The sequence below is a fragment of the Salvia miltiorrhiza genome, chromosome 7 (assembly GCF_028751815.1).
Source record: "Salvia miltiorrhiza cultivar Shanhuang (shh) chromosome 7, IMPLAD_Smil_shh, whole genome shotgun sequence".
In the NCBI taxonomy this organism is placed as follows: domain Eukaryota; kingdom Viridiplantae; phylum Streptophyta; class Magnoliopsida; order Lamiales; family Lamiaceae; genus Salvia; species Salvia miltiorrhiza.
The window spans coordinates 7,501,642-7,562,923 of NC_080393.1; the positions used below are offsets into that span (position 1 = coordinate 7,501,642).

The window sequence follows — 61,282 nt, forward strand, 5'->3', positions numbered from 1 at the left end:
TGCTCCACCGAGTCTTGAGGATCAAGAAGAAATTAAAGATCCAATGGGTGACCGTAATAATAGGGATGAGGAGAACGATAGAGAGATCGTTGATCCTCGACAGGAACCACCTCAACTGATCAGAGAGTTAGGCCGTCATAGAAGCAATCGCCCTTTGTGCATTGTACTTCCTGCCATTAATGGCAACGCTGAAATACGGCCTGGTTTCATTCAAGTGCTACCCAAATTCGGAGATTTACCTGGAGAGAGTGCACACAAGCATCTGGCTGAATTTGATCTAGTTTGCTCAACTCTACGCCCTCATGGTTTTACTGAAAATAATTTGAGGCTATTGACTTTTTCTCATACTTTGCAGGGTAGAGCGAGAGATTGGCTTTTTGATCTTCCTCCTGGTTCGATTAGAACTTGGGGAGATTTAGAAGAACAATTCTTGCGAAAATTCTTTCCTGAGTCCAGAGCTGCAAATTTGAGAATGGCCATTAGCAGCATTAAACAGAAGAAGGCGGAGAGTCTAGCCGATTATTGGGAGAGATTCCAACAGCTGTGTTGCAAGTGTCCTGATCATGGATTTTCTAACTACCAATTGCTTACTAACTATTTTTATCGTGGTATGTCTTCTTTTGATAGGAAAATTGTTGACGCTGCTTGTGGTGGAAGCTTGACCAATAAAACTTTGGACGAAGCAAAGCAACTTATCGTTGACATGGTTTCAAATGGCCAACAATATGAGGATGAGGATGATGATCGTTATAGGCCAGTGCAGAAAGTAGAAGATTCCAACATGAACGAGAGAATTGATGCTCTCACCTCTTTAGTTAGAGGACTTGCTGTCTCTAAAACTCAACACGTTCAATGTGGAATTTGCTTTGAAAATAATCATCATACTGATGCATGTCCATCTCTACAGGATAATAATACTGAGCAAGCGTGCATGGGATCCGCTGATGAGCAAGAGATGAACGCACAAAGGCAAAGGCGAAACGACCCTTTTTCCAACACCTACAATCCAGGGTGGAGAAACCACCCAAATTTTAGGTGGAGACAGCAGGAACCAGGGATGTACGCGCCGAATCCGCCGCAGGCTGGACAGTATGCCCATACCGCACGTCCTGCACCGAGTTCTGCACCCAATATGAAGGATATCATGAAGAGCCTCGCCCAGAGCAGTGAAATTGTGAAGAATTTGGTGCAAAGTCAGCAGGCATTCCAGCATGAAACTCAGGCAGCGTTGAGTAATATGGGCACACAAATCACGCAGTTAGCCACTCAGGTGAACAAGCTGCAGGCGAATCAAGGCCGACTTCCTTCTGTCACGGAGATGAATCCCAAGGAAAATGCAAGTGCTGTAACTACAAGAAGTGGGAGAATTCTAGTTGAGCCACAACCTAAGCAGCAGGACAAAGAAGAAAAGCTCGATGAAGCCAAGGACAATGCAATTAGTGAGAAGTCACCAGAATCCACCGAGCCTAGCTCTTCTAAGGTAAGTGGAAAACCTAAGGTTTCAATTCCTCAATCATTGATTGCACCACCTTTTCCTTCTAGGTTGGCTCAGAACAAGAGAATTGAAGAAGAGAAGGATATTCTAGAAATCTTCAAAAAGGTAGAAATAAACTTGCCCTTGCTTGATGCAATTAAGCAAGTTCCCAGGTACGCAAAGTTTTTAAAAGAGTTATGCTCTAAGAAAATGAAGTTTGGGAATGATGCGAAAATTCGAGTGAGTGAGAATGTTTCTGCTGTTCTTCAAAGAAAATTGCCCCAAAAGTGTCGAGATCCTGGTATGTTCACCATTCCATGCATTATAGGTAATAAGACTGTTGAGAGAGCCATGTTAGATTTAGGAGCGTCCATAAATGTCATGCCTTATTCTGTGTATAAGGATTTGCAATTAGGACCTTTGAAAGACACTCGTGTTATCATTCAGTTAGCTGATAGGTCTACTGCATATCCCGAAGGTGTTGTTGAGGATGTCCTTGTCAAGGTCAATGATTTGATTTTTCCTGTGGATTTTTATATTGTTGATATGGATGATTCTGCCTCTGCTAAGCAATCTTTGATTCTTTTAGGGAGACCATTCATGAAAACTGCTAAGGCAAAAATTGATGTGGATAGTGGAATGCTTAGCCTTGAATTTGATGGAGATATTGTCACATTTAATATTTTTGAGGCTATGAAGCATGTTGAGGATCCTGAATCTGTGTTCATGATTGATGTTATTGACCCTTTGGTTGAGGAATTTGTTAAGAATTTCAGGGAGGATGAGCTTGAGCATGTTATTTTCAGTTCCCTAACTGAAGAGAACTCCAAAACTGAGGAGAATGAAGCCATTAGAGAGATTATCATGCAGCTGTACTCAACGGAGGAAATTCCAGTTCGGCACTTGTCGAGCAGAATGCCCATACCGACCAGCACAGAACCGATTTTGCCCTCTGTTGTGAAGCCACCGAAGCTGGACTTGAAGGTACTGCCCCAGCATCTGAAATATGTGTTTTTAGGAGAGGATGACACGCTGCCAGTGATCATCAGCAATGAACTCAGTGCAGAACAAGAGGTAAGGTTGGTAAGTCTTCTTAAGATGCATAAATCTGCCATTGGATGGACTATAGCCGATATCAAAGGTATTAGTCCCTCTACTTGCATGCATAGAATCTTACTTGAGCCTAATAGTAAGCCGTTTAGGGATCCTCAAAGAAAATTGAACCCTGTCATGAAAGAAGTTGTGCTTAAAGAAATTCTTAAATTACTTGATCTAGGGATTATTTATCCGATTTCTGATAGTACATGGGTCAGTCCTGTTCATGTGGTTCCTAAGAAGTCTGGTTTTCAATTGGTCAAGAATGAGAATAATGAGTTGATTCCCATGAGGTTGCAAACTGGTTGGCGTATGTGTATTGATTTTAGGAAGTTGAATAATGCTACTAGGAAAGATCATTTTCCATTACCTTTCATTGATGAGATGCTTGAGCGATTGGCTGGTAAGGAATTCTTTTGTTTTCTTGATGGCTACTCTGGATATTTTCAAATTTTTGTAGCTCAGGAAGATCAAGAGAAAACCACTTTTACTTGTCCTTTTGGCACTTTTGCATGGCGTCGTATGCCGTTTGGATTATGTAATGCTCCTGGTACTTTTCAGCGTTGTATGATGAGTCTATTTTCTGACATGATTGAGAGTTGCATAGAAATTTTCATGGATGATTTTACTGTGCATGGAGACTCTTTTGACCATTGTTTGACTAATCTTGAACAAGTTTTGCATAGATGTGTCGACACTAATTTGGTGTTGAACTTTGAGAAATGTCATTTCATGGTGAGAGAGGGGATTGTTCTTGGGCATGTGATTTCTACAAGAGGAGTAGAAGTTAATAAGGCGAAAATTGATTTGATTGTTAAGTTACCTTATCCTTCTAATGTGAAAGAGATTCGTGCTTTCTTAGGCCATGCAGGTTTTTATAGGCGTTTCATAAAAGACTTTGCAAAGACTGCTCAACCTCTCACTAGGTTGCTTCATCAAGATGTGTCTTTTGTGTTCGATGACAAGTGCAAGGAGGCCTTTGATTTGTTGAAGAGTAGACTCACTTCTGCCCCTATCATTCAACCACCAATTTGGGGAGAGCCTTTTGAAATCATGTGCGATGCAAGTGACTTCGCCGTTGGAGTAGTGCTAGGGCAGAAAGTTGGGAAAGAGAGCCATGTGATTTACTATGCTTCCAAAACTCTCAACCCGGCTCAATGCAATTACACAACCACTGAGAAAGAGCTTTTAGCCATCGTTTTTGCTTGTGAAAAATTTAGATCTTATTTGATTGGCTCTAAAGTTGTTGTTTATTCTGACCATGCAGCTCTTAAGTATTTGCTCTCTAAAAAAGAATCTAAGCCTCGCTTGATCCGTTGGATTCTGCTTTTGCAGGAATTTGACTTGGAGATTAAAGATAAAAAGGGAGCCGAGAACTTGGTAGCTGACCATTTAAGCAGACTGCAGACTGTGTCGGATGGTATGCCCATACCAGACGACTTTCCAGACGAACAGCTGCTGCACATCGATGGTAACACTCCTTGGTATGCTGATTTGGTTAATTTTCTTACTGCTGGAGTTTTTCCTAAGGGAATGGAGACAGCCCGTAAGAATAAGTTGAGGAGCCAAGCAAAATACTTCATATGGGATGATCCTTATTTGTGGAAGACCTGTGCGGATCAAGTGATAAGACGTTGCATCCCTGATGAGGAGATTCATTCCATTTTGAATTTTTGCCATGCTCATGCTTGTGGAGGTCACTTTGGTCCCAAAAGAACGGCACGTAAGATTCTCGATTGTGGTTTTTATTGGGAAACTATTTTTAAGGATTCTTACAATTTCTGCAAAAATTGTGACAAGTGCCAAAGAACAGGTAATATCTCTTCTCGCAATGAAATGCCTCAAGTCCCTATTTTGGTTTGTGAAATCTTTGACATTTGGGGAATGGATTTTATGGGGCCGTTTCCTAGTTCTTTTGGAAATTCTTACATTCTTTTAGCTGTTGATTATGTTTCGAAGTGGGTGGAAGTGAAGGCCACCCGCACTAATGACTCTAAAGTTGTTGCAGGGTTCCTTAAGGCTAATATTTTTAACAGATTTGGAGTGCCCCGTGCCATCATCAGCGATCAAGGAACCCATTTTTGCAACCGCACTTTGGAAGCACTTTTCAAGAAATATGGAGTCCACCATCGAGTTGCCACGGCATATCATCCCCAATCCAACGGTCAAGCTGAAGTTTCTAACCGAGAAATCAAGAGCATCCTTGAGAAAACAGTCAACCCGAGACGAAAGGATTGGAGTTTGAGACTGGACGATGCGGTATGGGCATACCGCACTGCATTCAAGTCACCGATTGGTATGTCTCCGTACAGGCTGATTTTTGGGAAGCAATGTCATCTACCTGTTGAGATAGAGCATAAAGCTTTTTGGGCCGTGAAGGAATTCTGTTTAGATGAGAAAGTTGTTGGCAAAGAACGGAAATTTCAACTGCAAGAATTTGAGGAGATTCGATTGGAGGCGTATGATCATGCAAGTCGTTACAAGGAACGAACTAAATTTCTACATGACAAATACATTCGAAGGAAATCCTTTGAAGTTGGGCAGAAGGTTCTCTTGTTTAACGCACGCTTAAGGATTATGCCAGGAAAATTGAAATCTCGTTGGTTGGGCCCGTTTGAAGTTGTTAGTGTGAGTCCTCATGGAGCTGTGGAAATCCAAAGCCTCGAAACACGAAAGTGTTTTAAGGTTAATGGACAATTACTCAAGCCATACTATGCTGGAGTCGAGATGGAGTCGTTCAATGCGCTCAGCCTGACGTCTCCAACCATTGTCTAAGGATTTTGAACTTCTTTTCTGTCCAGCCAAGGACGTTAAATAAAGGCGCTCATCGGGAGGCAACCCGATTTTTCTTGCCCTTGTTTTGTTTATTTTCGTTTTTTTTCTCTCTTAAAAAAAATTATTAAAAAAAAATTATTATTAAAAAAAAAATTATTAAAAAAAATTATTATTATTAAAAAAAAATTTATTAAAAAAAAAATTTGGGTGTGTTTTGATCATTTTCGCAGGTTTGGGGGCCATTCTGAAAAAATATATGAAGCTGGGGGCCGCATTGAAGTTACTTAAGAGTTGGGGGACCAATGTGCAAAATCTGGAACTAGGGTTTTATTTTGAACGCCCTCCAACTCTCCCCACGTTTCCCCTCCATTCCCGCTGCTGCAGTTCCGAACGCCCACCACCGCCTGCTGCCAGTTCCTCCCTCAGCCGCGCGTCACCAGTTTTAGCGCCGCAGAACACCATCGTGCCACTCCTTTCTCCTTCATCTCCGGTGACCCATTCCTCATCGCCGGAAGCTTCAGCCTCCTCATCCACCTACATGATTCCAATTCAGGGAAGTTTCTTCCTTTTTGCTTTTCGTTTTTGAAGCTTCCGTTTTCTTTTTAGTTGTTTGCTGTTGTTTCTGTTTTGGTCTGTCATACTCTCACACAATGAGGACATTGTGTTGTCCAAGTGTGGGGGGGTGTCTTTGTTTTGTGTGTCTTTGCTTTGTTGCTATGTTGGTTTTCTTGTCAGTTTCGAGTTCTTTGGCAATTTTTATGATGGATGATGTGAAGAGTTAAGATTAGGATATTGGATTTGGTATGATAGGCTGTTGCTCTTGTGATGGAATTATGCATATGTTTGTAGGTGTTCTTGTATGAGAAAAACGTGCAAAATTTGATCAAAATTACTTGAAACCTACTAAATTGTGAGGATTGAGCCCTAATGAGCACACATGACTAGCTCTAATTGTTTATTTGATGAGTGATTGATTCGAACTTCAATGCCGAATTTCTGGTTTGCCCTATTGCCATAGTCAAGACTGAGTTTGAGAATTTAATGCATGAAAATGATTAAGGCATTTAGGAATAACCATTATTTTGGCCTGAACATATTATCCGAAACTTCACTATTCCCTTAGTGAGCCCGTTTGTGCCTAATTTGCTCCTTTTTGTTTGATGAAAACTCACATATATTGAGCCTTAGCCTGTTTTAGCTTGCTTTTGTCCCTTGAAAACATGTTAATGCACTAGATTATGACGAGATGAGAAGATGAGTACTCCTATAATTTTAGTGTGTTGAGAGATAGTTCATTGATTCTATGGGATATATATGCTGTTAAAAAAAAAAAAAAAAGAAAAAAAAAGAAAAGAAAAATAGAGTTCTATAATAAAATGCATACTTTTTGAGGATTGTGGATATTTTGAGGAGCTACTCTAGAGTTTTATTGATGGAAGGTCTGGTGTGTTGCATGTTTTCAGTCATATATTGAGCCTTTTTGATCCCTTTTCCTTATTTATCCCACCTATGCGCACCCTAGCCCCATTTCAACCAAAATGCAAGACCTTTTGATTTGTGCATTGGTTCCATATTTTGGTGGAGATAGTGACATAAGGGCAAGCTGTGTTTGAAGGCATAAAGTTGTGAATTGTGTGAATCTATTCTGTCCATATTTGTCTTTTGAGAGAAATTGAGTGAACTTGGTGAGGCAGGATTGAATTTGCACAATTTTGACTTGAATGAAGATCATGGCATAATTTTCTGAGCAAGAGCATGGTTAGTGGTTTGTGGATGATTGTATCTTGATCAAGATTTTGAGTATTATCTATCATATTGTTGCCAAAGCTTTGTTTTTGCTGTTTTGAGTCTTCTTTTGTTCATTCCCTGTCGTTTTGTTCTTTTTGGTGCTCGATGGCGAGCTTTGTTTAAGTGTGGGGGGATTTGATTGGGCGTATTTATACGCCTTTATTTGGGGGAATTTTAGTATGATTTCTATGTTTAATTCTTGTTAAATATTGTCTTTAAATATGAATTATTGTCTTATATGAATTTTTATGGTATTTGATAGGTTTTGGAGAAAAAGTATTGATTTTGAGAAGAGTTTTGAAGTCGTGAAGCTGTGTGAAGAGGAAGTTGTGCACGTCTGCCGTGCGGTGTGCCCATTTTGACTGGGTGTGAATTGATTACATGGATTGAAGGCTAAAGTGCCGAGAAGAAAGAAATGCTAGGCCACCATGTTTGATTTTGACTGATTTTAATTTAGTTATGTTGCTAAGTGGGCCTTGCGCCACTTTTCTTTTATTTTAAGTTATGAGGATAGACTTTTGTTTTGGTTAGGCCATGCGCCACTTTTTTAATAGTAGAATTAGGTTTGTTTCCTTAGTTATATATATATTAGGAGTGAGTTTGTTTTAAAAAAAAACATCACAATTCAGACGCCAACTTTGGAGAGCAGCGACTGGATGCAACTTTCAGCAATTAATCAAGTTTTTCGTTCCTTCATCCCTTGCAATTTATTTATTTCTTTCTTGTGTTATTTAATTATGTTTTCTAGCTAAATTAGTTTATTCCGGCAACGATTAGGGAAGCACTAGCGAAATTATTCTGTGAGATCTAATTGTTCTTATACTTTATTTTATGCTTGCATCTGCGATTCTCCATGTTTAATGATATTAATTGTTTTAATCCATTAGATAGTTGCAAATATTTATTGGGTTAGAATTAATTATATAGCCAATTGAACCGGCCATCCGTAATTGTGGTTTAGGTTTGATTAGTGGTAAATTGACACATCAAGGTCAAGGGAAAAGCAGTCTTAATTCAATAATCCTGCGTCAGAGTTTATTGGTTTTGAATCGGGTTTCTCTAGATATTAATGTTGTCGGCTCATTAAACCTATAGAGCGTCTCTTACGGTTGTCAGTCGATTAGGGTAGTAATTAGTGAAGCGTCTTCCTGGTTACCGAATAATTAAAGAGAAATAAGATCACGTCAGAAGCGTCTTCGGTGGTTATAACTGATTTGTTTGCATGATTTAAAGTTATTTTTGCATCGATGATCGGAATAATTAAGCTAGGGTGGACTTAATTGATTGCTGGAATTCTTTTATTAATTGTTGGAATTTTTATTCATCTTTAAGCTATTGGAAAAATTGGTTTATTTGGGTTTTATATATTTAATTTTAAATTTAGTATTTTCTCAATATTTTCCACCAGATCTTCAGGTTTCCGATGAGTACTTCTGCACGCTGCGGTGTTTTTTTCACCCACGAAGCTTCAGAGACGAATGGAATGATAACGTAATGTTGGGGGCAGTGAGAAGTTAGGGCAAAAAAAAATTCCTCGAAAACAGTGATAAGGGTAGCAAAAAATCAAGACAGATTGGCAAGATAAAATTTGTCGGAGGGGGGAGGTCGGATAATTAAGCGGGGTTAATCCTCAGAAATAAGACCGGGCCTTGGTATTAACCATGGCAAATCCGCATAAGTCTAACAGAATACCAAACGCAATATAGTTCTAGATTAAGTTAATTTATACAACGTATAAACCAATACCAAACGGGCCCTTAAAGTTTAGATATGATACAGGTCTATAATAACGAGGGTTAAATACAACAATCGCAATAATATGTGGTACACTGACACGTGTAATAGGACTAGTAACGACTCTTTAGGGAAGTTTGCTTCTTCTTTTTTTGAGGTAAGAAACATTTAGGAAAATCTGCTAAGAGCATCGGTAACGAGCTACTCGATGCCCCTTACTCGAGTAGCCCAAGCATCGAGTAGCCCGTTGCAGAGCTTGCCTACTCGAGGGTTACTCGTTTGTTCGAGTATACCCGAGAATCACCCATTTTCTCTTTTTTTTTTCTTTTCTTTGAAATTAGATATTTTAATGTTAGTTTTAAATATATATATTTTTTAGGATTTAAGTAATTTTTAATGTGTCTTTAGGTGTTTTTTGATGTAATATTTAGGATCTTTATTTAATGCAATTTTAATTATTAGTAAATTATTTTATTTAAATTTGAGCAATAAAAATTAAATGAAAAGCATAAAAATCAAAACTAAAAAAATCAAGTAGGCTATCAAGTAATCCCAATGCAGCCTCCTTACTCAATGTGGTCCCCTCCTATCAAGTAAGCTATCTGCTGTAATGAAAATTTTATTGAAAAGAAAGAAAGAAAAGTTGTTACAAAACTGGTGAAACGAAAAGCAGTACAACAAGGGACCATAAGGCGCAATACCACCTAACGAAAAACCAAAAAAAAAAAAAAAAAAAAAAAAAAAAAAAAAAAACAGAACCACAGTTAAGGGGGACGGGAAAGCCGCCGCCACAGATTACGGCCAAACCAAAACCCATCGCCGAGTCGTCCCCCTAAGCCGGAAGAAACACAGCTCAAGCACAAAAGAGCCAACAACAAAACCCGAGGGGACAGCTTAGGCCATCTAGAGAGATCTGCACTGGCCGGAATAAGCCGAGCAGTCAGCACAGGATTCCCACCGAACGCATTATGAATCCTCCCTGCTCTGGTCACCTGTGCAAAAGACAACCGTGGCCCCAGGAAACACCAAAGCAAACAACAAGACAAACAGTTCCCCAAGGAGACCAAGCTCAAGTGACAACCCGAATGTAAGGAAGTTGCCGCCTGTCATCCTTCACCAACTGTAGGATATCCGGGATCGTAAAATTCCAATAGCCTTCCTCCGCTACAGAAGAAGCCAAACAATCTGCAACCCGGTTCCCTTCCCTGTAGATGTGAGTGATAATAAAATGAAAACCAGCAAGGGAAGAGAGAACCTTACGCCAGCGACTGAAGAACCTCCAAGGAACCGTGTTTGACCGAGAACTGAAAAGATCCACCAAATAAGCGCAGTCAGTCTCGATCCAAACATGTCTCCAACCATGATTGACAGATTGCTCCAAAGCAATGATGAGGGCGAGCAGCTCTGCCTCAAAAGCCCAACCACGTCCCGCAGAGAAATGAAAACAACCCAGAACGCTAGAAGAATCTCTGATAACTCCACCAGCGTGAATCAGAGGAGGGGAGCCACGAACCGAGCCATCAATATTGATTTTGCGCCAAGGAGTCGGGGGCGGAATCCAGAAAACATAAACATAAGAGGTCGGGCGACGAGGTCTGCTTGGCACCCCAAGACCATGAAGAATCAGAACGTCCTCAACAGAGTTAGCCATCTCACCCGAACATAAGTGGGAAGTTTCCAAAATAAAAGATTTGATCTGGATCGAAAGAGCCCTCTCAGAGACAGAAGACTCATCAAACACAACTCTGTTACGAATATTCCAGATGCTCCAAATCGTGGACATAACACCAATTCGCCAAAGATTTTCAACCTGTTTGCTAGTCTGCACCTTCATCGCCCAGAGAAGCAGACTCCCAATGTCGTGAATCAACGGACTATCCACCCTGAACCAGTTGAAAAGGGAGCGCCAGATTTGTCGAGCAATAGTACAGTTCCAAAAAAGATGATCAATATCCTCATTCGCATTCCGGCAGAGAGGGCACCAGCCCGGACCAACCAGCCCAGAACGACGAAGAGAGCTAGCAGTCGCAAGACGACCCAGAATCACCCGCCAAGTGACAATGGAACGCCTCATTGGGATAAACGGAGCCCAGATCCACTTACCCCAATCAACGGTCGGAAAGCAGGGACGAATATGATCCGAAGCAAGCGACGCGGAGACCTCACCAAAATGAGAATGGGTCCAAGCTCTTCGATCCTCTCCCTCGGTAATAGGAACTGAGACAATATCAAAGGCAATATCCGGAAAGATCTGCAAAAAATCCAAAGTAAAGTGCCAGGTATCATCAAAGTAGTAATCCGAGATCGGCTGCAAAAGAGCTTGATGAAAAGTAGCCGGAATGCCGATTCTATCAACCAGACGATACCCTAACCAATTATCAGTCCAAAAAAGAATAGTAGAACCAGAACCAATAGAACAATGAGTGTCGCTGACTAGAGTCTGGATAGTAGCCCGAGTGCCCAACCAAATCGTAGAAGAGAACCAAGGGGATCGAGGTCTTAGGCACGCATCCAAATAGCGCTGGCGAAATAACTGAAAGCCCATCGAGTCTGCAGTAATCAGCAACCAGCCTAACCTCAACATGAAACTCTGGCTGATGTGTGTAAAGGATTTCACATTAAGCCCACCCTGAGTCTTGGGGGCGCATACACGATTCCAAGCCACAGAAGACTTTGGCCTAGAAGTAGTGCAGCCAGTCCAAATAAACGACCGACAAGCTCTATCCAAATCATGAAGAAGCTTAGCTGGCCAACGATATATCAGCATACTGTGAACAGCCGCGCTCTGAATGACTGAAGTGACGAGGCAAAGACGGCCCGCCATAGATAACTGCATGCCCTGCCATCTAGGAAAATGGGCGATGATGCGATCACGAGTGCTGATAAGACGGGCAGCAGTAGCACGACCAGCAAAAATGGGGACTCCCAAATAGATAAAAGGAAGGGAACCAGTGGAGAAGCCCAGATCCCGCTGTAGTCGACGCCTTAGCTGAACAGAAACACCTTTGCCAAAGAAAACCTTGGATTTGGCTTTATTGCAGAATTGACCAGAAACCAAAGCATATATATGAAGAATCGATTCAATCATCCTGCAGCTGCGCCAAGTAGCTTTACAAAAAAGTAGGACATCATCAGCATACAGGAGATGAGAGGGAAAAAGCAAAGAGCGGGACATCCTCATACGGTCAATGAATCCCCTATCAGCAGCGTCCGAGAGCAGACTACTCAGAACCTGCTCCGCCAAACCAAACAGAACCGGTGACAAAGGGTCTCCCTGTCGAACACCTCGAGAGCAACCAAAGAAACCATGCTGCTCTCCATTAAAGAGAACTGAAATTCTGGCAGATAGAAAAATAACTCTAATCCAGTGTCTGAAAGTCTGAGGGAAACCAAAGCAATCCAGCACAACGTCCACAAAATCCCAATTCAGGGTATCGAAAGCTTTCCGAATATCCACCTTAAGAGCCATGTTCCTCCCTTGAATTGAGCGCTCCATGCAATTCACTCCTTCAGAGGCCAGTAGAATACATTCCTGAATAGAACGCCCAGAGATAAACCCAAACTGATTGGCCGAGACAATAACAGCAGCTATCTCATTCAACCTAGAGGCAAGAATCTTGGTGATGACCTTGAAAAGGAAATTTCCCAACACAATAGGCCGGAAGTCAGAGACAAGAACCGCATCAGTCTTCTTTGGGAGAAGGCAAAGCAAGTTGGAATTGAGGCCCTGGGGAAGATAGCTATGAGTGAAGAACCGACGAACGGCAGCAATAAGGTCCTCCCCAACCACCTCCCACGAATGTTGAAAGAAAGCGCCGTTAAACCCGTCTGGTCCAGGGGCACTATTCCTATCCATGGAGAAAACAGCAAGCCGAATATCCTCATTAGAGGGAGTAGCAACGAGCATGGCAGCCTGGGCAGGTGAGACTGAAGCCGGAATGTAACCGGAAATCCAAGATCTATCCACCGGCGCAGAAATCGGCTCCGAAAAGAGATCCTCATAAAATTGAATAACATGGGCCGCCATGACACCCGGGTCCTCCGAGATAACCCCATCAATATTAAGCTTCTTAATATTTTGATTGGAACGACGCCACTTAACCATAGAATGGAAGAAGCGAGTGTTCCTATCACCATCAGAAAGCCAAGAGACCCTACTTTGCTGCCGTAGATGGTCGGACTTACGCAGAAGGACTGATCCAATGCGAGCTTGCAAGTTTACCTCTTGATCAAATAGTTCATCTGTATACCCTCGTTCGTCAATATTCTCCTGAAGTGAACTCAGATCCTGCTGAAGCTCGGCGAGGGTAACATTGTAATTCCCAAAAGTGTCCTTATTCCAAGTCTTTAGAGTCGGCCGAAGACGCTTCAGCTTTTTCATAACCCGAACCATCGGGCAGAGACAATCCATCGGCTGGGACCAAGAAGCACGGACCTGATCCAGGAATCCCTCGTGTAAGCACCACATATTAAGAAAACGAAATCGACGGCCCTTGGGAGGAGTAGCCGTGTCCTGGCATTTCAACAGAATGGGGGAGTGGTCGGATCCAAGTCTAGGAAGAACCATCGAATTGATAGAGTACCACATATCTTCGAAAGCTTGAGAGAAAAGAGCACGGTCCAGGACCGATTCAATCGGGGAAGGAAATCTCCGACGGTCAGTCCAGGTGAAAAACGGACCCGAAGAGTCTGGCTGGATCAAGTTATGTTCATCAATGAAGGCCCTGAACTCACTACAAGGGGTAGAAGCGGGGACACGTCTCCCCCGCCGCTCATGAGCCCCTAAGATAGCATTAAAATCCCCAATTATAAGGAAATGACCCACAATGAAAGGAATCATATCTAACCAAAGCTGGCGACGCTCAACATAGTTACAAGAAGCATGAGTGAAAGCCAGAGTGCAATCAATCCCCATAATAGTACACTGAATGACCACCACCTGAGCAGATGAAAAAACAACCGTCGGTACTAAAGCGGGGTCAGCAAACACCCAAATATTGGAGCGCCGTCTGTCCCGAGAATTTTGATGCACCGGAGCGAGATGTAAAGAACGCCAAAAAGAACTTGGGATCCCAGAGAACCGAGTCTTAGGCTCGAAAATACCAAGAAAACACGGTTTATAAAGGCTGCAGTAGTGTGAAAGAAGAGACATAGAGGAAGAGATGCCTCTAATATTCCAAGATAAGATATTCATTGAGAACCGAGAGAGAAGCCATCCTCCTGAAGAGGAACACAAATATCATCCACATCTTCATCCCCCCAACGTTTAGTAGAAGCCCGAATCGAGACATTTGACATACACTGGAGAGCGCCAGCAGTGGAGGAAGCAATGGTGAAATTCTGGATAGAAGCACCAGCAGATTGAGCTGCTGAAACTTTGTCAAGGAAAACAGTTGGCTCAGGGGATCGACCTCTTCGGGCGACCATCACAGACTTCATTCTTCCACCAGGCTTCCTGGGAGGGTCTAAAGAGATACCGCTTGGTGAGGAGGAGCGGCCACCCCGTCCACCCCGGCCTTGAGGGAGAGGCGGTCTAGCAGCCAAAGCCTTCTTCGGATGAGGAGAATGTGGGCCGAGGCTACGGCTTGAATTCGACGAGAGGGTACCAGATTGATGTGTAATCGCCATGTAACCTGTGGTCTGTTCTTGAGAATGGACCTGGTCAGTATTCAGATCATCCGGGTTCAATCTGCTGTGACTATCCTCAAAACTCTGCTCTGTCCCCATGCACCGCTCGGTCCTCCAGGCTTGCTCTGTCGTATTGTATAGCTCCGGCAACCGGCACTGTTCCGGCGTCCTACTCTGCTCATTCAACCGATTGCTCTGTTCAAACTGATGGTCAGACTCCATGATTAGGTCATTCTGCTCGGATTCCCTACTTTGCTCCGGAGTCCGGCTTTGCTCAGGCAGGCTGCATTGCTCAGGTAATCTATCATTGCTGGACTCATTAGTCTTCTGGTTGCTCCCTCGATCCGAAATGTCTCGTAATTCCGAGATCAAGCAGCATTGCCCATCTCCCAATTGATTACCAAACTCCGCCCTTTGAGTAGAATCCTTGATAATGCTCATATCATTCGGCCCCTTTCCCTGATCAATCTCAATGCCAGCTTCAAGCATCTCAAACTTGTTGGATGTGGCAATACCTGAAGTAACAGTCCTCGAATTGTGATCGGCCTCAACAGCAGTAGTCACCGATTTCTGAGGGACCGCCGCATTCCTCACTTTCGCGTCATTATCCTCCGTAGGTCGAGGCCGCCAGATCGAGCGACTTCTCGCTCGCCGACGACCCGACTTATTCCTGCGTCCCCTACCACGTCGGCCGTTAGCCTCATTCGAAGTATGAGTCATAGAATATGGCTCCGTCGCATTGTCATCAGCCTCCGAGGAGAGCTTGCGACAGCAATCTGTAGAATGTCCAATAGAAGAACAAAGACAACAGAAAAGAGGCATATCCTCATATCTAAATTCAATTTCAAACGTGTCCTCGTCACATTTCACATCAATAAACGAAGGGTTATCAATAGCAACATTTAAATCCACAAGTACTCTAGCAAATTGCCCTACGGACCCTCTAGCAGATAGCCCATCAATAAGAAGAGGAGTACCGACATGTCGAGCAATACCAGTTAAAACCTCTGGGTGCCAGATCTCGTGGGGTAAATTGAAAATACGAACCCATACCTGAGCCATGGATGATTCCAACTTGTACGGGTTGAAATTCGGAGTCCAGGCTTGTAGAACAAGAATCCCGGCACGCAGACGCCAAGCATTCCTAGCAAAAGCAGTAGCAAAGTCTTCTTGTGATGAGAATTTTAACGTGAAAAAACCCTTACCGAGGGGTATCACTTCCCAGTAAGATGAGGGCTTCCAAATTGCCGAGAGTTCCAAGTGAAGGTCAGCGGCGAATCTCGGTGATTGACCTTTTTTGAGTAGAATCCGGCCATGGATAGCATGTTGAAAGGACTTGATTTGACGCATTCGGAAAGCCGAGGAGATAATGAGACAAGGCCGATCTTCAACCATAGTCGGCTTCAAGACCGCGAAGTCATGCGCCGGAACATCGGCAGGTCGCCCAGTAGCAACCCTAAGGGATTCGGCGAACGTCTTCCCTTTAGGCCGGGGCTCTTGTGTATGTTTCTGCTCATCTGACGGAGCTCCATGAGGAGCAAAGTCTTGAACCGCTGTGGAGGCAACGATCAAAGAGTCCGTGGGGGTAAGACCCTGGGAAAATTTATCCAATTCCACAGCCGCCGCCGCCTTCATGGAAACCCTAGTATTGATATTCTCCGTCGAAGTTGAAAAACCTTGATATTGCGCAGCAACGTTATTCGCAGAAAAACTCCCGTCGAAAACCTTCTCCGGTTGGTCGGCAGAAACTCCATGCAGCAAATTCAACGGATCCCTATCAAAGTACGCCGTGGTAGAAGCCGTAGAACTATCGGACGTAAACAACTGAGAAACCCTTGATTGAAAGCACGCAACTTCTTGAACTTCCGGGAATAAGGAACAATCCCTAATTGCAGCCGCGTCAATGGAAAGAGGGGCAACCTCCGTCGCAGGAAAACAGGTACTTTTCGCGTTGAGAACATGATTGGAAAACACGATCCCATTGGTGACAGCACGTAAGGGGAGAACATCCGCCAATGGTTTTTCCAACGCGGGGAACTCGATGATTGAAAGAGTAGTCATTTTGCCGGCCGGAGAAAACCAGAGCCGGCCGGCCTTACAGTATTCAAAACGTGGGCAAAGGAAAAACCAGCTAGCGGCAACAACCAAGCTCTCTCAGCAACGCGATAGCATCCATTCCTTAGCCTAGTGAAGCACTGTCAACAAGCAGCAAAACCAAACTTCTCTTCCGCAGACGGCAGACCAAGCTGATCTGTGACGAAATCCTAACAGTTTGGCAGAGTGGATAAACGCCACAGCTACAAAAGACTGTTGGGATCAGAGCCCCTTATTCTGACCATGAGCAGACGCAATCTTCCCGAGTTAAAACTGTCGGTGGGAAAAGGAGCGCATCAAATCAGAGATGGAATTGGGCTTTGAGTTGCTGTTGATTCGAGCCCGGGTCGTCGAGTCAGAGGAGCGTCGCCGCTTCGCTGGGGGCTGACTTGCTGCGGCAGATCTGGTTGAGAGGGAGAACCGGCGGCACATCAACTGCTGTCGGTCGAAGTCAAGGAAGGGAGGCGGAGGCGGTGGCTAGTCCATCGGCCAGAGTGAGAGAGAGATCGAGGGAGGCGACGCAGGGCTTGTGTCTGTGGGTGTGCGTTCAGTCGAGGGGCAGAGTCGCGGCGGCAGATCGGCAGATCGAAGACGAGCAGGTGATCTGGTACAGCGGCGCGGCGACCTCCTCCTTGACAGCAGCGACGCGAGCGTTGACCTCCCCCCTCCGAGAGAGAGAGAGATGTGCGGCGCGAGCGGCGACCTCCCCCCTCCGAGAGAGAGAGAGATCTGGTTCAGAACGGGAAGTCGGCTGCCGGAGAAGAAAGCTCCTGTAAACTACCGCCCAACACGACGTCGCGAATTGTCGAGGGATCCTATCAAGTAAGCTATCAAGTAAGCACCATTGTGGATGCTCTAATGCACGATTATTGTGAGATACGAATTCATTTATTATTGGATTAATAGTGTTTTATGTCCTGAACTTTCAACGTTTTTTATAAAATGTTCCAAACTTTCATTTTTTCTTAAAAATCCCGAATTTTCAGTTTTTTTTTTCCATAAAATATCCCGTTAGTACAAAATTAGGTGATAAAAAATGAATTATCTCACCGAAAGAAATATTTTATGGACTGTCATTGTTGGAAAACCATATTAGGAACCACCATTGTTGGAAAACCATATTAGGAACCACCATTGTTGAAAAACGCTGAAAGTTCGAAATTTTTTATCATCTTTCTGTCTTCGAATTTTGTATAACGGGATATTTTATGGAAAAAAAAAATTCGGGATTTTTTAGGACAAAATGAAAATTCGGAATATTTTATGAAAAACATTGAAAGTTCGGATAAATATTATTAACCCTTTATTATTTAAGTAACTTGACATTACGTACAAGAACTACATCTCTGACGGTCTCAACGCAAAATATATTAGTATAACTAAAAAGAAATATTTTTCTTCTGATTAAAAATTAAAGGGGTTGAATACAGAACAGAAACAAAACAACCATTTCGATCACCACCAGACTAACAGATGACCAAAATCCTATCATCATAATAGGCAAAACACAAACAATGTTGAGATAAATTAGATAATTGATGATTGATTCAAGAGGATAACTTGAGATAGCCAGTTCCATTCTTTTGGATAATTATGCCTTTGTTCTTAGAGATTACATTTTTTCCCGACAATTGTGGTAAAATTGCACAAATTGCTTCAGGAATTAGTCAAATATAGTGCTTACCTACTAGAAATTAGAGTTACACTGGTGTTAATGTTATTGTGCTGAAAGCAAGTGGCAATTTATATACATATTGGGAGGAATGTAATGCGTTTTGATCATTCACTTTTCATGGATTACATATATTTGCCAGTGATTATTAGATTAGAGATAGTTGTAGAGGCAAAATTTAAAGATGTTGTGCGTAGCAAAATTTGGGAATGCTCTCAAAACGGCGTCGCTGGTGTCTGGTGAGGGAGAAGAGGAAAATACTGAATTTAATAATCGAATTTCTGAATTTTGAATAGTTTTCTTAAGAAATACTTATAGCTTTCCGATTTCACAGACAAATTGGGAGAATGTGGAAAACAAAGTGTTGGAACAAAAAAGCATATCCAATAGTAAACTGCTCTAGAAAACTCTTTCTAATTTGAATTCAGATTTTATCCAATTTAGTTTACAAATTTATCGCTCGAGTCTCGACATCTTTCTTTAGGCGGATTGGATTTTTTTTCTCTTCAATTATAAATTATATTTTTTTAATTAAAAAGAATTAGAGCAAAATAACGATTCTTGTTATCTTTAATAAAAATCTTAAAGGAAATATTTAAATTTAAGTTACAAGCATGATTTGAAAGATGACTTGTCATCAACAAAAATGAGATCCATTACAACCAAACCAAACCAAAATGTTACAATATGGGATTTAACAAATCCCCTATGGATCCAAGCATCAAACGGTACCGATTAAAATAAAGCACCGAATAAGCGTACATAAAAAAGAAAAAGAAAAAAATCCACCAGATTATTACATTTTTGTTATTGAAAAACAAAAGCAGAAACAGATATAGTCGACAGATTGATTCTTACGATTGCGGGAGCTAAGCCGCAGGAGGGAGTCAGATTCAACGATCCTCGCGGCGGCCGGACAGATCGGAGGCGAGACGGGAGGCGATCGCCGAGTGGTACATAATGTCGTGGAACGTCGTCGTTTCGATCGTCTTCTTCCGCAGCTCCTTCGCCTTCTGCTCCGTGAAGCAGCCGCGGAAGAGGCTCTTGTCGGTCGAGGCCGGGCACGATTCGGCGGCGGAATCGGCGCTGCGATTGGTAATGTAGTCGGGCTCGGCGGACCAGCCGAGGATCGGGGCCCACCAGTTGTTGGATTTGCGGTTCGGATCCGGCTTCTGTGGGTGGGGGAGAGCGGCGGAGGCGACGGTGGGGATGCGGAATGAGGAAAGTGTTGCGGCCATTTAGGAACGATTTTTGCTTGATTTTTTCGCGGTGATAGAGAGAGAAAGATATTTAGATCGGAAGGTAGTGGTTTCTCTCTCTAGATTTGGGGTTAGATAGGGAAGGAGGTGGGGGAAATGGATAAGATTGTGGACGTGGCGAAGGCGTGGCTGATTATATTTATTTCGCTTTTAAGCGCTTTTTGCTTTTTTTTCTTTTTCTTTTTCTTTTTTCTTTTCTTAAATATAGTTTACGGATAAGGACGTTGGATCTGAGTGGAATCTGACCCAGGACGGTGGAGAGAGAATCTGTCTGCATCTGTGTGTAGATGACTAGATGTTGATGAATTGAATAATACCCGTTATTACCCGGTTCGAAAAGTTCTTTGCTTAAAAAAAAAAAAGAAAAGTTCTTTTTTTTTTCAAAATTTATTTATTTAAAAAGTTTTTTCCAATGAATTCGCATACTTAACAAATTCAATTTAAAAGTAATTTTATTATGCATTATCGATTTATCGTATTAAATCTATATAATAATATCTGATAAATATTTGAATTTGGTTAAATATACAAATAAAATTATTACAATAATAAATTATGCGACTTGATAAAAGTATAAATATTAGATACATACTAATAATACAAAAAAAATGGAAATGTTGATTAAAAGTTTAAATCAGTTTAGAAATTATATAGAAACAATCCACCCAGATGGCCATAATGAGGAATGAAAATCAATTTTTGGCCCCTAATGTTAAAACATAAAATTTTGGCCATTAATTAGGCGGTATGCCTATTATACCCTTTTTTACTTGCGTGACCTAGCCCACTTGATTCTGAAAAAACTCTCTCCAATTAGAGTTTAACGGCGGCGGCGAAGGTGTGCGGATTGGCGGCGGAACCCTCCGACCTCCTCCTCCGCCGCCTCAGTTCAGCGTCACCTTCGCCGCCCTCCAGGCCTGGAAAACCGCCATTTCAGACCACTCTGCTCCTTCAAAGGCGTCTTCTGCTCCGATTCCGTCGATTTCATGGGCAATTCCGCCGACCAAGTGGTGGCGGCGATAGTTCTCAATCACGCCAATTTGCAAGGCACGCTGGTCAAAACAACAGCAAACGCTTCAGCGGCAGCGTACCGCTGTTGTTCAAAGACCTCGCCTCACTCACCGAATTGACCTCAGCAAAAACCGCTTCTCCGGCGGTGGATCTGATCTGATGAGGCGGCGGCGGTGGGTGTGATCTGATTGTTGCACCGCCTCCTCCATCGGCAGATCTGATCTCCGCTTCCTTCGAGTTCAGACATCGACAGATCTGATCTGATCTGATCTGTGCTAGCTGCACGTATGGCACTATTAGTGGCATAAGTGCCATAAGTGCACACTTCCCCCTAGGGTTTAGATATATCATTTAGGGTTTAGATTATCCATTTAGGATTTATATGTTCCATTTAGGGTTTAGATGATGTTGTTGTTTCTGTATTTGTGCTGCACGTATGGCACTTATGGCACTAATAGTGTCATAAGTGCCAACGGAAATCCAAAATAAAATCAAGTAAAATAGTCATTTTGGCATTTATGGCACTAATAGTGCCATAAGTGCCAACGGAAATCCAAAATAAAATCAAAGTAAAATCTTGGCACTTATGGCACTAATTAGTGTCATAAGTGCCTAACCCGACCCGGCACGCGACCCGCGTGCCTGATCCTACCCGGTCCACCTCATTAAGGGTAAAAGCGTCCAAATCAATAAAAATGACCAAATTTTGTGTTTTTCAATGTGTGGCCATAAATTGTGTTTTATGCTTCATTTTGGCTACTTCAAAATTTTACTCAATTATATACCCCTGCACATGTCAATGAATTTTACTAATTATTTTCGTCTCAATTATTACTAACTAATTATTCAAACATATAAATTAATTGACCCAATTCACATGGCACAACCGTAGTGATAGTAGAAGACTAGCTCATAATACTAACGTAATTTTTCCACCCAGAATTCCAGAAAGGAGTATCCTTTGGAGATTTACTAGTTAATAATTTAATGTTTTCTCTTATTATTTCAATAAATTAAAATACATTAACTCGTATTGAAGTCCTTTAAATGTAGATTTCCATTTTTCCCCCTATTTAAACAAATTAATATTCATAGTTAAAAGGGGAAAAGTGAGCAACTGTAAGTATGTAACAACAAATCAAACCTATTTTTAGGGGAACAACAAATTAAACCTAAAAGTAGAACTTGAATTTGAACTTCATAGGTGGCATTGGATCAGTAAGAAGACATCAACTACTATCTTGGAAAAACCAGAAAAATTCAAGAGAACTTGAACACATAATCAACTGGGAAATGAAGCAAAGAATTGCAAATTAATAAGTTGTTGGGCCGACAATGAGAAGATTTTGGCTACTGTATTCGACTTTTTCCCTCAACATTTCTGCTGCACTCTCATTCATGTACTTGATTTGTAGATGAAGGCTAAGATGCCCAAAACTCTCCTTCTCCTCTAGTATGTTAATTGCTGATATGCAGGCCGATTCGCTGCAATCATGTATAGAAATTCTTTCGAGTGTCGGAATCTCTGCGAAAGCTGAAGGAATCTCATCCAGATTGGGTAAGGAAACAAGAGAAAGCCTCTCCAGCACCGGAAAATTGCAGCTATCTGCAGTCCAGCATTTCAGATCATCACACCCATCAATCCTTAGGTGTTTCAAGCAAACAAATTCCTCCTCCCCTAAATTCAACTCTTCTCCCAAAACCACCTTATGCAATACAAGAAGCTCAAGCTGAGGCAACGAACCAATTACGGTCACATCACTCGGATCAAGCTTGCAACGACGTAAGCTCAACTCCTTGATTGAACTCGGCAGTCGTTTGAGGCCCCGCGACGAGTCTTCTAGAAACTTCCATCCTTTGCAGGAGTAATCCAGCGTTTCGAGTTTGCTTAAGCGGCCAACATCGTGCAGATGGTAACGCGAGCTCGCCTCGCCTCGTTCATGGAAATAGTAAGAGATAACCAACTCCTTAACGTTGGGTATTCTGTTGCAGACATCCTCTGTGAAAACGAGGTTCTCCACATCGGAAAGTGTCTGTAAGTTGTTCAAAACGACGGCGTCACTGCGAGGAGGAGGATCGGGGATATAGAGGGGCGACATCTTGATATGCCTAAGCTGCGGCATCTCCCAAATCTCAGACGGCGCGACCACATCTGCGATTTCCTTAACGATTATAGTTTGCAGACTCCAAAGCAGTGATATCGATGAAGGAATGTTATACGTAGCAATCCAGTAATCGCGAGGATCCATGTCTCCGTATTCATCCTCATCATCCGGTTCGTGGTATAGGAAGCGCGAGTTGACTTCCGGAAAAGTGTAGTCGAGGCGGCGCATATCGCGCACCATAACCCTCAGCCGCGGAGCCGCCGCTGCCCCCCGTCGCCCGCCGGTGATGATAGGACGCTCAATTGATAGGGTTTCTTGGCTGTAAAATCTTGTCCTTTTTTGATCGATTGTGACGCGGCGCCTCCCGTCTTGGTCTCTTTGGACGCAGAAAACGTTCTCTCTCTCAGCTATCCTTGTGCACAAGTCTCTCACAAGATCGTGAACGCCATAGCTGTCGATTTTCCTGTTTAGTTTAACAGAAGTGAGTAAGACAAGATTTCTTTGGACAAGCTCGTCTATGTAGCCCTCTGCAACTTCTTCCAAACTCTGCTCTTTCTTGGGTTTTATAAATCCCTCGGCAACCCAAAGTTTGACGAGCTCCGACATTTCCACACTGTAGTTTGAACACAATCCCAAGTAAAGAACACATAATTTCAAGCAAACAGGCAAGTACTTGTAGCTCAGATATAATATGTTCAAGGGTTCCGAGTTAACAACATGCAAGTGTTCCTCTCTTGCAATTTTCTCCCAATATTCTTGTGACTTGGACGATTTTCTAAGAAGCCCTCCAATCACAACGATTGCGAGTGGAAGTCCTTTGCACTTGTTCACTATCTTCTTCCCGGCCTCTTCCAATTCAGAAGGGCAACCTTGTTTTGATGCAAATGTGTTGGCACAGAAAAGATCCCAACTGTTTTTATCATCAAGAAAATCAACCGCAAGTGCAGAGGAGCCTAAGTAATCAACCAGCTTCGACTCCCTGGTTGTTACAACAATTCTGCTTCTATTCTTATTTTCTGGGAAGAAAAACTTTATCTTATCCCAAGCCTCCACGCTCCATACATCATCCAGTATTATCAAATATCTCCGATTAAATAAAATTTTGTACAACTCATGACTTAGTTGTTGATCAGTGGCTGAATCCCTATCATCAGTGGATATTCCTAGGGAAGAAAGTGCTTTCAAAAAGAATTTTCTTGCACTGAATTCTTGAGATACAGTAACCCAAACACGGACATTAAAATGGCGCACAATATTTGAATTTTCATAGACATTTGTTGCAAGAGTGGTCTTACCTATACCACCCATCCCAACAATTGGGATTATTCTGCGACCATGATCATGCCCGGTGAGCTCATCCAAAAGTTGCTCGATGTAGCCGTCAAATCCCACCAAGCTTGTAGTCTTGGCAGCTGCAAGAGGTGCTGATGACGATGATGGAGGAGGATCCATGGAATTTATGAATCCAATTTCCTCTTTAACCTTGATAACTTTTTCCTTGATAAAATCCATGTCTTGTATTATTCTCTGCAGATCGGGCAAGAAGCTGCTATTTTTTTCAGTTGATGAAGCGTGAATTCGATCTGCTGCTTCGAGTTCAATTATATCTTCGGCGTCGTGAGCTGAAACTGCAATTCGCCTCGCCAAATCTTCTGCTTCTTTGTTGTTCGCATCTGGATGATTCTCATCTGAATCTTCAAGGAAATCAACCTTTTCGCCACGCACGGCATCTGAATAATTCTCCACAAAATCTAGAAAGAAATCGACCTTCCCCCGAAGAGATTCAAACTGGTAGTTGTCGAAAGAAGCGGAAAGGCGAGGATGAATGTGGATCTGATCCATAGTATTCACCAGAGAAACTAGAGCTGCATAAGCGGCTGCCATCTCAAACCTCTAATTTTTTTTTTTTTTTCCTTTCTTTCAAGTTTCAGGAAGAAGGCTGAGTTAGACTAATAATCTTATGAGTTATGATAAAAGTTTTTTCTTAATGAGATGTTTAACAAGAAAGCATCGGATGAAGCATCATAAATTAAAGTATTTCGAAATTCAATTATTTTATTAATTGGCTCTATTCATTAATCCTGTCTCGTACAAAGAGTCAAAGAGCACATGATTCATGAAATTAAGCTCACTAACAGTAACAAAAAACTAATTAGATATAGTCAAATTGTTCCCTTTCAAATAAATAAAAAACATTATAGAGTCAAGTTGGTTAAATTAATTAGACTAGGAATCACAAAATTTAATGTATTGGTTAATCTTAATAATTTCTTATGAGTTAATCCATCAACATAGCTACATGCTACATAGCTTCAATATTTTTCATAAGACTTCAAAATATAAAAAATTAAGTTCCACATTTCCCTCTCGTTCTACCACACACTTCATTTTTTCATTTCACCGGTCACCACCCCTCACTTTCTCTCTTGTCATTGTTCTCTCTTTTTTCCAAGAGAGAAAGTGAGGGGAGGAGGGTCAAATGAAAGAAGAGATCTAATGTGAAAAAAGAAATGGATGTATGAAATTTTATTTTTTTATAAAATTGAAAAATGACGTTATTTTGATTGCCACGTTAATTGGCATAATTGAGCGGGGGGAAATTCCAGAAACATCGAAAAATCATGTATTTACAGGCTGAAAAAAGTTCGTTTACAAAATTTTAAAAAAAAATCATGTATTTAAGGCTAATATCCTAATAATTAATTGATAAATTAATGTGATTTTTTTTTTCTTATTAAAACCAAATTGAATTTATTGTGTTTTTGTGCTGGAATTCTAGGCTTCTTCTTGTACATGCAACCACCGCAAGTTTAGTAGCCTCAACTATTACTCTTTATGAACATTAAGGGTGTTTAATTTCTTTAAGACAAAAAGGCATGCGAGCTCTCCCTCAATATGAACTCTCCTCAAAATGACAATAATTAATTAAAAAAAAAACCATCATGTTGATATGATATGGACCTTTTGTATTGTTTAACCATGAAAGCAATATGGTGGTTTCGTATTATACTCTTATTTGGTATGATTTGGACCTTCAATTGATGTTTATTCCTGTAATATCTATGTTAACCTCAATTGATATTCATCTAGGTTTATGATAATGATGATCCACAAAAACGAGAAATTAATAATTTCTTATAGGAGAAAATATGAGTGAAATTATTGATGCAATGGTCTCAATGATCTCATGCACATTGTGATCACACTAGGTGTTGTCATGTGCGTGCTACATGTCGTAATCTAGCATAACTTGGGGGCCGTACTCCCAGAGCTTTGGGGTTCGGTCGGCCTCTATTAGCAGTGGCGGATCTTCATTGGGGCTATACTGGGCTCCAGCCCAGTGCAACCCCAAAATTTTGTCCTATATGTATTGAATATATTTTGCATAAAAAATATATAGTTAAGCTCATAGCCCAGTTCAACTTTCAAAAAAGATAAAAAAAAAAAAAAAAACATTTCAAAATAATAATAGAAATTAATTTATTTTTGTAAAATATAGATTAATTTTTTAAAAATTCACGTAGAAATAATTTTTTGTATGCTTTCAATATATTTGTTATTGAATCAATAAAAGTAATTATTTATTATAATCGGTGATCGAATTATAATTCTAAGTCCATCAAGATTCTACTTGAACATAAAAATAAACTATACGAACTATCGGAAAATTTTGGGTTGGGGCATGCCTTCAAGCAAATCCTGGATCCACCCCTGTCTATTAGGATTAAGCCACCGTTGAAATGGTGGAAGAGCATGTGCTCGATTGATCCCAATAGGAGTTCTCTGCAAATTGGGCTTTTCATGAGCATCAAATTCATCACCTTGAAGCCTAGATCGATCATGAGTTCATCGATCAGCACATGAAAAGTGAATGTGGATGCCATCAACTTTGTCGTTGGGACTAATGAGAAGAGCTCATTGGAGTCATCGAGATTGATGTAGGCCAGCTTTTTCGGCGGTGGTCGAGGACTTGAGGCTGTGACAGTAGTGGAGAAACTTTGCTAGAATCTTTGGGATGTTAGGGTTGCCATGAACAATTAATGAGGAGTTGATAGAAAGAAAATTTGCTAATTCCATGTGAGTATGTTAGTAGGACTTTGGCACTTAAAGTGTGAACATATGTGTAATATAAGATCTCGTGTGGATATTTTGTTGGAAATATGGTTTTATGCCATATCTGAAAATTTTTATTTAATTAAATATTTATTATTTAATTAAAATAATGATTGGATGTTAATCTACATCACGAGTAGATCAACGTGATATACTTGAAGTCTCAAAACCGATTTCCGGTGAGTGAGATATTGTATGTCAAAGTTTGGATGTTGAAGAGGGAAAATCAGTTTCAACTTCTGCGTTCAACGATTGCGGCCACCTACCGCGTTCAACGATTGCGGCCACCTACCGAGTTCAACGATTGCGGCCACCTACCGCGTTCAACGATTGCGGCCACCTACCGCACCCGCCGGAATTGACTGACGTTCCGTTCACACCGGCCGTTCACACCGGCCGTTCACACTAGGTTTAACACCTATAAATACGGGTGTGTTGTGAACTCATAACTTACAACTTAGAACTCACAACTCAGAACTAACGACTCTGAGAACTCACAACTCACATCAAATTCTGCATTGCACCTCAACCTCTAGCTCAGTTCTTGATCCTATTCAGTTCGCCGGAGCTCGCCGGATTGTGGTGCTACATCCGACGAGACGAAGTCGTTTTACCTTTGGGGAAGATACGCCAAACCGAAGAGCACTACCGGGGCGATAATCTTCTTGCGGGAAGAGATTCATCTCGACTCGACTTGATTTGTTTAAACGTATAATTTATTTATACAGTGTATTTCAGTTGTATATATTTATTTGAGTTGTAATTTCTCAAATTATTTCTTTTGTAATATTTTCAAATATTTTGAGTTGTATTATCTCAAAATATTTATTTTGTAATATCTCGATCGTGTACCCGGATATAACAATCGCAAGAAGATTATGTTCTCTGCCGTTGATACACGTTCGAGAAATGGCTCACACCGACGTCAATATGGACGGCTCCACCACCTCTGCAACCATCGGTTCAACCACGTCGTCAATATTTTCCTCGTTTGCATCAACGGGGGCTTCATCGTCAACATCTAGAACTATTGGTCTTGCCGAGAAACCATCAACGTTCTCAGGCAAGAACTTCAAATATTGGCAAGAGAAGATGCTATTCTACCTCACAACCGTGGGGTTTGCCGGATTCTTAATGGAGGATAAACCTCCAACCCCGAGTGAAGGGGAAGGGGAGACAAGCCAAGAAATTCGTGCCGGATATTTGAACTGGTGCCGCGGCGACTACTTGTGCCGTAACACCGTTCTCATGTCTCTGGACGAACGGCTCTATCGTGTTTTCAAGGTTCATGAAACCGCGAAACAATTGTGGGAGGCCCTTGATCTGAAATATCAAGTGGACAAGGCAAATACTACCAAGTATATTGTCGCCAAATGGTTGGAATATAAAATGGTCGACTCCCGGCCATTAATGGACCAAGTGGAAGAGTTCCAAAATCTTTCACATGAGGTTCAAGCCGAAGGGATGCCCTTGGCGGATGCATTGCTCGTTGCAATTATCATAGAGAAATTACCTCCTAGTTGGAGGAAATTTCAAAACCTTTTGAAGCATGAGCGCTCGGAGATGTCCGTGCCGATATTAATATCCAAGCTTCAAATGGAGGATCACGTGAGAAGTCGTGATCAAAAGGGAAAAGCTCCAATGGAGGCAAAGGCCAATCTCACCGAGACAGGCGGTCCCTCCAACAAACGTGGTCGTCCTAACCCTAATTATAAGGGTAAAGGAAAGCAAAGCGGTAGTCAACCATCAAAGTTTGATGGTGTATGCTATAATTGTGACAAAAAAGGTCACATGGCTAAGGATTGCCGCAAGCCAAAGCGGAAGAAAGCAAATGGCAATGTGAACAACGTCGAGAAGGACTTCGACGATTGGAACCACGATGACTTTGCTGCCATGATCTCCGAGGTGAATCATGTGGACAACCCGAACGCTTGGTTCGTGGACACCGGCGCTACCGTCCATATATGCATAAATCGTGAGTTGTTCCACAACTACAAAGAAGTGGAAAACAAAACGATAATGGAGGCTAGCGAGCGGACATCCCAAATCCTTGGCATGGGAGATGTGATTCTTCAACTCACGTCGGGCGTGGAGATCACATTGAAAGACGTATTACACGTTCCAACTGTCCGAAAGAATTTAATTTCGGGCTTTAGGCTTACGAATAAGGATTTTGAATTGTTTTTCAAATCTGACTATGTTGTAATACGCAAGTGGGGAAAGTTCCTAGGGAAAGGCTATGCCTCCGAAGGACTTTTCAAACTTGGTGTAAGAGCTTGTAAGCCTGCCAAGGCTAAGATCAATAAAGATGCATCAACCTCTTCTGCTTACTTGATTGAGTGTTCTGATTTATGGCATTGTAGACTTGGACATGTTAATCTAAATGCTATAAAGAGATTAGTAAAAATGAATTTACTAAAAGTTGATGAATACAACTCACAAGAAAAATGTGAAGTTTGTGTTGAAGCCAAAATGGCTAAGTTACCGTTTAAATCGGTAAAAAGGAACACTCAACCTTTGGAACTTATTCACACCGATGTTTGTGATTTAAAGTTCGTGCAAACTAGAGGTGGCAAGAAGTACTTTATCACCTTTATAGACGATTGCACAAAGTATTGTTACCTTTACTTATTGAAAAGTAAAGATGAGGCTATTGAAGCTTTTATAAACTTCAAAAATGAAGCCGAGAATCAACTTGGATGTCGAATTAAGATGGTTCGAAGTGATAGAGGTGGAGAGTATGTAGCTCCGTTTGCTGAATTATGCAACGAAAGTGGTATAATCCATCAAACGACGGCTCCTTATTCACCACAATCTAACGGCGTTGCTGAACGCAAGAATCGAACTCTTAAGGAGATGATGAATGCCTTGTTGATTAGTTCAGGATTACCCCAGAACATGTGGGGGGAAGCTGTCTTAACGGCCAACTATATCTTGAACAAGATTCCACTCAAAGGGAAAGATGTAACTCCCTATGAGCTATGGAAAGGAAGGAAACCTTCGTATAAATACCTCAAAGTGTGGGGGTGTTTAGCCAAGGTAGAAGTGCCTTTACCAAAGCAAGTTACAATAGGACCTAAAACGGTGGATTGTATCTTCATTGGTCATGCACTTAATAGCAGTGCCTATCGTTTTATAGTGCACAGATCGGAGATACCTGATATACATGTTGGGAAAACGATAGAATCAAGGAATGCTATATTCTTTGAAAATATCTATCCTAACAAGGATAAAGGTACATCGAACTCTAATGATGGAGTTGATGGTGATGCTACAGGTTCTAAACCTATGGAAGTAGCTAGTAATTCTACTCAAGTAGATGATGCCACGGGTTCTAATCATGTACCACCTAATAGGAAAAGACCAAGGTCTAAACCTATGGATGTAGAACCGAGACGTGGGGAACGAGTTAGAAAAGCTAATGTCTATGGACCGGATTATGTTGTCTTGATGCTAGATGGCGAACCGGTGACGATTAAAGAAGCTATGTCTGGCTCAGATGCAGCTCTCTGGAAAGAAGCCATCGATATTGAGATTGATTCCATTATGCAGAATCATACTTGGGTGTTAGTGGATCTACCACCTGGAAGTAAAGCTTTAGGATGCAAATGGATCCTAAAGAAGAAGTACAAATATGATGGTACTATAGATAAGTACAAAGCCCGACTTGTCGTTCAAGGTTTCAGGCAGAAAGAAGGGTACGATTTCTTCGATACCTATTCACCTGTGACCAGACTAACATCTATTCGGATGCTTCTCGCTATTGCTGCCTTGCACAATCTCGAGATTCACCAAATGGATGTGAAAACTGCGTTCTTGTATGGCGAGTTGGAAGATGAAATATATATGAAGCAACCTGAAGGGTTTGTAGTACCTGGGCAAGAGCACAAAGTATGCAAACTTCAAAGGTCTTTATATGGGTTGAAGCAAGCACCGCTTCAATGGCATTTAAAATTTGACAGTGTAATGTTGTCAAATGGATTCAGAATCAATGAGTGCGATAAATGTGTCTACATTAAGAATTCTAATAACGGATTTGTTATTGTTTGTCTTTATGTATATGACATGCTCATCATGGGAAGTAATTCCCGAGTGATTCAAGAAACCAAAGGCATGCTAAGTAAAAATTTTAGCATGAAAGATATGGGCTTAGCTGATGTTATCCTTGGAATTAAAATTCTAAGAAGACCTGATGGTATTACTATAACACAATCTCACTACGTTGAGAAAGTGTTAAAGAAATTCAACGCTTTTGACAAGCCAATAGCTAAGACACCATGGGAACCTAGTGTGCATTTGAGTGTACACAAGGGAGAACCTGTTGACGCGATAGAATATGCGAAGATTATTGGGAGCTTATTGTATCTAACAAATTGCACTCGTCCCGATATAGCATGCTCGGTCAACAAGTTGGGCAGCTTTACAGCTAACCCTAGTAATGAACATTGGAAAGCTCTTGAAAGGGTTTTGAGATATTTGAAATATACTCAAAACTATGCGATTCATTATACTAGGGAACCCTCTGTACTTGAAGGGTACTGTGATGCAAATTGGATATCTGATGCCAAAGACTCGTTTTCAACGAGCGGTTATGTATTCACTGTGGGGGGTGGTGCTGTGTCTTGGAAATCCAAGAAGCAAACATGTATTGCTAGATCGACCATGGAATCAGAATTCATAGCTTTGGATAAAGCTGGTGAAGAAGCCGAGTGGCTTAAAAATTTCCTCGAGGATATTCCATGCTGGTCGAAACCTGTGTCGTCCGTGATAATTCATTGTGATAGTCAAGCTGCTATCGGACGAGCACAAAATCATTTGTATAACGGTAAGTCGAGACATATTCGTCGACGTCATAATACCGTGAGACATCTGATCACTAGTGGAGTTATCACAATTGATTATATAAGATCAATTAATAACATAGCGGATCCTTTGACAAAAAGTATCCATCGAGATCAGATGTATAAACTGTTAGGGGGAATGGGTTTGAAGTCCACAAATTAAGGATAATCATAGTGGCAACCCAACCATGATGACTGGAGGATCCCAAGAACTTGGTTCAATGGGACAACTAAGCTATGAAAATCCGTGTGTTGAACACTCGAATTGCCTATTCCTTGTAGAACAGTGAGTGTTCGGAAACCTGCACGTGATGAGGTTAAGTCTTTGACTTTTAATGACTCTAGAACTCCTCGAAGAGGACAAGTATAGCAGGATACTTGAGTTAAGAGTCACCTATGTAAGTGTGAAGTGGGGCCGCTTCGATTGAAACACTTATGAATCCAAAGAGGTGTTCCAAGGCCTGAAATGGACACAAACGTGAGAACGAATAAGGATTGAAGCAATATTGTGTCAATATTGTTGACTCAGTATACACCGAGGAGGACTAGTTCAAGGAACACAATCCACTAGGCCGCCGGTATACTCGATAATATTGACTATGGCAGGTTCAAAGCCACAAGCTACCTTTCCAAATGCAATGTTGTTTCTTAAGAGAACTGAGCTAAGTGTCTGCATACATTCGCATACTGATTTCTCACTCATGTGGGGGATTGTTGGAAATATGGTTTTATGCCATATCTGAAAATTTTTATTTAATTAAATATTTATTATTTAATTAAAATAATGATTGGATGTTAATCTACATCACGAGTAGATCAACGTGATATACTTGAAGTCTCAAAACCGATTTCCGGTGAGTGAGATATTGTATGTCAAAGTTTGGATGTTGAAGAGGGAAAATCAGTTTCAACTTCTGCGTTCAACGATTGCGGCCACCTACCGCGTTCAACGATTGCGGCCACCTACCGAGTTCAACGATTGCAGCCACCTACCGCGTTCAACGATTGCGGCCACCTACCGCACCCGCCGGAATTGACTGACGTTCCGTTCACACCGGCCGTTCACACCGGCCGTTCACACTAGGTTTAACACCTATAAATACGGGTGTGTTGTGAACTCATAACTTACAACTTAGAACTCACAACTCAGAACTAACGACTCTGAGAACTCACAACTCACATCAAATTCTGCATTCCACCTCAACCTCTAGCTCAGTTCTTGATCCTATTCAGTTCGCCGGAGCTCGCCGGATTGTGGTGCTACATCCGACGAGACGAAGTCGTTTTACCTTTGGGGAAGATACGCCAAACCGAAGAGCACTACCGGGGCGATAATCTTCTTGCGGGAAGAGATTCATCTCGACTCGACTTGATTTGTTTAAACGTATAATTTATTTATACAGTGTATTTCAGTTGTATATATTTATTTGAGTTGTAATTTCTCAAATTATTTCTTTTGTAATATTTTCAAATATTTTGAGTTGTATTATCTCAAAATATTTATTTTGTAATATCTCGATCGTGTACCCGGATATAACATATTTAGTTTTGTTTAATTGTTGGATTCAATGGATAATTTATTTAGATATATAACAATAATGTTATCCCGTAGGTTTAGGAAAATATGTGGTAAAGGAAACTACTAAGTGAAAAGTAAGGTCTGGTATTGTGTGGCTGATTTGGTGAAGAGTAAAATGATCTCTTTTAAAATACCTAAGTAAACGGATCCATATTCTGTTTCATACAAAACAACAAGATATAAGACGGCCCATATTGAGGTCGAGGACAAAGACAAAAACAAGAACTTGAGCAAATACTTCACTGGGAAATCTAACCGTTGTAAGTATAAAATGTAAATCATACAAATAAAAATACATTATCTACCAAATAAATGAAAATCAATTAAAACTACAATACAAACCTAGATCCATATTTTGGCCTGTTAGAACATGGTATTATCATAATGCATAGAGAAAGATAAAGAGAAGCAAATGATTGTTATTGTATTTCTTGATATTTTTCATTACAATCATCCTCTGATTTATAGTATAAGTGTACGTTTTGAAGAGCTACAAAGTCATACAAGGTAGCCGATCTTCAGGGATTTTGGTTAACTTTTGACTGAATTTGCTGCTATTTCTGACTTTGTTTTTCTGCTATTTCTGACTTTGTTTATATTTTCAACACTCCCCCTCAAGTTGAGTGACGGGATTTCCGATGCTCAACTTGTCGAGAACTTCTGTAAAACTCTTGGAATTGACGGCTTTGGTAAGAATGTCTGCAAGTTGGTCCTCTGATCGTACAAAGGGTAAAGCCACAACACCACTTTCGATCTTCTCTTTGATGAAGTGTCTATCAACCTCCACATGCTTCGTCCTGTCATGTTGCACAGGATTTTCTGATATACTGATAGCAGCTTTGTTGTCGCAGAACATCTGGCATGTCTTTGTTGGAAGGAGACCCAGTTCTGAGAGTAGTCTTCTTAACCAAAGAACTTCGGTCAGACCACTTTTGATTCCTCTGAACTCTGCTTCGGCACTGGAGAGTGCCACCACCTTCTGTTTTTTACTCCTCCAAGAGACAAGATTCCCTCCAATGAAGGCAAAGTACCCTGCTGTTGATTTCCTGTCAACTGGGTTTCCAGCCCAGTCAGCATCAGTGTAGGCTTGTATCTCGAGATGTCCAGTCTTCCTAAACAGTACTCCATAATCAAAGGTTCCTTTCAAGTATCTCACAATTCTGAGTGCTGCTTCCATATGGTCAGCTTGTGGTTGGTGCATAAACTGACTCACAACTCCAACAACATATGCAATATCAGGCCGAGTATGGGAAAGATATATAAGTTTCCCTACCAAACGTTGATATTTTCCTCGATCCGCCAATTCAGCTCCCTTCACAATCTGTAGCCCATGATTGACAGCCATAGGCGTCTCAGCTGGCTTGCAATCTAGCATCCCAGTTTCTGCAAGAAGGTCAAGAGTATACTTCTTCTGATTGATAAAAATCCCCTTCTTTGATCTGAGAACTTCAATTCCGAGGAAGTATTTTAGTTTCCCTAAGTCCTTCATTTCGAACTCTTTGAACAAGCTTTCTTTCAACTTCTGAATCTCCTCTGTGTCATCCCCTGTTATGATCATGTCATCAACATAGATGACTAAACAAGAGATCATATCACCTCGTTTCTTTAAGAATAAGGTGTGATCTGAGTTGCTTTGCTGGTACCCAAACTTCTTCATGGCTGCGGTGAATCTTCCAAACCAAGCTCTGGGAGACTGCTTGAGCCCATATAAGGTTTTCTTCAACTTGCAAACTTCACCCTCTCCAAAATCTCCTGAAAAACCTTGAGGCACCTCCATGTAGACTTCCCTCTCTTCTTCAAGCTCTCCATGTAGGAAAGCATTTGTAACATCGAACTGATGAAGATCCCAGTCCTTATTAGCAGCAATTGAGAGGAGCACCCTGACAGTGTTCATCTTTGCCACAGGTGAGAAGGTCTCCTCATAGTCGATTCCATACATCTGTGTGTATCCTTTTGCGACCAATCGAGCTTTGTAACGCTCAATAGATCCATCTGGTCTTCTTTTGATTGTGAAAACCCATCTGCATCCCACAGTTTTCTTCCCTTTTGGCAACCGACACTTCTCCCATGTGTGATTCCGGTTTAGGGCTCCTATCTCTTTCTTCATAGCATTTCTCCAATGCTCGATCTTCAGGGCTTGCTCTGCTGTTTGTGGAATCTCCTCATCATATAAGGCCGCTTCATAGGCTGTGGCATTTTTGGACAAGTTTCCCTTGGCGATATTCCCAATTGAGTATCGCGAATTCCTCACAATTTTCTCTGGGGTATACCGTTTAGGAGGTACACCCCGATTACTCCTGGGTGGTAGTACATATCTCCCAGTATCTCCATCTACTGTATTATCCTCCTGTTCTTCTTCAATGACTTGAGAAATATTATCAGCAGAATCAGAAGCCACAATAGTAGGTTCAGAAGATCTTACCTCAGATATCAGTGGCGGAGAAGATATAGGCTCATGCAGCGGACTAGATTGTTCTGGAGTGGATGAAACATGCTCGGTGGCAAGGCTAACTTTTTCTGTTGGGTCTGCTTCCGGGCCTGGCATTGGTAACCAACTTAACAGGTCGATCTCACTCTCTTTCTCACTCTCCCCCTGACTGTTAAGGTGGGTACTGTAAAAATACTCAGTTTCAAGAAAGTCGCAGTTCATGGTGGTTGTGATTTGACGGGTTTTAGGATTGTAACATCTATACCCTTTTTGGTTAACACCATACCCGACAAACACACACTTAATGGCACAAGGAGAGAGTTTAGTCCGTTCATGCTTGGGAATATGAACGAATACGGAACTACCAAAAACTCGAGGTTGAAGAGTAAGAGCGAGAGGTATGGAGGCCATAGTAGACAATTTCTGTAATGGTGTTTGAAGTTTAAGAGTCCTAGTAGGGAGACGGTTAATAAGGTAAGCCGAGGTTTTCACGGCCTCGGGCCAAAACGAGGAGGGAACATGAGACTCAATCATCATAGAACGAGTCATTTCAAGTAAAATTCGGTTTTTTCTTTCGGCAACTCCGTTTTGTTCAGGAGTGTGGGGGCAAGTAGTTTGATGAATAATCCCTCTTTGTTGACAGAAGTCTTGCATGGATCGATTGACAAACTCCCCCCCATTATCGGTTCTAAGGGTCTGGATATGTTTTTGAAATTGAGTTTGAATCATTTTAAAGAAATGAGTGAACTTTTCGAAAACTTGAGATTTATTTTTGAGAAAATACACCCATGTCATCCTAGTGCAATCATCAATAAAGAGTAGAAAATATCTAAAACCTTGACCCCCCACAACAGGTGAAGGACCCCAAACATCAGAATGAACAAGAGAAAATATGGAGTTTACTTGTGTGTCATTAGGCTTAAAAGATTTTCGGTGGCTTTTAGCTAAAACACAAGTTTCACAAGATAAATTCTCATCATTTTTTATTAATTTAGGAAATAAAAGCTTAAGATACCCCATAGATGGATGCCCTAATCGACGGTGCCAAAGCCAGGTTTCCCGGTCAGCAGTTCCGTGAGCCAGCATCACCTTGCCTTGTTGAGCTATCTCATCCACATAGTACAATCCATCCCGCTCAGTGCCACGCCCAATAATCTCCCCCGTCCTGATATCCTGAAGCAAACAGAAGTGTGGGTGCATTATCATGGTACAATTGAGCTCTTTTGTAACATGGCTAATAGATAAGAGTTTGTGTGAAAGAGACGGGACATAAAGACAATTTGAGAGACGTAAAGTAGGGGAAATTTCTATAGTTCCGGCTCCTTTAACACGAGTCAAATCACCATTTGCAGTCTGAACATGCGTACGATGTGATGTTGATGACTTAATAATATCAGTTTTATCAAAAGTCATTGTATCAGTGGCTCCACAATCAAAAATCCACCCTTTATCTCTATCCCTATTATCACAAGAGGTTTGATATGCAGCGGAAGTATTTAGGGAATTTCTACATAATTGAGAGGTGTTTTTAGTATTATGTAGAGGTTTGGGGTGGTTTTGTAATTTATGGAAATCCAGGGGGGGTAGTTTGCATAAAGTGGGGCTCTTTTTGCAATTCAGGATAACCCAGGGGTGGTATTTGTAATACTTCAGAATTTGGGGACTTAGAGGGCAAGACATGGGGTATTTTGTGTAAATATGAGAAATTAGGAGGGTTTGGTGTAAAAACACCAAACCCTATACCTGAATTTTTAGAAGTTCCGCCTCCTTCATTCGGCCCTTCCCCATTCACGCCAATCTCCTTAATTCGGCCTCCTCCAATCTGCCCAGACTCCGGCGACCGGTCCACAGCCACCGCCACTGCTCTCTCCCCATTTTCGGTTTTTTCCTTCTCCTCGCCAACCTTGACGCCAACGGCAACGGCTACATCACCGCCGCCGAACTCGCCGGTTAGATGGCCAAGATGGGCCACCCCCTCACCTATCGCGAGCTCAGCGACATGATGCAGGAGGCCTCCCAGTTTCGATATGATCTGCTGATTGGGAATTGCTTTTCCAGATTGGTATTCCTTTATGATCTGTGGTTTCTCATTTATCACCTTGTCATGAGTAAGATTTTCTGAATCTTCATCAAGCTTCCTGGTGTTCAATGAGGTACTGCTGGAAGCAGCTTTATTCGTCCCCGCATTTGACTTTTTGACAGTCTCGATCTCTGCTCCGACGCGGCGGACAGCGTTGACGGCTTTCTCATCCTTGCGAGCAGCGGAGGTGGGCGCCTTCTTGCGGATGACTACCGGCTCCCAGTCCTGTGATATTCCAGGATGCAGGAGGCCGACACCAACGGCGACGGTGTCATCAGCTTGAACGAATTCGCCACCATCTTGGGCAAATCCGCATCGGCGGCGTTGGCCGCGAAGGCAGCGTCGGTGGGTGGCGGCGAGTCCGGCTTCGACCCCTCCCGATGATGAGACGTCGATGTCGGAGCGGTTGGTTGCCGGCTGCAAGTTTTGTAGTCGGGCGGCCTCCCTTCTCACTTTTGAGAACGCCGACTCGACTGAGGGAACGGGAACTTTCTTGAGAATGTCCCGACAAAGTTTGTCGTATCTCCCATCTAATCCAGGGAGGAACTGAAATAATCGGTGATTTCCGATCAGTTTTGGGTGCTTATTGGTTCCTTCTTCACACCAGTCGAGTGGATTTGGGTAAGTTCGATCCATTCTGTTGATTTGGTGAATTGGCTAGGAATGGTTTTTTTTTTTTTTTTTTTTTTTTTTTTTGGATTATGAACGATGATGATTCGTTTCTGAGTTCCTATGGTTGAACCTGCTCTGATACCATGTTAGAACATGGTATTATCATAATGCATAGAGAAAGATAAAGAGAAGCAAATGATTGTTATTGTATTTCTTGATATTTTTCATTACAATCATCCTCTGATTTATAGTATAAGTGTACGTTTTGAAGAGCTACAAAGTCATACAAGGTAGCCGATCTTCAGGGATTTTGGTTAACTTTTGACTGAATTTGCTGCTATTTCTGACTTTGTTTTTCTGCTATTTCTGACTTTGTTTATATTTTCAACATGGCCAACTTCGAATATTTTCGATTCTTTAGATGTACGCATCAATTAAGACTACAATACAAACCACAATATAAATCTAGATCCATATTTTGGCTTAGTTATCACAAATCTAGATAAATATCAACTGAGATTGACATAGATACCTCATGAATAAACATCAATTGAAGGTCCATATCATATAAAATAATTATATAATACAAACCGTCATATTATTTTCATGGTTAAACAATATAAAAGGTCCGTACCATATAAACATGGTGGTTTAATATTCAAGATTTTGGAATTACGGTTGGGGAGCCCATGAGGCTCAAAACAGTTGCCGAACAGACAACTACTGGAGCACCTCAGGGGACACCTCAGGGTCATCATGTTGTGTTGCATCATTCTCCACAACATGATTGTGGAGCACGAAAGTGAAGGAGCAACCAATTGGAGAGATGACGACGCGGGACATGGGGCGTCTAGCAATGACTCGACAGAGAGTGATCGAGCAACCCCAGTTTCCTTCGAGGAATATGTGCAAAGAGATACCCTTCTCCGAGATAGGCAGTTGCACGCCGCGCTCCAATATGATTTGATGGAGCATGCTTGGGCACGTTTCGGACCTCTAGGGTCGGAATAGTTATTTGTAGGATTTATTTTTATTTTATTAAGTTTTTATGTAATTTTTAGGATTTCAAAATTAATGCAATTTAAATTTGAAGTAAATTGTGTGATTTAAATTTATGCAATTAAACTTAAATGAAAAATGAAAAAATCAAAACTAAAAATATCATGTAGGCTATCATGTAACCCCAATGCAGCCTCTTTACACCATGTGGTCCCCCCATCAAGTAAGCTATGATGTAACACCAATGTGGATGCTCTTACAAATTTCTACCTCCATCACTCCCTACATAATGTCAATATATATTTTTTATTTGATATATATTCTGTACTTCCACATTAATTGGAGGGCATGTAGATTTTGTAACACCAAAAACGTTTCTCGTATTTTCATTGTGCATCCTACTCTGGACGAAACTACAAGTAAAGGAAAAGAATATCGCAAAATATAATCGAAATTCCAAATTTATGTAGTAAAATATTTAAATAATTGTAGTTTTTTTTTTGTTTTTTTATTCTTTTGTAGTGTCAAGAGCTATGTTACACCCTAACAAACTAAACTAGGTAGGTAATCTTTCTCACAACCTAACTCACATTATTTATTTGTTCTAATGTTATTATCAAATCATCACATACGAAAATTGTTAAAAAGATTTGAAAATCATTGAACTTGAGAGTGTTTGTCCTCGTAAAATATCATTGAACCTTGAGCTCTCATATATTTGTAAAAAGGGTGACATGGACGAAGAAAAACAAATGATAGAAGCTCATTCTTATTCCAAAAAGATGAATCCCTCAAAACATTAGACAATGTTACATCAGGCAAAACTATTAACACTAGACAAGCCTAGTCCAGCCTCCGTTGCCTTCACTTCAGTTGGCAATCGTTGTTTCGGCGAAGGCGGTCTTGTCATCGACAACCAGCGCCATCTCCATTTGTCGTGTAACCTCGTTCACGACAGCCTTCACACCCTGCGAAGGCCCATTGGCAGCTGAACTCTCTGGTTCAGCATGATCCAGTGGACCGGTCTGCCATATCCTAACAGTCCCGTCTTCAGATCCAGAGGCATAAGACTCACCTCCGGGTGAGAAACGAACGCAATGCACCGGACCATGGTGCCCCTTGTTGCACCCTAAACACAACCATACCAATATATAAGACACTTGCAGTTCAATGTGGGCAGTTATAAGCAATGCACAACTTACCGATTTCTTCTCCAGTGTGGAAGTCGTATACATGGACCCACATATCTTCTCCACCTGCAATGAACTTGTTGCCAAACTTCGGCTCCAATGAGGCCGACTCCATTATGCAGGGCATATCATAACTCTTGACCAAACCAAAGCTGTTAAAGGGTTTCGCGTATTAGTTTTGCCAGTGCACTTTATCATGGAAAGGATAGATAGATAGATCGGAAAGAAACAGACGTACTGGTTTGCATCCCAGAACTTAATGGTTGATCCATCAGCAGTTGTTATATAGCGGCCGTCTTGACTCACTTCAGCACTGGTCACAGAAGACTTTGTCTCAAGTGTTCGAACAATCGTGCCAGTTCTCACATCCCATAACCTATGGCAATCATTTCAAGTAGCTGAGCATCAAATTTAAATTTTAAAATGATCGATTATCATATGTTAAAAAAAGAGAAACAGAATCAGCCAAACAATTCTCTGCATGTATTCATGTTAGTTTTGAGTATGCAAATTTCACAGGATTAGAAATTGTAACTTAATACGATTTTACATTTTCTCGACGTACCTCACCCCACCCATGTCAGTACAAGAACCTAAAATTGTTTGATCACTATGGAGCCAAGCAAGAGTTCTAACTGAACCAGGAGATTTTTCAATTTCCCTGGGTGGTGCATCGGGACGATTCAAATCAAATATACGAAGAACTTTTTCCATTCCTCCAGTTAGCAGCAGGTGAGTATCCTGCAATTTGATGGAAAAAGTTCAATCATCACAATTTGCAAAGTCATCATAACTGTTCTGATCCTAGGTTATGTCTTAAGTTTGAATGAGATACTATATATCACACATGTATATAAGTTCAAGACATTTTACATATGCAAACTGCAAAGTTTGCAAAGAACAAAATTAACAGATATAAATTAGATTCAGAAATAAACATTTAAAAACCATGCTAGGCAAAAGTTTCACCACGTTAAATTTAAGCATTAGAAATATGTGAACTTGAAGCCAAATTAGTATATTGAGAATTCCTAAAAGTTATTGCAAGGACATGAATCAGTACGGAGAATTCACACCCCAAAGATCAACAGAAAATATCAAATAGATAACAAGACCAATCAATTAACATTTGAAGTGGAAATTTACAGAAAACGGTACCTCTGAGAAGGAACAAGCACGGACAATGTGCTTGTGCTCAAATGAATGCAAAACATCCCCGATTAACGCATCCCACAACTTCCTGCAAACCAATGAAAATAACAGAACAAATGAAATTAGTTTGGTAGACAAAGCTCAGAATATGAGACACTTGCTTATTATCCGGCCACAATGGTTCTACATACCCTGACGCGAGAATAAGATAAATCCGTTCGAATATTTGTTGCTCGGAAATTACCCAAAACAACTTAGATTGATTCTTAAATAAAAGAAAAAAAACAAAGAAATTTAACATACGCAGAAAAATCAGCTGATGCAGTTGCTACACGCAAACCATGTTTATCTAGGCAGCAACTCCACACTGCACCTTTATGCCCTAGAAAGGTTCCAATCCAATCTCCAGTCTCTCCATTTCTCAACATTGGTGAGGAATCTGAGAGAAAGAGAGACCCATAGTAATTAAATGGGCAAAACACACTAAGGCACAAATGAGCAGGGGAGGCACGTACCTTTCAAACACAAGGGACAAATTGAGGAAAAATAAATTTAAAAGGGTAAATTTGCATAGGTAGATTATATTAACCAGAGTAATAACTTGAAACAATAATACAAACCATCACTGCACAAGAGGCTTTTGGCAAATAAGATTAGTTTGTGAAGTACTATATATCTTAAATAGGAATAACATATCCAAAGATATTCTTATGTAGGAAACAAAAACCTTAACAGCATTTAAAATTTAAGCATTAATTGAAAACAGTCCTGGACAAAGTTCTCCATTTGATATATTGCTTTTTTTTTTTTTTTCAGTTTCCATTTCAAGAACACACTCCCAAGCTCAACATTTCTCCTAAAAACTCTACGCTCAAATTCATTACTCTGATATCTCGTTTGCATCAGACGACATTAGGATGGTGAAATAAAAATCTTTGCCTCTAACGATAAAATAAATTGATCTAATTTAAGAAAACCAGCTATATCCCTCAAAAAGAAAAGAAAACCAGCTATATAACTAAGTACATTCCCAACAAACAACTCATGAGAGGCATACAACATCAAACATACATTAGTACTTAATGAAACCTAAACGCTAGAATCCCAAATGCAATAAATCCACATAATGGTTTATCTGTTTGATTGAGACGAATAGCATAAACAAGCAATGCAATGAACAAAAATCAGCTTAAAATATACAATTACCCTTGCTGGCACTAACAAGGAAGAAACCATCAGGCGTTATCGGGCTGTAGAACAAGTCGACAACGGGCCGAGAATGCCCATGACAGACCAATGGAGCTACAACCTTCTTCTTATCCATTCTTCAACACAAAAAACTCTACCTTCCCAATCAAAAACACCAAAGAGATTCTCTATCCAAATCAGTGTCTAGAAACCCCAAGTCCCCGATCCCAATTCCCAGAATTCGAGAATTGAAGCTCAAAAATTGACAATTGGCATCAAAATTTCACGCCCAATTGTCTGATTCAAATTCACAATAGGAAGGAAAAAAGAAATGTGGTTTCTGACATAAAAAAAGAAAGGCTTTTGTCTATTGGGTATATACGTATTCGATTTAATAAACTAAAAAGAACGAAGTTATTACAGATCAAGATGAAGCAGCACCCATAATTGTCAATATATGTATGTATTGACGGTGATGCACGGAGGTGGGAAACCCTAATATATGATTATGAATCCATTGAGCTTCTGCGCGGATCCCAGCCAACCATGATCAAATTTATTAGTCAATTTCAGTAGAACTTCAGAGGAAGAAAAATAATTTAATAAGGAACTGGCACAACTATAATAATGCAAGAAGCCTAATACTTAGGAAGGTGCTTGGTTTACTTAATTTCACAATAAAATAATCTCCATTTATTTGTTGTGGGACATTTATCTAAATTATAATTATAATTAATAAACTCTAATTAAATAGTGACAATTTTTAATTAAATTTTAAAATTCTTGATTGAATCATTGTAATAAATACACTAATTTATTTTATTTATAATTTATTTGTATTTTTATGAAATAATTAGAAAATTCAGAAACTCATGCCTTGAGCATTAACTATCTACCCAATAGGTGAACATACACACATAATTATTAGTTAATTTATCAGAACTTAGAAGTACATTGATGCAGTGTGCGTGTGTTGGTCAAACGATAAGGCCTTAATGTCTAAGGCCAAAGATTTTGGGTTCGAGTCCTATGTGCCGTAACTTTAAATTTCTTTATTTAATACTATTAATTAAAAAAAAAAGATAAAAGAAGTACATTGATGCACATAATGCCTAATGGTTAGAGTTTGTTTTCATTATTCTAATAGTATTTACTTCTAATCACCAATTGGTTAGAGTTTGTTTTCATTATTCTAATACTTAGTATTTACTTCTAATCACCAATTGATTTTTTTAAGCATTCATCGATCAATTGATTTATTAACACTGCCTATTGTGTTGTAATCCATGATGGATTATATGATCTCTGATTGATTAATTGGACGAATATGTTGTTCTGTTCTAAAATACAGTGCCATTTTTCAATATATTACCAAGTTTTAAAGTAATAAAATATTTAACTTATTTAATAGTTGATGATTTATCTGTCGCTTAAAAGTTGAATAGACGAGAAAAAAAAAACTACGTTTGAAATGAAATATATATAAATAAGAAGTGGCTTATACAGTTATACTCCATATAGTAGTATAAAATGTTTTTTAATTAATTTACTCAATTAGAACTTATGTAAGCAACAAATCAAATTCAAACGAGCTATTCACGTAATGGACCAGAAATTTTGGGGCCGAAAAGACATATCACGAAAACTTGGGGAATTTCTCAAAATTAATTAAAAATTGTCCCAGTAACAAAACATATTAGGCGTTGTAGACTCTGAGAGACTACAAATTCAAGGATTTTGATACCCTTTTTAGCTTGGCCGAGACGAAAACCCAATTATTCTCCGATCTGTTCAGATATCAAACGACGACGTATCAATGGCGACGGCGGCGATAGATTCTCGGCAGGCCGATGAAGCGAAGCGGCAACACCAACAAGGTGCTGCTGTCGGCGGTGGCGAAGGGCTCCGGCAGTATTATCAGCAGAGTATACAGGATTTGCAGCTGTTGGTCCGTCAGAAATTTCACGATCTCCAGCGCCTCGAAGCTCAGCGCAATGACCTTAATGCTCGAGGTTTTATTCATTTCGCTTATGGATTTAAACGAGATGTGTAATTTTAATTGCTGCTTTTTTGAAAACTCTAGGGTTTGGTGGTAGTTTCGTTTTCATTCTCCTCTACGAAGCTCTCAAAATGTGAAATTATTGCACTGTAAAAATATTTTAGCCTTTTCCACATGGGTATTTTATTTGTTTTCGCCTTCTCAATTTTGGGGTTTTTGTTGTGGGCAGTCTGTAGGTGTTAATTTGGAGGAATTCCAATCCGTTGATTAGCTCATTTCATTTCTATGTGGTTTTTATTATATGGACGTAGGAACTTTTCTTCTAAGAAAACAATACTAGGAATTTTACTGTCTCTGAACTGACTGCTTTTGCGATTATCTCTTGCCACATTCTTCTGTCTATTATATATTCTTATTAGGGAGCTTTATCTTGATCTAAATGCTACCATATTTTTCAAAAAGTGCTATGAATAGAAATTAGGTCGAGATGGACAGAAATGTTAAGAACCATATCATTTGAGAAAAAATACATGCTTGGTATCTTTATATAGAACTACTTGCTTCTGTAATGGCAGTGAGATCATTAAAGGAAGAGTTGCAGCTTCTTCAGGAGCCTGGATCATATGTGGGCGAAGTTGTCAAAGTTATGGGAAAATCGAAGGTCCTTGTTAAGGTTAGTTGTTCACTGTTAACAACATTTCTCAGTTTTCTTGTGGGCGCCAATATCACATCATTCAATATATCATCCTCCTCCTTCAGCCACTGTTATATATATAATATAAATAAGAAAAAAAGAAAGAACAGAAATTTTCAACTTCTGGTCTTGTGTGCCTTCTTGCCTAATACTTTCATTTTTCACAAGAAAAAAGTTAATTGTTATATCATGCTTTCTTATGACCAGAACATCCTCTTGCGTATGAATGTTGCTTCCATGGATGTAGCTGTTGTTAGAAATGGGTTTAGGCAACTTTTAATGGCGGTGGAGGTTAAAATGTGTTCCTCGTATTATTCCTTGTTACTAGTACCGAAAAATTAATGAACTGAATTAGGTCTGGGAATCGTATATCTGAATATGCATACCAGAACAATGGTCACAAAAGTACTTCAGGGGTTATTGTTTCTTCTAATAATTACTTGAGGTATATGGGTGGTTTGAGTTTGGGAGTTTAACAATTGATCCACCAAGAAGTAAATTTTATTCAAATTCAACCACCTTGACTGAAAAGATAGGGGAAGAGAATGCTTTATGACTCCATTTTACATTCAGAGGTCTCAACCTGATATATTTGCTATCACAATGTAATACTCTTTCTGAAATTTAATGCTTTAGCTTCTCTGCTAAACAGAAATTTAGTGTTGATTTTCTTCTGTCTTTGCGTAGGTCCATCCTGAGGGCAAGTATGTAGTTGATATTGACAAGAGCATTGATATCACTAAGATTACACCTTCAACAAGGGTTGCTTTACGTAATGATAGCTATGTGCTCCACTTGGTCCTGCCTAGTAAAGTCGATCCGTTGGTGAACCTTATGAAAGTTGAAAAAGTTCCAGACTCCACTTATGACATGATTGGTGGTCTTGACCAGCAAATTAAAGAGATAAAAGAGGTACTTATGCTGGGTGTATCTGTTTATTTTAGATTGTTTTTCATCATCACCACTGTTTGTGGCTCATTCTATGGTTTCCCACATTTTGAGATGGTAGAATGCTGTAGTAGCAAACACATTTTTTTTTTCCTTTTTCCCCCTTTTTTTTTGGGGGGGGGGGGTGTTGGGGGTTATTCTCCTATCTTTTCGACATCATCAGAAAACTATCTGTTCTCATATCCTGTTGTCTGGTGTTATAGGTGATTGAGCTTCCAATCAAACATCCAGAATTGTTTGAGAGTCTAGGAATAGCCCAACCAAAGGTAACTTTCAAAACATCGTAACTATTGTTCCTTGACATTCTGTGTTTTCTAATTTTTGTATTTTTGGACTTCTGAAGGGAGTGTTGCTATATGGTCCTCCTGGAACTGGTAAGACACTGCTCGCAAGGGCAGTGGCTCACCATACTGACTGCACTTTTATCCGAGTTTCGGGCTCTGAGTTAGTTCAAAAGTACATTGGAGAAGGTTCTAGGATGGTTAGAGAACTTTTTGTCATGGCCAGGTTAGTTTCTCTCAGCATCAACCATCTCGGTATATTTTATTGTTGAAAATGTGTTTCCTGCGATGCATTACTGATGATGTTGTTTTTACAGAGAGCATGCTCCATCCATCATCTTCATGGATGAAATTGATAGCATTGGATCTGCTCGTATGGAATCTGGAAGTGGTAATGGGGATAGTGAGGTTCAACGAACTATGCTGGAGCTTCTTAATCAACTTGATGGCTTTGAAGCCTCTAACAAGATAAAAGTGCGTTGCTTGCTGATTTTATACCTAATATTGTCCTTTTCTTTGGATTCTGATTAAGATTTATGATACCTGAGTTTAATGGCAATATTATGTCATTCTCTACTGCTCTATACAGGTATTGATGGCTACCAATAGAATTGACATTCTGGATCAAGCTCTTCTTAGGCCTGGAAGAATTGATAGGAAGATTGAGTTCCCAAATCCCAATGAAGAGGTTAGCGGTGCATGTTCAAATCATACATTTTGGATCTTGTTAATATAGATCTATATAGTTGACTCAATGCTCTATACCTTTTTGTATTCCATTTTTCTCTAGCAATTTTCATGCTCAAGTCTAAATTAATATTTTTGGTTTGGCCTATTTTTCATTTAACTTCCAAATACTAATTTTTGGAAAGTTCTTCAGTCTCGGTGTGATATCTTGAAGATACATTCAAGGAAAATGAATTTAATGCGAGGGATTGATCTAAAGAAGATCGCTGAGAAGATGAATGGAGCATCTGGTGCAGAACTTAAGGTATGCCTGGGTGTTTGGTTGCATTAAAGTTTTACTTTTTTGAGTTAATGAGTTAGATATATAGAAGTTCTTCATATAGGTCATGTATTCTGCTTCTTGTCTCACTAGTTTGGTTATACTTCAGCTGGAGTTCTCCTCTGTCTTTGAATAAAAATTCAGAAATATGTTGAAATAATTCTCCGTTGCTTGCTGCGGTGGTGAAATCCTCCAATTTTGATTACCATTCTTAGGCATTCTCACATGTGCATGGTACAGAACTAGTTCAATTATGTTATTTGGTTGCTTTGGCTATAGGCAAAAGTCATATATAATTGAACGACTCTTGGGTCATGTAGTTAATCGAATCTTTTCTGTGATAATAATGGTGCTTTTAAGTATAGATTCCAAGCAGAACTGGCTGCTCTTTCTTGTATCTTAACACATCAAAGTTAATAAAGCTGTTGGCCTAATAAAGTGTGAAATTTATGGTTTACTTTGGCAGGCTGTTTGCACTGAAGCCGGAATGTTTGCTCTGAGAGAGAGAAGGGTTCATGTAACTCAGGAGGACTTTGAGATGGCGGTTGCCAAGGTCATGAAGAAGGAAACCGAGAAAAACATGTCGTTGAGGAAGCTCTGGAAGTAGATTAATGATAGATTACATTACTACTGTTGATCTGGGCCATGAGGCCAGCCTCCTTAGACGATTTACCAAATTTATGATCAACCAGCAGACTTGAGTTCGATTCGATTACCCATAGTTCATATGTTTTCATGTGTTTGCACTACCTGCCATATCTCAGCTTTCGTATGCGTAAAATTCCTATAATTTGATTGCTACAGTTATTATACTTTTTGTTGCTCTTCATTCGTATGCATAAAATTCATACCGTATATTTTGTCATTTATATTTCCTTTTTTAAATTAAAACTAGCAAAATTTATTTTATGGATGGTTGCAGATTATATAGCCCTTCTATGGGAATCATCACTTTACCACTCGATTATTTCTAGATTTATTACAACGTCATGAAGTACATTTTGTGAAAATATAAGTAATTAGTTTGTTTTCAATTTATTATGAATTTTGTATTCCAAAATAAGTGTATTTTCTCAAAAATTTCAACATAATTAAATACAATAATTCAGATATTGGTTAAGTGGAATTTTGAAGGCAACACGATATTCTTGCTTTTAGGAAGATGCGCAATGACAATAATAGTAGATGTTAACGGTGTCACAAAATGTACATACCCTCTAATTACAATTTACATGTGCACAATTATTTCTGGATACTTTAAATGAAAATTTCACCTTTACAAGATATTAGTAATCAATAGCATCGGATGGAATTAATTAAACTACGGTAATCAATAACATGGACATCTACTTTCAAAAAATAAAAGTTGAATTATAGTCTAAAATATCCAAATTCACTCCTATTTTTCTCACTTCTTCATCCAATTTTATTTCCCTTCTCTTCAAATCAGTTAATCATCAACTGATACAAGTACAGTTTAAAATTCAGGCTCAAGTTCGAGTCCATCTTCACACAACTTTTAAAAAATACAGACAAATTCATAAGACTTTGGCAACCTTGTTAGTTTCAAATAATCCTGAGTCCATTCTTCATTGCATTACTCTTCTCCTTTCATTCAAGTCTTACAAAACTCATATTTTACCAATGCAATAAATCAAACTTTCAACAAAAATAAATCCAAAAAAAGAAAGAAAGAAAAAGAGGAAAAACACTAAAACAAATTTCAATTAACAGATCAAAAGCACATCCAAAAGGAGAGCAGAACTTGGGCTTCTTCCTCATGGAGAAAATTTACAACAAATTTGGGGATGAAAACACAAAACTAACTACCAACTACATCAAATATGACCAAGCAGACCTATTGCCTTTGCAATTCTGGTCTTAGTAAAAGCTTACTAATGAATGGAGATATGGCTGCGAGCAATGCCTTCGGACATTCCTCGTGTGGAAGATGGCCACAACCAGATATGGCCACCATTCTCTGCATATATGAAAAATCAGATGAGAGAGAGACGGAGAGGATTGAAAGACATGAGAGTAAAATGAGAGGAGCTCACAGAATTTAATAGTTTTGAAGCCAAAGTCTGAACAGACTTTAAAGGGACGAGGGCATCTTCTGCCCCTGCAATAACCAAAACTGGCAATGTCTCAACAGCGTTGAGCATCAATGCCGCAGTCTGCGGTTGTAAGACTGTTTCATATGATAGTTTACCAATTTCGTGAAGGGCCTCATCCCAACCCTCCACATGTAATGGGCCCTGACATCACCCACAGCAGTAAAAAATAAGAATTGTTAGACATGGTCAATATTCTACCGAGCAAAATGCAGAATTGTTAAATACGCATAAGCACGTTTCAGTAAGAAAAGTTTAATGGGAACTTAAACATAACATAGAATGAAGCAGCTGGTGAACAATTTGATGGGCGGCGCATATAAGATATTTCAAGTGAAGCAGCTAAACATTTTCACCAATAAATGGTTATCATCAAATCATACATGTCAGATGCAGAAAATAGTACCTTATACAGGCTCAAGACTTCAGTGGTTAGTTTGGTGGCATCATACCAAGCTCGCCGATTCACTACTTGAGTGATTTCTGTCCGTAGAAGAGGACGCACCATGTGCTTTTTTCCTAGAGAAGTCCGTAACAGTATTCTAGCAAAGGCAGGAACTAGTTCTCTTGACAAACTTACATTCAGCAATATGACCCCCTTTATCTCCAGCTGAGAAATATAGCATATGAAATTAATTCTTAATCTGAAGTTCGGTATATTTTGTACCAAAAATCACATTTGACATCAGTATAATAAACTATAGTAACCGACTTACATTCACAGGATTTGCTGATGACCGAAGTTTCTGCACAGCTTTCAGGGCAAGTAATCCTCCGTCATCGTGGCCAACTAGTACCACTGAGGAAAACATCTCCTTGCAAAAAGAAAGTAGCAGATCCACCTGATAAATTGAAATCCAGTCACATTTCTAATATATGAGCTCCATATTTATAACAAACACACACTAACAAAGCCATATTTGAAAGTGTAACAGTTGCATCATTCTGTGTATGTATGTAAATATGTGATATAGATACAGGATCAAGCTCCCAAGAAAGTAGTAGTAGGCCCTTATATGATATTTCACGTTTATGTGAAATTTAGGGCAAATTTTAGGTAGAATTGCCATTGCAGACATAATGACGATCAATGCATCGGAGAACCCACAATGACAGAATCATACACATTATACATTTTATTTTTATTCATACTATGATAATGCACTCATTACCTGATTGTCGAGCTTGTAAGGATTAGGTAACTGATTTTCCTCCCAATCCTTCTTCCTTGGCCTTGATGTCAAACCCCATCCAGGTCTATCAAAAGCAGCAACAGGACAACCTGCTTGTCCAGCAAGAACGCCAATTACCTTTCTCCATGAGAAGACTCCTCCTCCAAATCCGTGGACTAAAACAATCCCACAATGTTCGATCGCATCCCCATTTCTTTCCATCATTGGAGACCCTAGCTTGCTGAGTTCATCCTCCTCGAAAGACTCATGCAAGCTCAAAACAGGCACGTCCTCGGATATTGGGGATGTTGGAGTGCTCGCCAAGAGGGGAGTATCAAGCGGTGAAAGGGTACCATAGAACTGGTTACTGATACTCCTATGAAGACTATAATGGGTTTTCAGTGGAATGCTTAATGACGGAGCGTCAAAAAGTGTAGTGGAGGACAAAGAACGTGAAGGTGATCCTGGCATGTGTATCTTGTAATGAACCGTTAGCCCAAGACAAGAAAGGAATAAACTGTCCTTGTCAGCAAGTAAACTGACTGGAAATTCCCCATCATCATGTGCCAATCCTGGTGCTCTTCTCCTTGTGGCACTTTCACTTCGGAAGGATTTCCCTACAGGAGTGGGTGATCGTGGAGCCTTCTGGTAACCAGAGAAAATCATTTTGCAAGAAAGCACCTGAATCAGATAAGAATATTAGCTAGAACTTGAGCTGGAGAAACTCAGAGAAAGAGTAATGAGGAAAAACGGATTATGCATATATAGTGAAGTCTGACCCCCAGTCATATTCAAAGGATAGCAATATATAAGCACGTTTTTGTACAAATCGCTCAGTATTTAATCTTCAGGTCGACTCATAATGAGGTTGAACGTCCATTTCACACTTTCCAGTTTGACCTAAATAATGAAGAGAGATTATGAACATATGAAAGATCACAAACTTACCGCCTCTGGGTCACGGTGAAAACTGAATTTCCTTCTAGCTTTGCAACTTGTACGATACGCTACAACAATGTGGCCTAGAGCAAACACAACAGATGAGAGAAACAAAACGGGCATTCCCCAAGATTTCTTCAGATGGAGCCTCTTCCTTGAAAGAGAAGCTGATGCTACACCCTCAAGTTGAGCATGAACAGTGAATACACAAGCCTTGATGGAAAGAACAAGTATTGACACAAATGAGCATATTGTTACAGTTCCTAGATAGGGACCATGTGACAGTGCCGGGCCATCGCACATTGTATATACACCTGCTCACATTCAGAAAATCCAAAACCAGAAAAGATCAGAGTGACATTCTAAAATAGAGAAAGTTCTCCTGAACTCTTAATTTGATCTGCTATTAACAGATTACTTTTTCATGCCAAAGCTCAATACTCTGATATTTCAGGGTGAAAATAATATAAACCATCAGTTCAAATTATAAATTTCAATCCCTGATCACTGAAAAGCTATATGATAAAGTAAAAGGTAAGAAATTCTAGTGGCTTTAATGTAGAAGTAAATTAGGAACCAGGACAAGGCTAAAATCTCTGAAGACATTAGAAATGGATATTACATGCATGTACTGAAAGAAATAAACACTAGAATGAAAATATAAGCATGAAAATCTATCTCCACCCATAAGTTACATATGTTGGAAGGGAACTGAGACATTATCATAACTCAACCACACTTTCTATCTTATTCAAAATTGTAGATTTATGCATTAAGAGCAAGAACAACGAGTACATTCTTATTTAAGAATAGCCATTCTACTACATTGGCCAGCCGTATCAGCTAAATATGCTACTCCACAAACTAAAAGTAATAGAGTAAATAAGGACAAAAGGACACAATTACAAATTGGCAAAGCAAAGGAGCTTTAAACATATTAAATTGCTTCAATAAAAAAACCTGCTCATTCACATTCATTGCTCAATACAACACAAATAACTGAACATGACAACCTCAAAAATAAAATATTCAGCGGAAAGTAAAACAGAGAAGAAATCATACAGATGATAACGAGAGATCTGATAATGGAAACAAGAGGAATATCCACAAGCGAGCTCTTGAAGGCGTATCTCTGCAAATGTTCCCTAAAGCTATAGCATTTGACGCACGTAAAGCTAGATATTAACAAACACGGCAAAACGGCGTCGACGATCGCCACCACCACCGGCAACGCCACCACGAGCAGCGACGAAACCATCGCCACCATGAAATAAACCGTCCTCACTCCTCTCCGCACCTTCTCCCACCACCAACCGCCCTTCATCATCATCTCTGCCGCAGTCAATCAACTCCGAGGCGGAAAAAATTAATCTGAAATGTCTTCAAGTGTAGAACAATCGAAATGTTGAACGATGAGAAAGCAAAACTCCACAGAAACACGAAGAAATCGAAGCCGCACTAAACGGCGTCGTAATCCCATCTCCGGCGTCAAACCCGCTGCCGTGGATTCCGCGACACAAACCTCGCCGTCGCGCTAGGGTTTAATCAATTCGGACAATTCGTCTGATCCTCAGGTTTTCCAGAAATTGAAAAATTATAAACATTTTGGTAAAAAGGAAAGTAGAGAGTGAAAGAATGAATTTTCTGTGTTATTTTCTTGTTCTTCTGTCGCCGGAGTCTTTTATTCTATCTCCTCTGTTGTGTTGTTTTTTGAATGTGTGAGAGAGAAAGGGCGAATCAGTGTGTGCTCAATCCGAGTTGTTATCATCGAATCAAAGAAAAGTCTCAACTGTCCAACATTTCTAAATAAATAAATGGAAATATATAATTGAGATGACAGTGTGTGTGATCAAATAAAATATTCCGCAATTACAGCAGTATATTTTACTTATAATTTAAATACTAGTAATAATTAAGTTAAACAACTTATAAAAATTCCTAACATGCACGCACTTTACTAAAAGAAATCTGCAATTCACTGTCAAAATATAAGTAAATAATTAGAATTCTATGATGCCCATTTCTATGATGCACATTATAAGAAATGATTCGAATTGGCTTATTCCTTGGTAGCATATAGATAGAGTGGGAAAAAAAATTGTAATTCGGTAAAATGTTGAATGCACACGAAACTATAGCTGCATGAATTTATTTTAGAAATAAATTACAAATTGCTAAAAATAGTGAAATTTCAGACATGATTCTTGAAGCAGTTACATTTATATTCGACGAGTTTTATCCTTCTAGTATTGAGTTCAGTAAAATAGTTAATTGGGTTTAGTTGTCATTAGGGGTTCAAATAAAAGCACCATTTTAACATAACCTAGGCTATAATAACGAGCAGTAACAATTTGACATGAATACTAATTAATCATCCTGTTAAGAAAATAATGATTCCTCCTAAATATGCTGACCTTTCACCTACCTGTCACTGTCAGCCTTTATTTTCTGCCCCTGCTTGTTATTTTTTCATTTTGTGTATCCCGAAATTTATAAAAGAGGCCGGGCGTGCGACTTTTGTTTTGACCAAAATGACCTTTTATTGAGTGGTGAGCACATTTCTTTTTGTTTTTTCATGCTATGTTTGGAAATATAGGTCTTTTATTAGATACTGTGCCGGTTAAATTTAAGATATCATGTGTAATAATTTGCCCATATAAGGGCCTGTTTGATATGGGTTTATAGGTAGGATAAATTAAAGGGATATTTGTCGTAAAATACACGAACTTTCAACAAATTCTGATTTTTCCCATGACCTTTAAAATTTGAAAAAAAATACACAATCTTTCGATTTCTTCTAGTTTTTGATTTAGATTTTTTTATACTTAAGCGTGTATATCAACTTTATTATGACATCTTTATTATCCCTCACGCTTAAGTATCAAAAAATTTAAGTCAAAAGTCCTAAAATCGGCTTCTATTTTAGAGTATTTCATACCCGTGGGAAAAATCAGAAGAAATCGAAAGGTTGTGTATTTTTTTTTCAAATTTTAAAGGTCATGGGAGAAACCAGAATTTGTTGAAAGTTCGTGTATTTTACGGCAAATATCCCTAAATTAAATTAATACAGATTAGTGTGATGTTTGATATCATGTGCAGTTAATATGGTCAACTCCTACTTAATCCTACTTCTCCATGCTATTTTGTGGGATTAACCCATACTAATAATCCGTCCACCCCCCTCGGATAAATTTAATACTGAGAAGTTGGATAAAAATTCAGCTACCATTCCTCACGCATATCGATGCAAATGCCCAAGTAATGGTGGACACACATGATATTTTTAAAATTATGTGAGGATAGTTTTGGTATTAGATAATATAATCCCACATAATCCTATGGATATCAAACATAATATATGATTAAGTAGCCATGATATCAAACACCCATGAAATAATATAAATCCACACTAATTTCTCAAGATAATTTTAATCTTAATCAATTCTAAACTGCAAATCAAACGGCTCCTAAGTGTATAAAATAAAAAACGCCGTGTATAAAATATGAGGCGAATATTATTCTTGTTAACGGAAGCACGAATAAATTATTTAATGTACAATCTTGCAGGGTTGCGAGAGTTTTTTTGCCTATCTCCATTTATTAACAATTTTTATTTTTTTATTTTTATTTATCGTGTATAGTATTATGTACTAAGTATTACTCATTCCGTCCTATTTAAAACATCTTATTTCTTTCTAGCACATATATAAAAATGCAAGTGATTTAAATAATTGTATAATAAAATTGAAAAGAGAAAAGTATTTTTTGGGATATTTATATCGTATCAAATAAGACAGAATGTAGAGAGTAATCTTTTTTTATAATATAGTGGCATGTAACTTATGAGTTATGTTAAAGGTGTTTATTTTGTGTTGGGTATCTCAAAAAAGAATGAGATATTTCAAATACGATGACAGAAATAGAAAGTGGGACGCTCCAAATATAATAAACGGAGCTGTATTTTTAATACTTTAATACTTACATCATACCTATATGTGTATTGATCGAATTTTCATTTGGTTATTTGGTGTAAACTGAATAATAAAATGTAACGAGTCTCTTCGACTGTTAACTAATTTTTTATGATAATCTCTTATACTATAAAACAATAGGTGAGCAGAATTCAGTATTCACTGTAATTTGTTTTCATGTGTCGTGTACTGTTTGTTGCCGCCTAAGAAACAAAATGCAACAAGAAAACTTACATCAATCAAAAGAGGAGACAACACACATTGGCTCTAATACAAGGCAAAACGAACTTAGAAGAAAATATGGCCCATACCATTAATTACAACGAAGATATCAAAACATGCCCATAATAAAATGAGAACGGATCGCTCTAATTTTATATAGGCGTGGAGTATGATAGTATCCACTCCCCACGTGATATATACATTCAAATTTAGATCACATATATATTTTTTCGATTTTTTTTAATATCTGAAAATTGTATTTCGATTTTACTCATTTACAGATTTTGCCTTGGAAGGTTTTAAAAGCTCATTGCCACGTATCACAATCTTAATGCGCCACATATACAAAATGTGTGGTCTAGATTGGGTGCTACGTACTACCTAAGGACACGGTATTACGGAAACCCAACCATATATATATATATATACAGGGGCGGAGCTAGGGGTGGGGCAGGGGGGTCACTGGGCCCCCCTGGAATTTTAAAAAATAGTAGGTATATTTTCGTAATTTTAGTATTAAAAAAAATAACGTATGATTTTATCTTCTTACAGTTTTTGTGAGGTCTAAACGATGTTGTTTCATACAATTTAATTAAAAAATTCTTTAAATAAGCAACGGATGTATCCTGTATTTGCACCATAATTTTCAATATTTAGTAATTTTATTGCAAATTATTTTCGTAACATGAATATTACGTGGAGAATTAATCCACAAAAAATCCAAGTCAACAATCTGACGATCAGAAAAAATTGTGAGGGACGAAATTGCAAAAATTGAAAAGATGATGATTTAATTCGTCACATTTTAAAAGTCACATTAAAATTGTTAATTCGAAATAGTTCATGAGTTTATTTGCCAAAATTCCAAGTTTTATCCATCTTGATTTTTGGAAGTAGTTTTGTATGAACGAAATGTATTTTTGTAATTTAAAAGATATTTATAATTGTGTTAATGATTATTATTTATTTTTAATTTATTTTAATTAATTTATTATTTTTTAAATTTAATTATTATTATTATTATTCTAAAAAAAATTGGACCCCCCTGGAATGAAAGTCTGGCTCCACCCCTGTATATATATATATATATAGGGGAGGGCTATTCAAAAAACTCCCCTTAGACTTTAAAATAAAAACTAATCCTAACCATCTATATAATATCTTGGACGGCTTGGATTTACTAATAAGGGGCGATCAAATTTGGAGCAGCTATGCATATAATTCATTTAACTTTGACGAGAAAGGGTATATTTGGTGTTTGATTTTTTATCTCTCTCTTCTTTGATATGATATCCCGCAATCATAGCAAATCTTTGAGGAAAATGAATCAAGATTATTTACTTGCAGAATGAGAAAATAATTCGTAAGCAAATCATTTCAGATTATTGGGATTCCATTCGATCATTAAAGGCTGGAGAACTATTCTCACCCATTTTATTAATTATACGCACCAACTTTAAGGGTTTGGGGTTACTTTCGATTTTGAGGGAACCAAAACAAAAAACTCGATTCTGGATCTACTGCTTTAGCGAACGATTCGAAGATTATGGCGAGAACTAAAGGAAGCAAGAATGGTGAGTTTTTGATTCTTGAATGAATTATTTTCGGTATTTGATACAACAAAATCAAAACTTTTAAGAGTGAACAAAATATTATGTCTGTGGGTGCGAAAAATTCAAAAATGTCTGTACTATTTGCTGCGTTTTATGTTTGATTGATATTGTGCAAATGTTTGTTAAAATATTGGTTGAGTAATTTATTGAAATTTTTGCAGTTGTGAAGGCGACGGAGGAACCGAAAAAGGATTCCCCCAAAAACAAAAAAAAGTGTCTAAGTAAGTGTTATTGTTCAGTATGAATTATGTGTGATGACTGAAAGAATAACAAAGAATTCGTATGAATTATTTAGGGTGGATAAATTTTATGAGATATTTTTTTTGTTCCTTTATTAATTCCTACATAGGTACGAACTATAGAGGAGTAATGTATGTTTTTGTGTGGTTTATTAAGTTCGTACTGATAATTCAAGCTCAACATGCAAGTGAATGTTATAGTTCATACTTAGTAACCATACATGTGTGGAGTTAATTCGTACAAGTATTTTGTGATTAATTTTTATATGTTAGAATGAAAGTGGCCGAATTATATATGTAGTTATGGTCTTCTATTTGTTTTTTATCAGTCAACCCATTTTTTGATATATGTGTATTTTTTAGCAATCAATGAGAAAGAGGTTGGTACCGGTGTACCCAGTGACAAAGGGAAGAAAGGTATGATTGGTTAGCTATCTCTATGGCATAGTTTACGTAGCCTTTTATTTATATTGGACAGTAATTAATTTTATATATTAATTCACAGTGGTAGGACGCTCGGTCCCCATTGTTAGTGAAGCCGGGAACTTCATGGTTGTTGGCGAACCTAGCCAAAGGAGCAGTGAATGTAATTCTAATTTTCATGTTTTTATATATATTTAAATTGGTTGTACTTGCCTGATTTTGTGACCAATGCATTTTGTGAAACGCTGTAAGTTATCTGCGGTGCATATCCAATGGGGCGATTTTAAGAATATCAATGACACATGTGTGTACATGATGAGGCACATGGAAACTTTTATGGGTGAATCGTCTGCGTTGTGGACATGTGGTTTGGCGCCAAAGTTAAAGAAACAGCTGAATCTTTTGCGTGTTAGATATTGTGCATCGCTTCTTGGCTGGGACAAGAACAGTACTAAAGATGCAGTTTCAGTGAGTGCTAATGCAAGATTTGATACATATTTCGGAGATGCAAGTGTGAACATTGACGCAAAGCTGCTCGGTTGAGTTTTCTGTTTGTTTGGGCGTTCGGAGGATGACACTAGATAGTTCCTATTTCGTTTAAGATTTTACACGTCTTATGGATTTGATGTTGATGTGTTTTGGCTGATTTAATAAGTGTTTTTTTCGTACTATAAATATTGTTTTATTTTGTCTTTATAATAGTTTTTGGATTTTGTTTGATGTTTATTGAATAATACTTTTAGTTCGATATTTGATTTTCATGTACAATTGATATATCGTTATAAGTATGTTGGTCTTAAATGATGCGATATCAATAAATCAATTACCAAGTGGAGGGTCAGCAACATATTATCGTTCCAAGAATTATATGGAATAATTTGTTAATAATGCAACAATAATATAAAGGGTATATTTCATACTAAGCATTTAATAAATGCTATAGTCATGTGATATGAACTATGTTCTTGTTTTGTATGGGGGTGTATGATTTATTAAGCTTATAAAGTGGTGTGATCGGCAGTATGATTTAGTAAGATTATAGCATGAATTGGTTGGTAAAATGATTTGTTTACATTGTTCATACATACTTCAACTTTAATTCATACGTACTTAACATATAATGCATACCTCTTAGTCGGTTGTATGATTTGTAAAGCTTGTAGCAATATTTAATGGGTAAAATGATTTATTATCATTTTTCATACATAATGTGTTTTTAATTCATACGTACTTAATATATAATTCATACCACTCAGATGTATAATGATATTCCCTGTGTTGCCTACTAATTATTGGAGAATGACACGGTAGCTCGTACATAACAGTAAACGATGCTAAAACTCGCATGAAAGAAAATTATTCAATAAAACTAAATCAAATAATGGTTGTGAATATGGAAAAGTGCATAAAAAAACACAGTACTTAATAAAAAACAGAGTTTAACAAGCATAATAAAAACAATGTTAATTATTCTTCATCCGTGTCATCCTCGTCTTGAACTTTCCCACAGTTGCGGGAATCGTGACGTACCAAACGACCACATTTCTTGCAGCGTCTCTTGGGTTTCTTGGCCTTTTGAACCTCTTTCTCAAAAGTGGACTTGAGACGCTTCCCACTACCTTTTGTAACGACATACTCTGTCTCATTCTGAATTCGCACAGTCATGCGTGCTTTGCAATCGTTCCTGGTGGACGGCTTTCTACGCCTCTTCACAATCTTTCGCTGCGTTTTAGATGTCTCCACACGTTTAGTAGGATTGATTCCTTCCCTTTGATAGTAGAAGTATCGATAAATCACCTGATCATATTTCCCCTTTTTTGCACCGCCTTTGCGAACATCGAAACCAGATTCATATCCGTAAGTCCTATAAAACTTAAAAGCATCTGCTTCACATTTGAACACTTGACCTACATATGGCTTGACATCATCATCACAAATTGGCATATATAACTGGTGAATGTCATTCTCATTTCCATTTTGAATACCATCTGTAGTAAGATCAAATCAATGGAGTCAACAATTTTGTAAATTCCAATTTCTTTAAGATGAATAATGAGAAGTAATCGCTTCTACATAACATATTACAGATATAACAATTAGCTTTCCAAGAGTGAGTTTGGAGCATAGAGTGAACTTCATAAAAACTTATAATTCGCCCACTAATTAAATATGTTTTGTATTAGGCATTATTTATGTAGAAATAATTCTTTAATCCATACTTGCTGTTCATGCTAATCAATCAGGCTATCTATATATGTTATTAATTCATACTAACCCACATTGAAGCTATAGTTCATACTTGTTCTCGTCAGACGATGTATTAATTCATACTAATCCATCAAAACTATCTGTAGATGTTAGTAAATATGTACCAGTTCATGCGAGTTCATACAAGTTCATACAACTTCATCAAAATATCTATATCTGCTGGTAATTCATATTAACCCACATTGAATATATAGTTCATACTTGTTCACGTCAGTCGATGTATTAATTCATACTAATCCATCAAAACTATATGTAGATGTTGTTGAATATGTACCAGTTCATGCGAGTTCATACTAGTTCATGCGTGAATTATAAGTTAAACCATAACGAATCATATATATATTACATGAAAAATAGACACAGCAATGTTAAAATATTGTACATTATGACACATAAAATTATAAACGCAGAAAAAGAAGTACATATTCCAGAATCATTAAATTATTGATGAAAAAAATGGACTCGTCAACAATCGTTAGTTGCATCTGCATAAAAAAAACTATGGGAAATAAAACAAAGAATACAGAGAATGAATATAGATTGCACATGAATTCTGCCTTAGGTTTTAATACAGAG

General features: G+C 39.1%; 8 protein-coding genes across 8 annotated transcripts; 1 reads left to right on the forward strand and 7 right to left on the reverse strand.

Moving 5' to 3' along the window:
- Nucleotides 1–5,671: 5,671 nt before the first annotated feature.
- Nucleotides 5,672–13,781, reverse strand: LOC130993771 (uncharacterized). Its single transcript, XM_057918809.1, has 3 exons — nucleotides 9,948–13,781; nucleotides 9,748–9,858; nucleotides 5,672–5,878 (listed from the first exon to the last, which is right to left on the reverse strand). The coding sequence occupies exons 1-3, from the start codon at nucleotides 13,779–13,781 to the stop codon at nucleotides 5,672–5,674; spliced, it is 4,152 nt and encodes a 1,383-aa protein (XP_057774792.1).
- Nucleotides 13,782–18,878: 5,097 nt separating this feature from the next.
- Nucleotides 18,879–19,844, reverse strand: LOC130992201 (uncharacterized). The gene has a single exon (XM_057916750.1). The coding sequence runs from the start codon at nucleotides 19,496–19,498 to the stop codon at nucleotides 19,154–19,156; it is 345 nt and encodes a 114-aa protein (XP_057772733.1). The 5' UTR covers nucleotides 19,499–19,844; the 3' UTR covers nucleotides 18,879–19,153.
- A 559-nt stretch (nucleotides 19,845–20,403) lies between these two features.
- On the reverse strand, nucleotides 20,404–24,519 carry LOC130993772 (putative late blight resistance protein homolog R1A-3). The gene is made up of 3 exons (XM_057918810.1): nucleotides 21,865–24,519; nucleotides 20,642–20,761; nucleotides 20,404–20,571 (listed from the first exon to the last, which is right to left on the reverse strand). The coding sequence occupies exons 1-3, from the start codon at nucleotides 24,517–24,519 to the stop codon at nucleotides 20,404–20,406; spliced, it is 2,943 nt and encodes a 980-aa protein (XP_057774793.1).
- A 12,641-nt stretch (nucleotides 24,520–37,160) lies between these two features.
- Nucleotides 37,161–38,673, reverse strand: LOC130993774 (uncharacterized). The gene has a single exon (XM_057918811.1). It carries the CDS (start codon nucleotides 38,310–38,312, stop codon nucleotides 37,161–37,163), a length of 1,152 nt encoding a protein of 383 aa, XP_057774794.1. The 5' UTR covers nucleotides 38,313–38,673.
- Nucleotides 38,674–40,040: 1,367 nt separating this feature from the next.
- On the reverse strand, nucleotides 40,041–43,485 carry LOC130992202 (uncharacterized). The gene is made up of 7 exons (XM_057916751.1): nucleotides 42,836–43,485; nucleotides 41,933–42,068; nucleotides 41,636–41,717; nucleotides 41,043–41,218; nucleotides 40,716–40,853; nucleotides 40,490–40,629; nucleotides 40,041–40,416 (listed from the first exon to the last, which is right to left on the reverse strand). Exons 1-7 carry the CDS (start codon nucleotides 42,951–42,953, stop codon nucleotides 40,157–40,159), a joined length of 1,050 nt encoding a protein of 349 aa, XP_057772734.1. The 5' UTR covers nucleotides 42,954–43,485; the 3' UTR covers nucleotides 40,041–40,156.
- Nucleotides 43,486–44,402: 917 nt separating this feature from the next.
- On the forward strand, nucleotides 44,403–48,610 carry LOC130992203 (26S proteasome regulatory subunit 8 homolog A). The gene is made up of 9 exons (XM_057916752.1): nucleotides 44,403–44,829; nucleotides 45,392–45,489; nucleotides 46,198–46,422; nucleotides 46,662–46,724; nucleotides 46,802–46,965; nucleotides 47,057–47,213; nucleotides 47,329–47,427; nucleotides 47,620–47,730; nucleotides 48,212–48,610. Exons 1-9 carry the CDS (start codon nucleotides 44,634–44,636, stop codon nucleotides 48,350–48,352), a joined length of 1,254 nt encoding a protein of 417 aa, XP_057772735.1. The 5' UTR covers nucleotides 44,403–44,633; the 3' UTR covers nucleotides 48,353–48,610.
- An 842-nt stretch (nucleotides 48,611–49,452) lies between these two features.
- Nucleotides 49,453–53,811, reverse strand: LOC130992204 (uncharacterized). The gene is made up of 7 exons (XM_057916753.1): nucleotides 53,033–53,811; nucleotides 51,980–52,284; nucleotides 51,032–51,712; nucleotides 50,576–50,701; nucleotides 50,266–50,469; nucleotides 49,803–50,003; nucleotides 49,453–49,726 (listed from the first exon to the last, which is right to left on the reverse strand). The coding sequence occupies exons 1-7, from the start codon at nucleotides 53,298–53,300 to the stop codon at nucleotides 49,604–49,606; spliced, it is 1,908 nt and encodes a 635-aa protein (XP_057772736.1). The 5' UTR covers nucleotides 53,301–53,811; the 3' UTR covers nucleotides 49,453–49,603.
- Nucleotides 53,812–59,905: 6,094 nt separating this feature from the next.
- On the reverse strand, nucleotides 59,906–60,382 carry LOC130993775 (putative protein FAR1-RELATED SEQUENCE 10). The gene has a single exon (XM_057918812.1). It carries the CDS (start codon nucleotides 60,380–60,382, stop codon nucleotides 59,906–59,908), a length of 477 nt encoding a protein of 158 aa, XP_057774795.1.
- Nucleotides 60,383–61,282: the final 900 nt, after the last annotated feature.

What these genes read in the sequence shown, in the direction of transcription:
- LOC130993775 (XM_057918812.1), bottom strand. Translation starts at nt 60,382, where the DNA reads ATGCCAATTTGTGATGATGATGTCAAGCCATATGTAGGTCAAGTGTTC.
- LOC130993774 (XM_057918811.1), bottom strand. Translation starts at nt 38,312, where the DNA reads ATGGATCGAACTTACCCAAATCCACTCGACTGGTGTGAAGAAGGAACC.
- LOC130993771 (XM_057918809.1), bottom strand. Translation starts at nt 13,781, where the DNA reads ATGGGGATTGATTGCACTCTGGCTTTCACTCATGCTTCTTGTAACTAT. An exon ending in GGCAACTTCCTTACATTCGG is followed by an intron (nt 9,859 to 9,947) that starts GTTGTCACTTGA and finishes TCTTTTGCACAG; the next exon opens with GTGACCAGAGCAGGGAGGAT. An exon ending in GGCCTAAGCTGTCCCCTCGG is followed by an intron (nt 5,879 to 9,747) that starts GTTTTGTTGTTG and finishes GGAATCATGTAG; the next exon opens with GTGGATGAGGAGGCTGAAGC.
- LOC130992203 (XM_057916752.1), top strand. Translation starts at nt 44,634, where the DNA reads ATGGCGACGGCGGCGATAGATTCTCGGCAGGCCGATGAAGCGAAGCGG. An exon ending in CAATGACCTTAATGCTCGAG is followed by an intron (nt 44,830 to 45,391) that starts GTTTTATTCATT and finishes CTGTAATGGCAG; the next exon opens with TGAGATCATTAAAGGAAGAG. An exon ending in GAACTTTTTGTCATGGCCAG is followed by an intron (nt 46,966 to 47,056) that starts GTTAGTTTCTCT and finishes TTGTTTTTACAG; the next exon opens with AGAGCATGCTCCATCCATCA.
- LOC130992202 (XM_057916751.1), bottom strand. Translation starts at nt 42,953, where the DNA reads ATGGATAAGAAGAAGGTTGTAGCTCCATTGGTCTGTCATGGGCATTCT. An exon ending in CCTTGTTAGTGCCAGCAAGG is followed by an intron (nt 42,069 to 42,835) that starts GTAATTGTATAT and finishes TCTTTCTCTCAG; the next exon opens with ATTCCTCACCAATGTTGAGA. An exon ending in GCATCAGCTGATTTTTCTGC is followed by an intron (nt 41,718 to 41,932) that starts GTATGTTAAATT and finishes ATTGGTTTGCAG; the next exon opens with GAAGTTGTGGGATGCGTTAA.
- LOC130992201 (XM_057916750.1), bottom strand. Translation starts at nt 19,498, where the DNA reads ATGGCCGCAACACTTTCCTCATTCCGCATCCCCACCGTCGCCTCCGCC.
- LOC130992204 (XM_057916753.1), bottom strand. Translation starts at nt 53,300, where the DNA reads ATGATGATGAAGGGCGGTTGGTGGTGGGAGAAGGTGCGGAGAGGAGTG. An exon ending in TTCACCGTGACCCAGAGGCG is followed by an intron (nt 51,713 to 51,979) that starts GTAAGTTTGTGA and finishes TATCTGATTCAG; the next exon opens with GTGCTTTCTTGCAAAATGAT. An exon ending in AAGTCTTGAGCCTGTATAAG is followed by an intron (nt 50,004 to 50,265) that starts GTACTATTTTCT and finishes GGGTGATGTCAG; the next exon opens with GGCCCATTACATGTGGAGGG.
- LOC130993772 (XM_057918810.1), bottom strand. Translation starts at nt 24,519, where the DNA reads ATGGCAGCCGCTTATGCAGCTCTAGTTTCTCTGGTGAATACTATGGAT. An exon ending in GTAGCCAAAATCTTCTCATT is followed by an intron (nt 20,762 to 21,864) that starts GTCGGCCCAACA and finishes CTGAACTCGAAG; the next exon opens with GAAGCGGAGATCAGATCTGC. An exon ending in TTTTTGCTGAGGTCAATTCG is followed by an intron (nt 20,572 to 20,641) that starts GTGAGTGAGGCG and finishes TGTTTTGACCAG; the next exon opens with CGTGCCTTGCAAATTGGCGT.